The sequence below is a fragment of the Mustela putorius genome, unplaced genomic scaffold (assembly GCF_011764305.1).
Source record: "Mustela putorius furo isolate JIRA1106 unplaced genomic scaffold, ASM1176430v1.1 tig00003853_pilon_pilon_pilon, whole genome shotgun sequence".
In the NCBI taxonomy this organism is placed as follows: domain Eukaryota; kingdom Metazoa; phylum Chordata; class Mammalia; order Carnivora; family Mustelidae; genus Mustela; species Mustela putorius.
The window spans coordinates 84190461-84262549 of NW_025422005.1; the positions used below are offsets into that span (position 1 = coordinate 84190461).

A 72089-nucleotide genomic window follows, 5' to 3' on the forward strand; every position below is an offset into this window, starting at 1 on the left:
TGGTTGTGTGTTTTCCTCTACCCACCTTCAGTTTTTCTGGCAAGGGCAGAGAATCTCATTCAATTCGGGCTGGGATTTTGCTTTCTAGGTGTGGTGCATAGGGAGGCAGAACATGAAGGTTTGTACAATTGTGAGCTTTTGGTAAAATGAGGAGATAAGGTGCTATTGCCCGTGAAATGTGGACATTGGTGGATCAGTTTGTCTCCATGCTGCTAGATCTGCTGGAGTGTGCTGTGGACTGAATTTCTGGGCCCCTCAAAATTCTTAGGCAGAAATCCTAACCCCCAATGCGATGGTATTTGGAGGTGGGGGCATTTGAGTCATCATTGTTTAGATGAGGTCATGAGCGAACTGGAATTGAGGTGGAATGTCCGCATTGGCAGTCAGACACTTGAAATGGAGACCTTGAAGATATTGGGGCACGTGATCATGGGAGTGGGTTATCTTTATCAGCCTAATACAATTTATATAGTGTTTTATATTTGCTGGGTGTTTTTCTCCTCTGTATCACTTGACCTTGCTAGGTTGTCAGAATAATCGCACAGTTGAGACCAGCCAAGTTCACTGCCAGAAGGTGGAGGACTTATTCTAGATTGTTAATGTCTGAAGAGGTGCCTCCTGTCACAGTTAAGACTGTGATGTTGGCTCTGTTCTGGAGGTGTGAAGGTGCGGGTAGAACAGGCCCTGGCCTCTGGGCGCAGTGAGGATGCCCACACACCAGCCTCCCTTGGTGCAGGGAACCCTCACCATTCCCGGACAGGTGATGGTGTTTATCAGCAGGAAGGTGTTGTAGGGGGCCGGGGAGTACCCTCGGCACAGAATCCTCCCTCAAAAGGGGCGTTCTTTTCTGGATAACAGCCAGCAATCTGTAAGTTCCCACCAGGCCTACTTTTCAGTATGGGATCCAAGTTTTTAATTTCACGCAGGTAGAGGTCAGTGTTCATTCTGTGGGTCAGTGCGCAGGAGCCGGGCTTCCGCTCTTCAGCAATTCTTAAGTAAGCACCTCCAGCGGCTTAGGAGGCTTTCCAGGGGGGGAGACGTGGGTGTCTTAGCTTCTCAGCCTCGCTGCTGCAATATCCAGGGGTGCGTCTCCCCCTTTTCGATTCTTGACGTCAAGCTCCAACAGCGCGGAGCCTGGCAAGGGCGGTGGAGAGCAGAGGGAGGGTGGCAGGGAGGGGAAGCCATTGCAGCAACAGCTTGCAGGAGGGAGCTGGACGTCTCCCGGTGGAACAAAACCGGGAGCGGGGGCCGGAGTAGGGGGAGGAAGGGGACCTGCCCGTTCAGGGAGCCGCCGGGTTGCTGCAAAGAGGGGCGGGGAAAGGCGGGGGCGCTGCATGCAACGCTCTGGCTCCAGCGGTGCCCGCGGGGAATGTGACATCAGCGGCGCCGGGCGCTTGCGGCTGGAGAAGGCAGCTCGCCTGGGCTGCGCGGTGCACACCTCGCCCGGGGGAGGACGCGGACTCGGGCAGGCGGCCGGGATGTCGGCGAAGGAGAGGCCAAAGGGCAAAGTGATCAAGGACAGCGTGACCCTCTTGCCCTGCTTTTATTTCGTGGAGGTGAGTTGGTTCAGCTCTTTGGCATAATGCAGATCTTGAGGGCAGCTCGGGAGCGAATTCGGGTCCTGGACGGTGTTGGAGGCGCGGAGACTGTGCGGGGGTGCGCGCCGCTGCCCTAGATGCCCGACCCTCCCCCTTCCCCTAGGTTTCTCCGGAGCTCCCCCGAGTGTGCCTATGAGTGTCTGCCGGCCAGGAGTGACTATCACTGGTGGTGTCGCTGCTGGGTGGCCTACAGGGAAGAGATACCTGTGTGAGTGAGTGTGGGGCTAGTTCTCGGGCCCTCCGGGTCTGCTGGTGTGCAAAGCGTCCGTGGCCCACGGGGGCCATGATGCCAATATTTCGGGATTTGTGTTTTCAGTCTACGAATCCGTATCTAGAACTCTGTGAGCTTTCGGTAAGAAGAATTCAAATGCACACAGCCATGCTCAGAATGTATGAGGTCTGGAGATGTTTATAGAGCATTAGAATTACTGACTGCTTTATTCAACAACAACAACAACAACAAACAACATTCCCTTATTACAATTATTATGGTGCTCACGTCTGCTTCTAAAACTGGGTCTGCTTCTCTAGACATCAATCTATTGGCCCTTTTCCATGGCTAACAGAAATTATACATGTGTATACGTATGTATATATGTATGTATAATATTTTTAAAATATGTGACACCATCTGCTTTTGCATGATTTCTACATGTACATTTATTTTGTGCTGAGCAGTACTATAGATAAGCAATTAACATGCAGATGTAATCATAATGAACCTTTAATTTACCAAAATGCAGTATTTAAGAAAGGAACAATTTGTGGAAGGGTTAAAAAGATTGACAGGTACAGTGATTCCATGCACCGTGGTCCATTGCATTAGGAAGACATTTTTTAGGCAAGAGGTTTATTAAATCATAGGTAGAAAAGAGATACATTGGATAGGTTTGGAGACTTTAGATGGTTGTAGTCATAACATTATGTTCTGTAATTAAAACCTGGATTGCAACAGAGAGTGTTAGAGTGTTGATGAATTATAAATATCTTTCATTGGTTGTCTTTTCAGGCAAATATGGAGGTTTAGTACTTCCAAGTACAGATAGTAGATTCTGTATTTGATGATGGTGAAGCTTATCTATATTGAACGATAGGAACGATAGCCACTGCCTTGGAACTTGGGGGAAGGGACGTTGTCAGATTGTTCTTATACAGGACAGAATATTTGCAGATTTCTCTTAGGTGTCCCAAATTCTAAAACGGTTTCAGTTTTAAGAAAGATGTATGTGACTTGCATGAGTCTCAGAAAAATGATGGGTGACTCCTTCATCCATGACCTATAGGAAAGAGGAAAAAAAAAGAAAAAAAAAAGAGGTATTTTGTTTATTTAAAGTAATTAATTGATTAATTTGTTTTTATCCTTTCTCTTTCACAAGGGATTTTGAGGTCATGGTTTAGACAATTTTGTTGAAAGGTCATAGTTTCCATCAGAAAAATGTGGGCAGCAGAAGATTCCATGATGAAAAGGGAAAATAAATAGAAAGAAAATGGGATGCCTGACTTTAAGCTAAATCATGTCAAGCCACTTGTCGCATTGCTAAGCCACTGTGGTTTTATACTAAAGCACTTTCATTCATATCTGGACCATTTATGTGTTCTAGAAGGAATCAGTTCATTTCCGGGCTCCACCTCCAGGATGGAGCACACCTGAGGTCAGCTAGAATCTGACCGCATATGGACTGCAGCTGTATGGCTTCAAAGCAAATACTTTTATGAAAGAGGACAAACCAGAGAATTAAGTATATGTCGTTAGAGTCTATGTGTGAACTTTTGAAGGACCTTTCACAGGGGTACATACATATCCCTTAATCTAAAATTTTATAAGTAAAAATGCCTCATAATGCTTTTGAGATGTATCTCTAGGAACAAACATCTCACAAATGTCACTTCTTTTCCATGAGTGGAAATCACCCCAAATCATTACATTCCCTTTGACCCGTTCAGATAACCCGCTACAAATTCCTTAGCAGAGCAAGCTATAGAATAGCTTAAATACTTGAAGACTATGCATGGAGTCTGAATGAGCATTAATGGCATTATATCCTGGGGGTAACACAAAGTGAGAGCCACAAAAATCGGATTGCAAATTATCTCCCTGAAACTTCAATGCACTATGAACCACTAAAGAGCCTCTAGAAAATTGGAGAAGACATTAGTACACCATTTATTTAAGGGGTTGACAGGATGCACTACCAAGCTTCTTTGGAGTGACTCATTTTGAAGCCAGTGAAAATGAGCTTTGTATTTCCTTTGGATGATGAATAAATAGCAGGAATTAAGATGTCAGTAAAATGCCCTAGAATAATGACACTTTGTCTTACAACATGGTTTCCCAAGACCTTAGTAATTAAAACAGAAAAGTGAAACCTGAGTGAATCTTCCATCCCATATCAGCCCCAAAGCTCATATCTCAAGCCTTTCTATGTTACTTCAGGCAGTAATTTAAGCCCCTAGCCCCTCCCCAATTTCTAGAGGTGGTTTGGTTCCATAGCATTCCTGAAGTGGACCAATTTTGATGGACAGAATGGAAACAGTAACCAACAGAGTGCTATTTACAGTTCATACAGTAATAATTGCAACCAATTATGAAGCACCTAATAGCTACTAAGAATAAAGCAAGCTAAATGCTTTACCTGCACCATCTCATTTAGTTTTCAAAGGTTCTTTTTAAGAAAGACACTATTATTATCTATGTTTCAGAGAAGAAGAAACAGAAGCTCATGGAAACTGAACAGCTTGTCCAAGGTTTACAAAGTCAGGTCAGAGGTAGAGCTGGGTATGGATTCAGAGCATGTGCTCCTGGCACCCACTGTCTCTCTCGACACGCTGAAAGAATATTCACAGGGCAAAGTTACTGCCTATGGCCTCCCACTGGTAAACATAGAAATATGTAGTTTCAAGTAAGGCTACATCAACGAAGATGACAGTTTTGCCTGATAGCAGACCATCCTTCTCCGCTGAGTTCCTCCTTCACAGGATGCCTCTAGATGCAAGGGGTTGGTGGACAGGGTCCACTCCCCATACGGACTCAATAGTTAGCAGCTAGGGTCCCTTCAACAACTCCCCATGACCAGGTACGAAGAAAGAGTGGAGATGCTGGCAGTTCAAGTGCAGAATGTCAGAGGGTGGGGACTGTATCCTTGTGGGCACTAGGCTAAGTGGTTCAGCCACTAACAGTGAGTAATCTTGTCCCAGTTCACCACCAAACTCAACGTCAAACAAACATTAAATTAATGGATAGAATTCATTTCTCTCTCTCTCTTTTTTTTTAAAGATTTTATTTATTTACCTGATAGAGATCACAAGTAGGCAGAGAGGCAGGCAGAGAGAGAGGAGGAAGCAGGCTCCTCGCTGAGCAAAAGCCCCATGCGGGACTCGATCTCAGGACCCTGAGATGATGACCTGAGCCAAAAGCAGAGGCTTAACCCACTGAGCCACCCCGGTGCCCCTAGAATTCATTTCTCTTACACCTTTGGTGTATGCTGCCAGTTGTCTGCTGATGAAGGGGCTTATGGCTGACAGTAATGAAATATATTAATAGTACATGGTGATGGAAAAAACACATGATGATTTTCAGCATGGTACCTCTATGATCTAGTTTATTAATTTGGTTTTGCCTTGTTCAACTCAAAAGGAACTCTCTGACAAGCACATCCAAGCCCTTATCAGTTTGGACAGAAAAGCAGGTTAAAAAGGAATGTTCCATTGAAGATAAGGTTTCTTTTGCCTTTAAAGTTCCAAAGCACTCTCCGGCTGATGGTTCTATCACTTTCAGTGGCAATTGCACTGGCAGCACACCTACACTTAGTGAAAGGTCTTGCAGGCTTAATAACCCAAAATTACGAGAGATGAGGTTGATTATCTGTGTGTCTAGTGCATTTCCTTTATACAAGGCATCATAATGGTTGTACCTGTGCTCAGACTCACCATTTTGTTCTCATTAGTCATCCTGTTCAAAGATAAGAGTTCACATCAACTCGGTAGGTAATATAAACAAATGACAAATACCCTTTAAGCCAAAAAGGCATAAATTCTTAATAAATAAATAGGAAAGAGCTTTTTTCATTTAAATGTTCTGTTTTATGACCTATATTTTTATTACTAATCTAATGTTTTTTTTATGGAGGTTGAAAGCTGTGTTTGACCAATATGCAAGGATATTTTTATAGGATTACAGAGATAGATGGTTGGAAATTCTTGTTTTTCTACACACACACACACACACACACACACACACCCCTGCACACACAGGCAGGCACAAACCCAGGTCCAGGGAGAATATCATCTCTTGCCATTAAGCATCAAATAGCAGTATCTGAAAAATTCCAGATTCAGAATATTTTAAACACAATAAACTTGAAATCATACAGAAGGTGTTCACTAGTTTGAATGTTGGACTTAACAATGGCTATGTCTCGAGATTTTGTTAATGCAGGTTAATTACTGTAGGCTTGGTAACCAGACAGGGTGTTCCACAGTAAAAGCCCTTGTTTCTTGGTTGCCGTCAGACCTGGAGAACTTCCAAAAGCCTTTGTTTGAGCACAGATATCCCAGTTTGGTCAGTCTGAGCACCATACGCAGACATTCTGGTGTCCTGATAAAACATTAATTTGAATTTTGTTTTCTTCTCCCTGGAAAGTGTTCCCAGATTCTTAATCATAGCAAACCTGAAGTCACACGATTTCTGTTCTAGCTCGTGATCTGTGTGAAAATTATATAACTCATTGGATCTTCTCTCTGGGAAATATAGCTAGCTTATTTCTTTCTCCATAAACTTTGGCATCAGTAAGAAGTACAAAATCACATTTCTGCATTGCATGTACCAAAATAGTAGCTGGAGGCTTTTCCCTTTTCTGGGCGGCATGGTGAAGTAGTCTGCTCAAAGTAGTCCCACAAACCTGCCAACAGAGATGAGCTGACAAATTTTTCCTCCTCTTTTAGAGTCACAGTGCGCAAAGTCCTCTGGTGAATGAATAACGAGAAGGAAATAGAGAACAGATTCCCAAGTTTTAGAGAGACTAAATGAGGACATTTCCACAAATACCAAATATTGATAGGTATGCAGTACCTGCTTTGAGGAAATTCTGTGCTGTTTTAGGCACCATCACTATCCTACTGTCCACGGCCACATCACTCATAATGTTCTGTGGCCTACTTTTCTCTAATAGAAAGAAAAAGAAAAAAAAAGCATTTGGCTTCTACCAACCTCAGAGGAGACTAACGATAACAACGGCAATAATAATAATAAGTAGAAGAATCAATTTCAGTCCTCCTATATGTGACACACCCTGTCCCTACATTATCTTTAATGCTGAGAACTACCCTAGAACTAGCATTACTATTGTGTTGAGGCAGTACCAAGAAAGGATTATTATCCTTATGTTTTACATCAGCAAACTGGAGCTCAGAGAGCTAACTGTGGGGACGCACGGCAATGCAGTGAAGCAGCCGGGATCTGAGGGCTGGTGCCTCTCACTGTTGCACTGCCGTCACACTACTCCCCCTCACTCACACTCTACTCAATGGAACAGAGCAGTGGGTTGGGGACACCCGCCGCTACCACGCCCGGGCTAGCTTCATGGTGTCTGAAGGCAGGTCCTTGAAAGATACCTGGTCAGGGCTCCCTCTGAGTAGTGGGGTGAAGTTTTTCTCTTTTATTCAGCTACTGAACGTGGGGCTTCGTTAGTGTTGTCTCCTACTCACAGAAAGGGATTTAATCCTGACCTGGAGGTATACATGACACGCTATCTGTCTGCCTCAGAAGGCGCTTCCTTTGGGACAGCCCAGGGCACCTAGGAGTCTCCTGTGGGGACCAAAGGAGCAGCAGGGATGGAGTGAGGAGTTGGAACTGAAATAAAGCTTAGAAAAGGAAAATCTGCAGGTCTGGGGAAGAAGGAATCCCAAAGAGATAACAGAAACAGAGAGAGGCCAGGCCATGGGGGAATTAGGAGAAGATGCTTGAGAAAATAGAAGGTAGATGTGAAGTGCATGTGAGGGGATGGGGATCCCATGTGTGAACAAACCATGGAGATCCTTTAGGCATCCTGGTCGTCTCAACCGGCTTGTTAAATGCATAGCATTAGAGGCACAATTGTCAGTTTTTATGTCGGGAATGTATCACAGATACAGTGCACAGCAGATTTCCTGCCGGAGTATGTATACACACTAGGCTATTTTCAGGCAACCTCTCTTTAAAAAATAAATAAATAAATAAGTAAAATAAAATAAAATAAAAATTTAAAAAGTGAGTAAATGTTGTATTTCAGAGTTAAGTCTAATAAAATCCTGCACTCCAAGAACATCTGGCTTGGTTCCTCTATCACAGAGGAGAAAATTGTGCCTTGAAAAGGTTAATTGAGTTACCTAAAGGCACACTCTAGTTGAATATCAGATCGGAAATAGAACCTGAGTCTCCCAGCTCCTGTTCCAGTGTTCAGTCCTAATTACTACTATTTCTAGAATTGCTCATATTAGAAAATGTCCCCCTGGATTATAACACTAAAAATACAGGTCATTCTAATTCTACATGTGAACAAATTGTGCTAGTTGTTTGAAAGTTGTATCTCGAGACCTAGGGTACATGTTTCATGACTTGGCATTGAATTAGTCAACATATTAAAGCAATTGTGAATGGATCTTCTGCTTTCCCAAATTGTTGGGCTCTTTGAAAAACATGGCTATAGCTAAAGACTGGAGTTTGGAAGTGGTATTTTTCTTTCTCATTGCCTAATTGCCCACCTATAATTTCACAATTGCTTCCTTTGACACGAGGTCTCTGACAGACAATAAAGATGAAACATTGAAGGAATAAGAATATAATTTACATCATTAGTAAAAAAAAATCCTGAATTTTCTATTATAATATATTGTAGTTTTTCACATACATTGTCTTTTTTGATCCTTTAAATACAACTGGGCAGTAGCAGTAGGTACTAACTCTTGTTCTACAAATGCAGTAACTGAGGCTCAAGGAGGTCCAAGAATATGCCTAAAACCCAAATAGTCCTATACGCCTATGTCGAAGTTTGTAAAAAAAAAAAAAAAAAAAAAGAGGTTTGTATTTAGATAGTGAAATGTCTATTTATGAGCATCTTAGCTTCTGTGGTTTCTTCTAGAATTAATTAGCTGAGAAATGTGAACAAAATGTTCCATAATTCCAATAATTCCAATAATTCCTCATGGTCAAGTGGATTTTGGAATATGGAAGCTAAGGACAGAAATGTTCTTTTTAACACAGTTAATGTGGAGGTGTTTTTCCTGTCAGTAATTAGACACGGAATCAATTGCCCTGTAGTTCCATTATTCTTTGGTTGTTTTCAAGTCACAAACATTTATGTTAATGCAACATAAGGGAGGATAATCGCTTCCTTATTTGCTGTCACAAGATGGCTTCTGTATATTTTTCCAGAACTGGCCTTAGGTCACTGAGGTATAAATTAAAGAGAGGGAAAAATTTGGAAATTAAAATCAAGGTATTTAGAGGAAAAGGTAAATGACGTATCAGTTTGTTTAACAGGCTGTTGTTTGGGAGTGGGAACATGGAACTATGTATGAATGTGGTATTTACACACCTCACCAAAATCCTGGGCTATTTAATTGCTTTGGTGGTAAAATGCCATTTTATAAAGTCCTAATCATGTTTCAGAAAGCGAGCCCACATGGGCAGAACCCCCAAGAGACCAATCTTACATGAAGTAGTCTCCAAAAAAAGGGTACTAAAATGAAGTACCAGGGTGTAATCTGTTTGTGTCTTCATGACAGTTCATTTATTCATTAAATAAATATTTATTGATTGCTTATTATGTGCCTTTTAAATTAGTGGAAATGATATAGAACCATTGCTGGCATATTTCCTAGTTCATAGGAGAGTTTCAGTAAATTTTCACTGGACGGATGGAATAAAACAGAACTAATATGAACATAAATTTGTCCTTAACTTTTTTTTTCAGCTAATGGAAATGTTTTTGTTTATAAAGTAAATGCTGATGAATATCCCATCAAATATGTTGCTCTGTCTCATGAATTATTGAACAATGGAAGATTAAATCAATCTCCATGGTCAATAGGAGTCCTCAGTTCTTAAGTATACTTATACTCATTTTATGATGTAAGACATACCTATGCAGTTTTTGAGATTTCAAGGAGTGGTATTATTTAAAGAAGGAACTCGTCATTTTAATTTTCATAGATAACTCTTTAAGTTACATAAGGCACACATTCTAGCAAACTCTGGGCAAGTAACTTACTTCTCCAAGTCTCAGTATGCACATTTGTAAAATGGTGGAAATACTGTGGGCCCATTCATTTTTGTGACTCCTTGATTGTATACAAATTATACAATATGGCTAGCAATTTCTAATGGAAACTCAGTGCTTAGTAAATGAGTTTTCTCTTTCCCATTTGCCAACACCCTCCAACCCATCATCTCGTCTAAAGTAAAGTTTTCATGTGGCTTCAGACTTTACTAGATTCCCTGGAAAGGAGTTTATTTTCCTGATTTTTTTTTTTTTTGTATCACACATTTTGGTATGTTTTATAATGTGCATACAATGATAAAGTAATCTGTTTCAAAATAAAAATACGTATAAATAAAAGCTTGTTGGATTGCATGCTCATTTTTTATTGATACAGGCACACACATACACACACACACACACAAAACACACATTCACAAAGTGGAAACCACTTGCTTTTAGTATCCTTACTTAACCTTGTCAGTGGGAGAAAATTCACATTCACTGAACATTTTCTATATGCTAGTACAACACTCTACTGCAGGTTTTTGTTCCAAGGATGTTGGTAGGTCCGTACTCTGTGAGACCGTGCCATTCAAATCATTTAGAATTCTGTGGTACTGTATATGAACTCAGCGGCAGCTATCCAGTGCAAAATACATATATTCTCATGTTTCATTTCAGCCATCTATGAGATAAATATATATACATTCTACAAGAAAAGATGAATCAAAGGATAATCTAATCTTTGGGAGTACGTATCCTCACTTGGGCTATTGGGATGAAATTCATTGAAAATTTTTTTTGAAACAGTTGGATACACACCAAAGAATTAAGTTTTTTCCTTTCTGTGTGATGATCTGGAAATGCTTGTATTGTAGCAACTGAGATTTGAGTGATTGAAACACAGCATCCAATTATAAAGATTTGGGTTTAGATCATGAGTCTTCTCCAGGGGAAGACATCAAAGTACAGGCAACTCTCTGTTGTAAACTGTATACTGGAAAAAAAATTAACTTTTGAAACTTTTCTACTTTGGGGTCTCATTGGGTTTCTAGATTCCAGTTAAATTTAATAGGTGTATGAAGAAATTTATTCAATGATGCTAGGTTCTTTGATATTTAAGTCTCATGCGTATATAGTTATTTCATGGATAATATTGGTTCTGGTGATTTTTTTAGATAGTTAGATCAGGAGATAGTTAAGATAATTTTTTTTTTAAACTCTAACCTCTAGAGCAATAGAAATAGCAGAGAGAAGGTAATAGGGTCTCAATAAATTTGTGTTGCATTAATGTCACATTGGTCAAGAAATCTATCAGTTACTGGAGATAGGGAAATAAAGACTATACTGGCCCTCAGCTTTGGTTTTAGCCTTGGCCTCAGTCTTCTCTGGCTGATTCCAAAGGCTAGTTGTCTTTCTAGTCCAGTTCAGAAACAAGGGAAGAGATCACTACCATATCACCCCGATATGTGTTCTAACATGTCCAAGAAGGTCCAAGTGCAATACCTGCCAGAAGATGCCTGTTCTCTGGGTTATAAAAGAATTTTACACACTGTCCATTCCAAAGCTTCCAGCCCACCTGACTCCACAGGCTCTGCGCCTTCCTCCATCACCACCCTTGCACTTTAAGATTGCAGAAGTCAACACAACAGAGGAGGAGAGATGGGTAATAAGAGGTGACCCCAAGAAACACAAATACCTTTGTGAGCTGTGTTTTAGTCTCTCATCCTCTCCTGTGTTCTGTCTTCATTTTCCAGGCTGCATTAAAAACCATAATGAGGACAACAACTTCTAATCTAGACAGAGGCAGTTAAGCATAACAGAGGGGCAGACACTGAGCTTGAGCAGTGGGGCAGGGACCTCCCCTTCTTCAATGGCAAGATAGAGCCAGTTAGCTACACAGACCAGATGGTTGGGTTGCCAAAATCAGAGGCTGCTGAAATCTTGGCATATGAGCAAGGGTTAACCAAATCTGTAATGGATGGCTACTTCTTCTAATGGATGGGGAGGTTGCTTAAAAATGTCATCAGCTACAACAATGCTTAACGGTCCCTCCAGTTCAGAGACATTTCCATCCTACTGCGCCACCTTCTGAAGATCTGTGCATGGTACCAGGTGAAATTCTAGAAGGTCCGCCAAATGTGTGCGCACACACACATATACATACACATGCACACGCAAACATATGATTTCATTTATTCTTTGACTTTTGGTTCAAACTACTGACTTTCCCAGTTTTTTGTGTTGGTCAAGTAATTCAGTAGTAATTAGATTTATTTGTTTAAAACTTGAGTAATAAAATGTGCCTCTCTGCCAGATGTACTTGTATGTCACATCACATTGTATTTTGTGTGTATATTTACTCATCTGACTTTTTGATGCATGTCAAAATGAAACACATGATACAATTATACTTAATTTAATCACAGCTTTAAGATGTTAGAAAATAAAAGTTATTAATGTCCAGTCGCACATTAATATTTTACCTTCAATATTCCGCTTATATTCATTGATATCTTTCACAGATACTTTCAAGTAAATAAAATCCTTAGCAGTCTTGGAAAATCTTTAATCTTGAAGGTGGGCACATAATACGCATTTTAGTATGCATCTAAGTATGTAGGAGACAAGCTTGAAGGAGAGAATGGCTCACGAGACATTGTTAAATTCTTATCTAAAATAATGGATTAGAAATCCCTTTGCTAGATAATTGATAGGTCAAGTAAAATATATCAGCTACAAGTATACACTTAATAAATGTTAAGACTTAAATCAATTATTACATAGTAAAAAATATAAACTTTAATAGTACTTACATAAAATAGTTTAAATGATAAATTTGGTGCCTGAATTTAGTAAACAACTAAAAAATTTTTCAAATGACTGATGTATAGAATTCAATAATTTCTGTGTTTATAACAAAAAATTAGGTATCACTTTAGATCTCAAAATCAGAATTTTGGTTTTGTTACTCCACGTCTCAAAATGGCAGTAATTTTTAGTTAGATTTCATTTCCCTGACATTGCATGACAATATTTATTTATTTATTTATTTACTCCTATGTTGTTTCATATTAGGAAATATGTATTGGACCCCAAATGTATTATGTATTTCCTTTGTAAGACCATTCAGGGGAAAATATGTATGCTTTCTCTACATGAATTAAATAATCCAAGTGATAGTCAAAATGTCATTTAATCTAAGTATATTAAAATTATAATTTTTTAAGAGATATCAAAAATACATGCATAATACCAATCACAGCAGAAATTATAGGGAGGCCTCCAGGGTACATAAAGCTAAAATGTACTTTATGTTTGTTTATTTTTTCTATTTCTCATTGTCTTTGTGAAGGCAAAGGTCAGAGGTGGAAATTTTCAGCAAAATGCAGGAAGTATAATGATCACGAACATGAACACAGATGCTGGGTTTCTTGGAGTTTATAATCTAGCTAACCAGCTGTGTAATCTTGCACAAATCACGTCATCTGTCTTGGCTCAGTTCTCCCATCTGCGGGTATAATAATGGTACCTAATAATAGGAAGAGGCTTTATGAAGATTGAAAGAGTTCAGAAACGTAAACTACTTTAAGTGGCCCCTGGAAGTAGCATTAAATTGCTACTTGTACCCATTATTTTTTGAAGTCAGGTCTATGTTGTAAGGGAAATGAAATTACAACTCTAGAAAGATTTAAAAGCAATTACTTTTAACAATTGAGGTATGGGTCCCCAGCCTCAGGTCTTAGTGTCTAATTTGGTTTAAAGAACAAAATGCTTTCCAAGACAATGTACATACTTCATTGTCTACTTATGTAAGAGGAGCAAATCTCCAAAACCTGAGGTTAAAGCTGTGATTACAAAGCTTACTACCCCAAGCCTAATGCTGGATCAATATTCAGGTGATAAAACAGACATGTATTTTTATTTTAAACTTTACTATTTGAAGGGCTTAGTTTGAGTTTCTTGTCTTTTTCAGTGCTTAAAAAAATCATTATTAGAATTGTAGAAATTTACAATAGGAGCATGTTCTGTGAGATAAGTAGGCAAGGATCTTTTAACATGGGTATTTTTGTTTTATCATATTAGCCACACAACAAGAATTGTGTAAAACACTTAACATCTCTGTCTGAGCCAGCCATGTACGTATTTATTCTACATTGAGGCTACTGAGTATGTCCTTTGCTATACTAGGCCTGTGGGATAGAGACATGAATAAGACCATTTCTGTGTTCTCAAGGGTCATATCATTGAATAAAAGAGAAAAGTAGAAAACAACTGCCATCCCATATGGCAGTCGCTGCGACAGAGGCATTCATGAGGCCATCCCTGTGCAGCTAGAGAAAGGGATCCAAAGAAATCACTGAGGACAGGAAAGCATCTGGAGATTTAAGGGTGCCCCAATCCCTGGTATTTTATACTAGAAGTTATTTACGAGGAAAAAAAAAAAGTGAAGATAAGAGCAGAAAACATCCAAGATATAATTAAGGGTTCTTAAGATATTACCCAAAAATAATAATAATAATATGATTACATTGGAGAAACTGCCCCGGGAAGAGCATTAAGTCCTTGGAATATGAGATCGTTGAGAGCATGATTTGAAAGTGCCTAGGGCTTTTCACTCTTGCTGCCACTGTTGAAACCCCTCACACACACATGGCCATTTCTCGCCTCTGTCCTTATGTGGCATTTCTACGGAAGCCTGGGGCTCTTCTTTCCTGGAAAACACCGGACTAATGCCAGATGGCGACATGTGCCAGAGCGGCAGCAGGGTGGAGTGGAGCTTGTGCTTCTGGGAACTGAACAGATAAGGTTCCTTACTCGGGCATGGCACTGAAGAGCCAGGCACACTATTTAACGTATCTGGGGCAGGATCTTCTCTCAATTCCCAAAGAGGTCATGAGTATTAAACTAGATAACTCGTGGGGAAATGCCTACGTAAAAGCCCAATAAAAGTTCTTTTCTTTTTAGATATGAATTACTATTCAATAAATATTACTTTTAGTAACTGGAAGTGAACTGAGCTGCAGAAAAGACAGGTAGTAGATTTGAGCACAAGAAGCTGTTTTCATGGGGTGCTTCAGTGGTTCTGAGGTGCTGAGCCTTCAGCTCAGGTCATGATCCCAGGGTCCTGGGATCAAGTCCCACATTGGGTTCCTTTCTTAGTGGGGAACCTGCTTCTCCCTCTGCCAGCCACTCCCCCTGCTTGTACTCTCTCTCGGTCTGTCAAATAAATAATTTTTTAAAAAAGAATACATTTTCATATTTGGGGGCTAAAGAAGTTGATAGAGAAACTGTTTAAGAGTTAAGAAGTGGGTGACTTTTTTCAAACATCACATATTCTCTGCAACCCTTTTCCGCTTTGGCAGTCACAACCTTTATAGCAATGTTGAAGGGAAAGTAGGCTGAGAGTTATGAGCAAAGAAGTTGATGGCCTGTTTTCTGGACTTGGGCATCTGCGTAGGAATCTGGGTACTCCCGCTCACCAGCTTTGTGACCCCTGGACAATTCACATAACCGACATCTGCCTCAGTTTTCTCATCTGTAAATTGGGAATACCAATAGAAACTTTATAAGGTGTGGACTGAATGCAGAATCTGTTATAGACCTAGGCACAGTATCTGGCACCCACATCCCCAAAGCATATGCTACTGATTGTTAAGAAATCATTCAAGTTTTCCATTTAATTAATAGTAATGTCTTGATTTCTTTTGGTTAAATTTGGTAAACACGTACCGAATGCCTGAAACATTCAGAGCACTGTGTGAGATACACAGGTCTCAAGTAAGTTAACCTTTTTAAGTAGTTTTAAGTAGTTAATCTTAAGACTAGGGCTGGTGATATACAAAAAATTATAGTCCAAGGCAGACAAAAAGGTCCTATAATAGAATACATATGGAGTATGGAGTCAGAGTCTTCTGTTCTGAATGAAGATCATGGAGAAAGTTTCAGGGAGAAAAAAATCATGTCAACTTGACCTTTATGAGGACAATTTTTATGGGACATAAATGTGAAAATGTAATGTAAAACAGAGCCTAGAACATGCCTTTTGAGACATAAGTGTAATAGGAACATAGCGCGACAGTGGAAAGTAGGGATGGAGCAAAATTAAACAAGAAAGTAGATTAGGCGAGAATATAAAAGGTCATAAGTGCCATTCTAAAAAAAAAATAATAGCACTTTATTTCGTTGTTAGTGAGACACTCTTAAAAGGCATGACCAGATATGAACTCTAGAAAAATCAGCCTAGGGTGCCTGCATGGCTCAGTTGGTTAAGCAACTGCCTTTGGCTTAGATCATGGTCCAGGATTCCAGGGATCAAGTTCTGCATCAGGCTCCCTGCTCAGCGGGGAGTCTGCTTCTCTCTCTGACCCTCTCCCCTTTCATGCTCTCCGTTTCTCATTCTCTCTCTCTCAAATAAATAAATAAAACCTTAAAGAAAGAAAGAAAGAAAGCAAAAGAGAAAGGCAGAAAGAAAGAAAAATCTGTCTAGAAATATCTTAGAGGATGAAATGACTCAAGTGGAGGACACAGGTAGCAGACCTAATACATTAGAGAGTAGTGACCATGTAAAAGAAACGAGTGAGATGTCTCCAAAATCATGCCAGCACATGGAGAATTCTAGAAGTAGATAACAATGCAAGCAGCCCCTCATTTCACTGAGAACAGATGAGGCCCAGAAAGGTGAAGCGACTTGCCCCAAATTCTAGAAGCTGGTGGAATAAATGAGGGGAGAAACTGACTTCTCCTGTCTCCGAAGCTGGCGTTGGTTTCGTTCTCTCACACTGCCTTGTTTGAATTTGTATCTATGCATGCCATTTAAACCAGAGCCAGTTTATTTGTGAAAACTCATTTAGATACCTAGACCTAGAATGGTGTTATAGACTCATTCCTGACCATTTCCTTCCCTTAACTACCCTATACATGTCAGTGTGTTTTCTTATATTTTTGAGATTCATTGTAGTTTATCTAAATATGCTGCAATTAAGATAGTGATATATTCTTCTCCCACCCACTTAAGCCCCCATGTTGCATCACCACCTCTTAATCTCACAAAACAAATTGAGGGGTGCTGGGGGGAGGGGGTTTGGGAGAAGGGGGTGGGATTATGGACATTGGGGAGGGTATGTGCTTTGGTGAGTGCTGTGAAGTGTGTAAACCTGGTGATTCACAGACCGGTACCCCTGGGGATAAAATATATGTTTATAAGATAGTGATATAAACTATAAAGCCGTATACTGTACTATAGTATATATTATTAATTATCATTGCCAATATTTTAAGGAAACATTTATCTGGATTAACTACAAGGCAAAAATTACCAGAAATGTCATTAAATATTGCACTGTAGGAAGTAGAAAATTCTATCATCACTGTGTTGACCTATGACAACCTCCTTTGTGGCATAAGCTTTAGTAAAATTACTTTGATCTGCTAATATTTCTCCTACTTTGAACTTGATTTCAGTATATTATACTACTATTTTAAATTTCACTTGTTATATGATTTGGGGATACTTTACCAGAATTGGTTCCCAGGCTCCCATTTAAACTTTTTATTAACAAAAAATAAATCAAATCAAATTAAATTTATTATTTACATTTTAAAATGTTCCTTTTTTTGTAGATTATCTCTTGCGTATGAGTGGTATGAATCTATCCAGTTACATTCTTTGACTTCTTGTGTCATTATTCATATCAAAAGCAAAGTAATTTCGTTCTGAAATTTCTTGTGCAAAAAAATTCTGAAATTTCTTGAGTGTGGTGTTTAAATCCGAGGGTTGCTGGAGGGAAGGGGGATAGGAGAGATAAGGTGGCTGGGTGATGGACATTGGGGAGGGTATGTGCTAAGGTCTGAAAAAAAAATTTTTTTTTTAAACAATAAAATTTAAAAAATAATCATCCTGTATCGGTCCCATGCAGCTTTTCACCAGCAGCCTCGGCCCAGAATGGCATGTTACTCTTTTCTACAGCAACATTTTGATACCTAAGAGGCATCTCAGCTTTCATATTTCCAGAACAGAGCCTTAGATTTCTCCTACTCAAGCTTCTCCCAGCCTTCCTCCTTCCAATAAATGATGCCACTGGCCCGATTGCTCAAGCCTAGGGTCCTTGAAATCAGGGACCTTGATTCTTTTTCCTTCCAGGGCTAGACTGCCAATAAGTCCTGTCATTTCTGCCTCTAGAATCAGATCCAGATCTGGCAACTTCTCTACCTGTGTCCCTGTCTTGCCTGGCTTAGGTCAGGGGCCACGCCTCCACTAGTATGGAAGCTCCATGGGAGCAGGGAGTTTTCTGTCATGGACTGTCGTCTTCCTCACTCACGACCAGGGTCAGGCACACAGGACGTAGTCGATAAGTATTTGCTGAGTTTTGACGAGCCTTCTACATTTTCACCCTGCTTCTACTCTGGACCCACCACATCCATCCTCAACCCAACAGGCAGAGTGATGTCTGTAAGACCTATTCCAAGTCATATTAAACCTCTGCTTAAATTCTCCAAAGCATTTCCAAACGTACTTTGCCTAAAATATTAACTCAGCCCACAGCCTTCAGTTCTCTGCCAAGCGTGGCCCCAAATCCACCTCTCTGACTTTTCTTCTGTCACTGCTCCTTTTTGAGTCTGCTTTTCACCTAGGTTTTAGACGATGAGTTCTTTCTTGTCCCGTGAAATCTCTGCTTAAATGATACCTACTGAGGTAGGCCTTCCCAGATCTAGAAGAGCAATCCAGGCACTCAATTACTACAACCTTCCCTTTTATCTTTCTTAGAGCACACGTTCGTTCTCAGATTATAATTTTTAAATTGTTATCTGCCTTCCTCAGTGAGAATGAGAACAAGGACTTTGGCTTGTTCCCAGGACACTGAACAAGGCCCACTGCTAGCAGGTTCTCAGTAAATATTTGTTGAATAAATGAAAAAGGAACATTAATATTATATTTGTTAATTGGCTCTTTGCGGCTCTGATACCACCAGTTTAAGAGGATTTTGTAAGACTCTACATTCCTGATGGCCATGAAAGAGGAAAAGAATGGAACAGAATTATATTACTCTGGGCCAAGAGCAAAGAAAACTCTCCCAAATGAGAAAGAAAGCTTGTTCTCATGATCAACATGCTAAAAGCAAGTAAGTTATCTGACCTAGATAAAATGTCATGATAGATTCCATAAAATGTTTTGCTAAAATTGATACATACCGTCGATTTGATTTTTTAAAAAGGCCTCAAGAAATCAATATTATCCAGCAAATGTAATCTTTTGAAACACATTTCTTTAGTTTGCCTTGTTTTCTAAAACTGTTGTAATTTTCTCTTAAAAATTGCTTCTATTATTTTTAGTCACAAGTTTCTTAGCAGATGGTAATTATAAGAATCGATCTCTTTCTTTTTTTTTTTTAAACTATTTTCCTAATCTTCAGGTAATTTCCCTCCTCTGTATTGCTACATAAAAAGAGCTAGTTCACACTTTTTCTTGGTTACAACATAAGTGGAGAATAAAATTCTTAATTCTTGCCTATATGGATCTTTTAAAATCTCTTTTAAAATCTCATTTTAAATGCATTTGAAAGATGTCTGTGCAATTTTATTATGTATATATATCAATGCTATATGTGTGCCCAAATTAGTGTGTACCATCTGTTAAAGTTCTTCCATTGAAAAAGAAGTTTTGTTGATGAATATTTCAAAAGATGAAGGATACCTCTGAATATAAGTATGTTAGGAGGAAGCATTGTAATCTAATTCATTGTTGTCTGGTAGTAAAATACACTATAGGACCACAATGTATAAAATTACTTTTTTCTCAAATATTATAAATATTTTTTCAAATCATTCTTTTTTAAAAGATATTTATTTATTTATTTATTTGCCAGAGAGAGAGAGAAAGAGAGAGAGAGGCACAGCACAAGCAGGGGAAGTGGCAGGCACAGGGAGAAGGAGGCTCCCGGCTGAGCAAGAAGCCCAATGCAGGACTTGACTTCAGGACTCTGGGATCATGACCCAAGCCGAAGACAGATGCTTACCCAGGCATACCCAAATCACTATTTCTTAAAAACAAATTAGAATACAAGGAGTAAAAGATATTTTAAAAATCCAGAGAAACAAACATCAAAAAGAAGAAAAATATGATTATTTTGAAAACAAATGAGGGTCTTGAAATATGTTTCTTTAGAACTGTAAAAACTATTAATACATGGGTAGAAAAACTGTGTCACTAGGAAAAATCTTGAAAGAAAGCTGATGTCTGAAATGACTAAAGTGCATAACATTACTGAGGGAAATTAATTTTTACTCAAAAACTAATTTGTTATATTCATATATATACATATATATTTAGAAGTCACTCTGATATGTAATATTCGTGGAAGTGTAGAAATGAGTAAGATTAGGCCCCCACTTTAAGGAGATTTTCGTTTGGGAAGCAGAGCAAAGGCTCCAACTAACCTAGTAGACAACTGATAGTAAAGAAGAGCATATAAAAATTTATTGAAAAGAGGGGCGTGGGGGTGGCTCAGTTGGTTAAGCGTCTGCCTTCAGCTCAGGTCATGATCTTAGAACCCTGCATCATTGGGCTCTCTGCTTAGCAGGGAGTCAGCTTCTCCCTTTCCTTCTGCCCCTCCCCCCTGGTTGGGCTTGCGTGCTCGCTCTCTCTCTTCCTCTCTCGCTTGTGTGTGCTCTGTCACATAAAAAATAAATAAATAAAAAACAAATTCCTAAAAAGAAGTGCTAGGGAATTAAGAGTGAGGAAATTACTTTCAAAATAGATTACCATATAAAGAATTACAAAAAAGGGGACATTTGACAAGTATAATATTATTAATAGTTATAACAACAGCAACAATAATACTACTACTAACATTTATAAGCTATTCTTCATTCTAGGTATTGTTAAAAATTACTTGCCCTAGTTCATTTAATCCTTTCAGCTGCCTGTGATGATGGTTACGTACTGTCAATGTACCTACTTCACAGATAAGAAGACTGAGATTTAAGGAAAACACTTCCAAGGTCACATTGGTGGTAGTGAGTGGGAGAGCTGATATTAGAACCTCCCTTGAAAACCATATGACCCGCCTGGTTTGACTACAGTATGTTGAATTCAGAGTGTCCCTCCCTATCTACATATATATATTCACACATGTACACACACAGACACGCACAATATAGAACTTTCATTTCACAGCTATATCTTCACTGGTACAGTTAAGCAGATTCTAAAGGAATCACCCACAATATTCAATGGCAAATAATGTCTTTACTAGGGAAGACAACAGAACTTTAAGCTAAATAGCCCCCCCTTTAATTGAAGCTAGTTGTGTTTCATTGTCCTAAAATTCTAATCCCATTTTTGAAAATAAACAAAAAGCATAGAGTGTGGTTAAGAAGTAAGATTTTGGAGCTACAATTCATGGGCTCAAAACCTACCTCTGCCACTTACTAGAGAAGACTGGGCTTATTCACCTAAAAACAAGGATAATAATAGCACCTACATTATATCATAATCAAAAGTCTTAAATTAATGAGTTTAAAATTAATAAAATTATTTAATCTTTCTAAAACAGAAACTTCACAGCACATAGTAAGGGCTATATGCATTACTTGTTAAATTAAAACTAAAATATATTTAAGTGGATTTAAATGAAAAATTACGTGGATTTAAATGAAAAATCTCAATCACACACATGCAGCATGAAGTGATGTTTTATTGGTTGAGAATGAAAACTCCTAGTTGTGTATTACAGGAGAGGGGAGTGGTGGGGAGAAATGATCAGATATTTGAAGTGAACAAACGATCATGGGTTCTAATGAGAGAAATGTGGTTTTTTTTTTAATTTTTTATTTTATTTATTTGAGAGAGAGATCACAAATAGGCAGAGAGGCAGGCAGAGAGAAAGGAGGAAGCAGGCTCCCTGCTGAGGAGAGAGCCCGATGAGGGGCTTAATCCCAGGACACTGGATTCATGACCTGAGCTGAAGGCAGAGGCTTTAACCCACTGAGCCACCCAGGTGCCCCAATGTGAGTGTTTTGATGTGCTTTTTGTTCTATTGAAAAGCATCAGTCTGAAAAACAGGACAATGCCAGATTAATCTCTATAGATAAATAGTTTTTCTAATAAACTTAATTCTCACCTCATTATAAAAAGACTCTTGGGAATAGAAGGCATAATCTTGTTTTGTAAATTTATTTTTTTAACTGAACAACCAGATATGATGAATGGTCATTAATGTCTTCATCAAAAATCTGCTCTGTTTAGTCAAGTAAATATTGTATCCACTACAAATAACACAGCCTTAGGCTAAGCAACTCCTAATATATGTGCGATTTAAACTGAATTTTCAGATTCTGAGAGGTCTACCATCAATGTACTTGCAGTATTTTCTCTTGAGCTGACAGCAGGTGTCTCATAATCTTGCTGGCCAAGCCCATGTCCTGTTCAACCATATTATAGCTCGCATCCACATAGTACATGAGATATTGTAGGTTGAGTGAATAAATAACTGAATCCATAATACACAGTCTTGAAGGTAAATGTGTAATATAGACTTAACCAGACAGACTAAAGGACATCCAGTGAAATTACAATTTCACACAAACAGCAAATAATTCTTAGTTTAAGTATCCCCCAAATATTGCATGGGACATACTTATACTAAAAATTGCTCATTGCCTATCTGAAATTATCATCTCACTGGGTGACCTGTATTTTCATTACTAAATCTGGGAACTCTAGTCTGATTTTTAACTTATTCAATTAGTTATTTATCAACAAGTATTTATTGCAGTATTAAGTTATTAAATGATGTACTACGTGCCCACCACATGCCGGGAACAATTTTGTGCCCTGACTCAGCAATAAATAAACATCACTGGCAGACTCTCACTTCATGGAGGATGTATTTCTGTGGGAGACGGGGAGAGAGTGACGAAAAATAAACAGGTGAAGTATTAAATTGACAAGGTAATTTTGGTTGATGATCAATGCCATGAAGAGTGTCAAGCAAGATGATAAGGGCAGAGAGGGAAGGATGAATCAAGGGCTATTGTGTGTGAGTGTGTGTGTGTGTGTGTGTGTGTGTGTGTGTGTGTAAAAGCCTTTGTTGATAAATAGGTTATAATGAAATAAATAGAGTGAGGGTTTGTTGAGGAATAACAACTCAGGCAGGGTCTCCATGTCTCCATGGCAGCTCTAGCTTTCAGCCTTTGCCTTCCTACTGGTCCATTTGGACAATAAGGGCTTGGTGGGCATGCCCAGCCTCCTCAAGCCGTTGGGGGCCTCTGTCTTCCTGACCAGGGGTTCAAGTACCGTCTTAGCTCACCACCCCAGGAGGAGGAGCAGCCTTGGCCTTGGGCCTCTCCTTGGCCACATGGACAATGACCTCTTTAGGGATGAGGTTTTCCTTTGTTTTGGCTGGAAAAGCAGCACAATTCTTGTCCTTGGGAACCACAGATTTTGAACTCTGACTCTCAGCTTTTGTTTTCCCGTGGGCTTCACCATCTTCACTATTCCTTCTGCCTTTGACCTTTGACTTCCTCCTGGGCCCAGTGCCGCCGGGAAGAGCCTGTGTGGCCTTGTCTGTCTATTGGGGGGCCTGGTGACAGGAAATCATCATTAAATGATGAAAAGAAAACAGTTTATATCAAGAGCCAGAGGAAGAGCACAAACAGAAGAAGGAACAGCAAATGCAAAAGACACTAGGTAAAAATGTATACAACTGTTCAGGAGATGTGTGGAAACCAATTAGATTATAGGGGGCAGGGGCTTGGGAGTTGTATAAACATCATACAGAATGATGTAAGAAACTGAAACAAGAGCCAGTTCATGCAGAAATTGGTATTCCATGATGTGACATTTGGATCTTTTTCAGGTAGAATGGAAAGCGCTTAGAGTGGTTATGATCGGGAGGGATATGATAAAAAATTTTTTTTTCCAAAGACCCCTTGGTTTTCTGGGTGGAAAGTGGATAGGCGGGGTGGGGAGAGAAGAGTGAGAGTACACCACCAGTTAGGGCGTGATCTGAGAGCAAAGGTGAGGGACATGACACGGGCTCATAGGAGGCTGGTGGCAGGGGAATTAGATGTTCTGAAAGTAGAAGCCATAGCATTTATGAAAGGTGTTAAGTCTGAGATCAGAGGAGAGTGCTGAGAGAAGGGGAAGTAGCCATTTGTTTCCACTTAAAGATGCACTGATCCTATGTATGACCTGTGCACAATAATAAATTGCTCTTCTATATCCTTCCTTCTCAGTTGCCTATATTGGCATCATCGGTGGTTAGCCTGTATTTCCTTGAACTCACGGATGTCTTCAAACCCGTGCACTCTGGATTTAGCTGCTATGACCGGAGTCTTAGCATGCCCTATATTGAACCAACCCAGGAGGCAATTCCGTTCCTCATGTTGCTGAGCTTGGCTTTTGCTGGACCTGCAATTACGGTAAGAATTGCCCCCAAATTATATTTGTCATTCTCCCCAAACTAAGAATGACCACATTTGTGTAATAAATGGGTTAAAAACAAACAAAAAGTGAACTCGAAATCTTGGAAAAGAAAGGTCATGTCTTTAGGGATATTTTGAAAATCCCGTGACTTAATTACTGGCATTAGAAGTTAAGATGTATAATTGCAAAATTAATGGGTCTCTAATGTTCAGTTTTATAAATCATTCTTAAAAAATGTTTGTAACTGCATAATTCCCCTTGAATAGCTAATATGACATTTCTGATATATTTCCTAATTAATGTGTTGATTTGGTATCTGAAGTCTGGAAAGCTGGAGGGGAAAAACAAATAATTATATGGCCAAGAACTTTCTTCTCAATAGCATGTTGATATCACAGTTTCATATTTTTACTGGATTAGCACTTTTTATTGATTATGAGCACTGAGTACCAACAATTATAAAGTAAAAAGGACACAACTCACATTCCTGGCATTTTGGTTCACACATGCGCACACAAACTAAACATAAAATACTTTAGATGCAAAAGAGGCATTTGCATTTTTACATATATAATATAAAGAAATGTCCTAACCTACTGGAATTGAATGTAAAACATAATCCTTTTTAGTTTGTTAACTTACACATTATGAGTAAACACATTTTTCATTAATCCATTAATAAATAAGACTGGACAGGCCTTTTTACCATCTCTTCTGCCCCCAGAATTCCACATAAAGGTCAAGAAACATGTTTCAAGGTTAACATCATTTATTTCTACCAGTAGGAACTGTTACTTTGCTTTTATCATGCTCATGAATGTCAGAGGAAGTGGTTATTAAATGAAAAGCTGTACTTGAATGGAGTTTTTACAAGATTCCCTAATGAATTGGCCAATTCTGGTTCAACACATCAGCAATTTTAGAAAAATCTATACATAAATCTTCCAAAGTCTATACTTTCATGTAGTTATGAATTTGTTTTTTCAAAATTTCTCCTACATTAATTTATAGTGTATGTTTACACTCAAAATAAATTATACAAAACATTCTCAGAAGGTAAAATCAGAACTTAATATTCCACAGAACTTTATCATACTTAAAAGGTCTCCAATACTTTGTAAATAAACTGAGTTATTTTAACTCCAGTTAACTCTAGTGTGATCGGAACTCTTAATGATGTGCTTGGAAATAGCTGCGATTCAAACTAATAAAACTTACCTAAAGGGCAGTATTGCTCAGAATAACGGCACTTTCCTGTCATTTCTCTAACGATTTACTAAAAAATCTGTATCATCAGTCATTAGACAAGAGCAAAAAGAATATAAGCTTTAAACTGTTACACCAGAAAGCATTTATCCTAGTTGGGGTGTAGTCCTCAAACTTATTGTAATAGAATACTTGAAATAAAACAAAATTCTGTACAAATATTCATGACTGTATTGATATTTAACACGAGACTATGTTTGATATTTATTCATTTAAATGATTTTTTATATCCAGAAGCCTTTCCTCCCTAGGGTATTTTATGAAGTTGTTAGGAAGACAAGTCTAGCTGTGACTCCTGCTGCTGCTCACCCCGTTTATCTCACACTGATCCCTTTGCTGACACTGTTAGATGTCCTGAGCTCAACAACCTTGGCCTTATCACTGTGTTCCTGTATCTGTGACTCCCCCATTTCCTTAATAAATTCTTAAGATGCAATCTAAGGATGTTTTCTGGGGCTTCCAGGCCAAAGCTTTCTTTCTGGAGCCTTGAGAAATGACAGGGAGAATCTGCCATGTCTGTCTCTCACCAAGCTGGACGTGGGGAACCCAGTGTCAATACCTCCCACAAAGGACCCACTAAATCTCAGGATCTCCACGGGCCCTCCATAGTTGCCTCTTAATGGAACAAGAGGCAAACTAGGAAAATATTTATATTCTGAGATCCCCTAAATCCCCCCATATCACTTAGAACTCCACAATACTCCAAGGAGTCCATGGTTCTTTCACACTGGGTTCGTAGCTCTGGATAACCAACTCAGTGTAAAACAAATCTTGACTTTGCTCACATTAAATATTGCTTTCGTACCTTTCTCTCAAACACATATCATGCATCTTCTAGATCTCTTTCCAATTTCATTTTCTCCTCTATCTTTAAAGATTTCTCCCAAAATATTTATTTTCTCAACATTGGTGTTATGGGATCTGTAGTCCTCTTGTCCCATGCCCCTAATTCTGTCTCTAATCTTGCTACATAGTTACAATTCTAATCTCCTTCCCCTCTTGGTGAAAAGGTGAAAAATAGCAAGTAGACTCTAATGGCCAACTTTCAAGGATGCTGTTTTCTTTTTATGTATATGTAGCATTAACCTGTTAGAAAATGGGTTGGCGAGGGAGGAGGGGAAGCAAGAGGAATCCTTCATGTGGAAATGGTTTTTAAAGCCCAGTTCTGATGGGCATTAAGGAGGCCACTTGATGTAATTGAGCACTGGGTGTTACATACAACTGATGAATCACTAAATTCTGCACCTGAAACTAATGCTACACTGTATGTTAACAACATAATGTTTAAATTAAAAATTAAAAAAAATAAATAAAGGCCACATCTGTGAAGGGAGGCATGGTTTTCACCCACTCATCTGGAGAGGAGACCAAGTGAAAAACAAAAGAACTCATGTCAGCAATATTCTTCAAAAGAATCTTTACAAGAACAAAAGATCAACTGATTTTTGATAGAGGCATTTAAATATACATCACGTAATGTTTGCTTTTCAGATTTTTTAGAGTGCTTTGAGAGACGTTTTAAAAATAACCTGTCTTCGTGATGCTGTACCAGAAACTATAAAAATTCCTTTCATGTCTGTGAAATACATTTTCTTATGTCTCTGAAATTGCCCTTGAATTGAAAAATTTCATCCTTAATGCTCACTTTTCATTTACTTTAAAGTAATAATGAAATAAGCATTTTGTTCAGTCCTTTGGAGATTGTATCTCAGGGAAAACAGCAGTTTTAAATGTTCATGTAATCTGTATGAATAGAAAAAAATGTATACTTTCTCTTCGCTGGAAGTTAACTTTTATTACATTTTATTAAAGGATAAATATATCTAACTTTATAGGAGAATTCTATTGGAATTTGATTATAGATCCTAGATGGGAACCTTACACAATATTAAATGTATTAGGGTTTCCAAAAGACTTTCACTACAGATTTAAACACTATAATAAATACTATTTTGTCATTCTCTTTTGCTGTTTCCACAATGAAGACTTTTTAAAAATTTTTATGTATTTATTTGAAAGAGAGGGTGAGAGAGAGAGCATGAGTGGAGAGGAGGGGCAGATGGAGAGGTTGGAGCAGACTCCCACTGATCAGAGAGCCCTATGCAGGGCTCCATTCTGGGACTCAGGATCATGACCTGAGCCAAAGGCAGACGCTTAATGGACTGAGCCACCCAGATGCCCCAATAAAGACTTTTTCATTGTGAGTTCTCCCTGTGGTAGATATTCCTAGGGCAGTGCCCATATGATTAATAGAAAAAAATATATTTCTCACTGTGTCTCCCCTGAAGCAGAGCCATTTCAGAATCTCTTCCAAAAACCTCCCCATGATATTCAACAAGAAACAAAAAATTCTTTTTTGGCCTGTGTACAGATTAAACAGAATATTGTGAAAAGATACATGTCAGAAATTGTTTTCTGTTTACAAATGACAAAAGCAGCAAATAATTTTATTGTCAGAGTCTAAACTCTGAAACCACATTTTAGCACAACCAGCATGCCATTCAGAATGAGGAAACAAGCAGGCGCATTTAGAAATACATCAGGAAGCATCTCCCCTCCCCCCGAGGAAAATTCCATCTTTGGACAAAATTGAACCACTTTGAAAATTCATGTAATGACATACAGATCAAGGTTAAATGAATAGAAGTGTGAGGAGAAAATTGATGTGTTTCTTAGAGAGGACAGTTGGGAGATGTCAAAATAATGACAAGAAACCTCTATCCATAATCAAGCCAAATAGTATTAAAGCACTCTCTTGACATATGAGTCTTGAACATATTAAACAACTAAAATAAAATGCCTGAAATCTCAAGGTCATTTGAGATAATGACTACTGTGTTGTATGCTAAGACACTTTTCCCTAATGGCACTACACAAATAAATTCTTATATAATTTAACGTTCCTGGACAAAATGTGAATCATTACACATATAATTGAAAAGAGAAGAAAAAAAGTATCTGCAGAACTATTTTTGAGGAAGTGAGGATAAAATCAATATCTTTTAACCATGCAAGAGTGCATTTCAGGAATGAGTGGTTAATTCTCTTGAAATGATGAATTTTAGATAACCACTATCTTATTCTATGTTTTGTGGTGTTTTGTGTGGTGTTTTGTGTGTGGTGTTTTGTGTCACATCTATCTATGCAGAATACAAGACCTACTGTGTTTCTAACTTAAAGTAATAGTGTAGGATGATATTTCTCAAGAAGTATAAATAATTAACTCACTGTTAAAATGATTTGAAAAAAAAAAACCCTCCTTTTGGTGATTTCAATACAATTGATCTTCAAGATGTTTATCATATATGCCACATGATTTTCACACATTTATGATTATTGATTCCATTAAACAATTATTTTTTATACAAATTAAGATTCTTTATAATTGTATACATACCGTGATACCTACAGAATTAAATATAACAGATTGAATACTCCAAACAGAAGGTTGTAGGCTGTCATTAGTTTAAAAAAAAAAAACTATAATTTTAAATACTTCATAAAATAAATGTTAAGCTAGTAATGAGAACTGGGAAGTTTCCCTTAGAAAATCTATTTGAGCCCCTTATCATGACTATGACCTTTAAAGTGACATCATCCCTTATTTCTAAGACTGCCAGTATCTCCTGTAATTCAACTTTTCTCAGCTCCACACATGTCTACAAATCAATGTCGCATTTCAAATCAATCTCTTAAGCATGGTGATCTTAAATATTTGAATTTTTTACGTAAATAAGACTCATAATTTCAAATCTTGCTTCTCTTTTGTAGCACGATTAAGGGCCTGAATGCCCAATCAGCCAACAAACATCCCACATTGAAGGTTAACAAATGCAAACCCCACAATGGCAGCCATTGTGCTAGACAGTGAGAGTAAAGGGTGAATAAGAAACGGCCCTTCCCAGGGCACCTGGGTGGCTCAGTTGGTTAAGTGACTGCCCTGGCTCAGGTCATCATCCCGGAGTCCTGGGATGGAGTCCCACATCAGGCTCTCTGCTTAGCGAGGAGTCTGCTTTTCCCTCTGCCCTTACCCCTTCTCATGCTCTCTCTCGCTCTCTCATTCTAAATAAATAAATTAATTAATTTAAAAAAATCTTTAAAAAAATAATAATAAAAAAAATAAAGAAAAAAAAATAAAGAAAGAAAAGAAAAGGCCCTTCCCTCAGCGGGTTATAGTCTAGTGAGAGACAAACAAGTGAACAACTGAAGTGCACTTTCACTGAGTTATACTAAAAAGGAAGGATAGGTGCTAAGGAAACCACAAAGAAGATATAATTCAGTTTAGGGTGGTGTTGGGTGTTTCAAGGAAAACTTCGTGAAGGAAGTGATGACCAAATGCATTGGGTCTCTTCCCTGATGTCCTATGTCCTAGAATCCTACAGCAAATATACTTTTCTTTAACTTAACACCTTTAATCTGTTAATCTTTCTGATATTACATTACCGCTCCTGTCCATTGTAAACACATTCTCTTTTTCCTTTTCCTTTTTCTTTTTTCTTTATTTTTTTTTTTTCCTGAGAGACACAGAAAGAAAGCATGAGGTGGGGAGGAGCAGAGGGAGAGAGAGAGAGAATCTTTTAAATTATTTATTTAATTTTTTCAATATATATATATTTTTTTAAACAAAAGGCCTGAACTTTATTAATTCTCTGCCAACACCGTCCCCGCCCCCCCAGCCCTGGTGAGAAGACTGCAGGGGTCAGAGGTCACCAGGCCTCAGGGCCGGGAGGGCCAAAGCGCCTCAGTAGCTGCTCCTGGTCTTCCAGGTCAATATTTTTTTTAAATTTTTAATAAACATATAATGTATTATTAGCCCCAGGGATACAGGTCTGTGAGTCGTCAGGCTTACACACTTCACAGCACTCACCATAGCACATACCCTCCCCAATGTCCATAATAACCCCACCACCTTCTGCCTACACCCCTCCCCCTGGCAACCCTCAGTTTGTTTTGTGAGATTAAGTCTCTTCTCCTTTGCCTCCCTCCCTATCCCATCTTGTTTCATTTATTCTTTTCCTACCCGCCAAACCTCCCACGTTGCATCTCCACTTCCAGAGAGAGAGAATCTTAAGAGAGAATCTCCATGTCTAGCGCAGAGCCCCACACGGAGCACAGTGTGCAGTCCTGAAATCACAACCTGCGCCAAAATCAAGAGTCAGACATTCAACCGAAAGAGTCCCCCAGGCACCCCTGTAAACACATTTTCTAATCTTATGCCTAAGAAATTGTACCCTGCTTACCTAAATTCTCTTGTAATTTGCATTCTCCAACAAAATAGCTACCAGCCACACGTGACTATTTCTGTTGTCTAAAATAATTTGAAATTTAAATACTGGACTAATTGTGGTGAAATAAAATAAAAAATTCAGCTCCTCAGGTGTAGTAGCTAAACTTCAAGGCTCAATAGCCACATGTGGGTAGTGATGACCGACCCTATTGGAAAGGACAGGAAATATTTTCATCATCACAGAAATTTTTGTTGGACAGTTTGGTTATAGATCTCAGCTTTCTAACCCCATGCATGCTTTCCATGGATGGAACCTTCTGCTCAATTCTGAATTGGCTTATTGAAATGATATGTTAGTAAAATTTTCTAATCCTAGCTCTGGTGTTAACTTTATCCTTCCCCTGCCCCCACCCAGCCATCTTGTTTTTGTGCTATAAGAGATGAAATGCCAAGACTCTAAGAATTAGGGCAGAATCAGTAACTGTGCAATTAAGCAATAAGCCATCATCCCTGGATACTGTTGAACAAAGGGCCAAAGACTGAGTGCTGCAACCGCAAGAAAATGCCAGGACCATATCTCACCCTTGACCAGTCCATAGGCACCCAGAAGATCCAACTAGCGCTCTCCACAGTGCCCTGATTGCTGCTTCTCACTGCTCGCTCAACCACTCAGGAGAAATTGCTCACATCTCTAACACTTTATAGAAAAATATATCTTGGGGCACCTGAGTGGCTCAGTGGGTTAAGCCTCTGCCTTTGGCTCGGGTCATGATCTCAGGGTCCTGGGATCAAGCCCCGCATCGGGCTCTCTGCTCGGCGGGGAGCCTGGTTCTGCCTCTCTCTGCCTGCCTCTCTGCCTACTTGTGATCAGTCTCTGTCAAATAAATAAGTAAAATTAAAAAAAAAAAAAAAAAAAAAAACCTTTTTCTTGTTGAACCGATGATGTGTTAAGAGATAACTTAGAATTCATTTGTTACCCATCAGGTCCATTCTGAACACCATCCTGTCTTTGCAGATTATGGTAGGGGAAGGAATTCTCTACTGTTGCCTGTCCAAAAGAAGAAATGGGGTTGGACTGGAGCCCAACATAAATGCCGGAGGCTGCAATTTCAACTCCTTCCTTAGAAGAGCCGTCAGATTCGTTGGTGGGTGTGGGGAACCACAAAGAAAGGAATTATTTTTTCCCAAATAGAAATGTTATATTTAATTACAGATATTAAGTTTTTAAAGCTATAATTTAGATGTATAATTTCAGGTACAGGATGAGTTCTACATTATACAAAAAAACTGCTAAAACACCAAGATTGGGGCTTTGTATCTGTAATATGTTATTTACAGTTATAGTCCTTATTTTGAGAGTTAGCATGCCATTCATTTTAGTATATTTTTGTCTTAGCTGTGGTGGAAGCATAAGTTTACTTTAAAATGGTTTCTCTGGATGTGTGTTTGTTTTTTAAAATGGAGAATAAATGTTGGGAGGCTATTGTGAATGGATAACTCTTCAGAAATTAGTTTAGCCACATCAGTGATTCCATTTCAATTCTGGAGTGTTTTCATCCAGAAGCTACTGCACATGGAAATGTCACCATACAGAACTGAATCATGACTATTTTTCCTTGGTTATAACCTCTAACTTTTCCCCCTATTTTTTTTTTTTTAATCTAAACCCGTATCTCTTCTGATTAGCCTGGGACCATCTTAATGTTTGAGTCACAGACCTTTTTGTTTTTTAAACCAAGTTGAGAAGTCAAAACACAGTATACCACACCAATATGAATGCTTCACATTCATTCCCAGTAAGTCAGTAAAAAATTACTTTACCTGTAACCTCTCAGCTCAAAGAGAATAGGTCATTTTATCTAATATCTAGACAATAATTAAATATAACCTTCTCTCCCACTAGAGGAAAAGCCTGGTTTAATGCCCAGGCTCTGATCCACTGATCAAGGTACTTGGAGATGGTGAGCCACGAATAAGCCCTTTAGCGAGGCCACAACTGAGGCAAGAAAAGAAGTCTTCAGGACATATAGCTGATCTCAGGGAACAATTTTGCTAATGTAACAATTGCTTTGGACAAAGGGGCATATATCCTCTGTGAAAAGCCTCGTGCCTCTGAGGATAGTCCAGCTTTCCCTAGAGAATAAGGTCCCAGAACCCCATCCTCTGAGGGTCTGGAGATGCTCCTTCTCCAAAGGTAAAAATGGATGGGTTTTCCCACTGAAGCCTACTCCTCTCCAGGACCAGTATGCTGCTAGGAATTAGAAAGTAGAAATAAAGGGCCTATATCTTGAATTCCAGATGATCAGGTGGAGAAGGAATGGGGAGAGTCATTGCTAGGTAAGGATAGGCAGAAAAGGAAAGTGGAAAACAGGGTAATGGGCAGGCCAACGACCACTATCTGGAGGGGTTTATTGATGAATTACTCAGCTGCCTCTTGTATTGATTTCTATGAGCACATCATGAATCAGAATCCAGACTGTCAAGTCAGAGTGAATCCAGGGTGTCAAGACGACGTAGAGGAAGCCAGGTTCAGATCAAATGTATGTGAGCAGAGCTAGATTCCCATGCAAGGGACTTGGAGCAGGAATGGAGTTCAAGTGAACATGCCTGAATCAGAGTTTGTGAGTTTATGGTTTGAGACTGGGGCCAGGAGGCAAAAGAAAGAATTTGGGCGGGGAGATACAAGAGCATCATCTCTGAATTACAAATCTGCAGGAAGTCTCCCACAGCCCTGCATCCAAGATATGATTATTATTTCCGTGACAGGGCCCGCCTACCCTCTTCTCTGTTTTAATTAGCATTCCCGGTATGACTGCAGCTTGTGGGGAGCTGGAACCAGTTCTGTAGGGCTTGGCAACTGTGGCTGGAGTTAGGGAGTCCTGGGGAGAGAGAGAGCCCCAGAAGCTCAAACGTGCTAAGCAATTTTAAATTATTTTGAATTTTTGCCTCATTCCCCATATTTCATCCTCCTCAAATCACACAGTTGGTCACCTTCACATGCCCCAGATATCTGACAAGTGGCCTATAGTAATAATATTAAGAATGGTCCTTTTTAACCAAACTAATTAAAAATACTCCAAATGACTACCCTGGTGGTATTCATTGCCCTTATTTTGGCATTATCTGGTTTAAAGGTACAGGAATTTTCTATCCTTATTTTCTCTAAATAAACTCAGAGAAAATGATCACGACAGATTTGCAGGTCACCACATTAATGTGTAGTAAACATGGTTGATGATGGTACAATGTTGGTATGAAGCACTAACTTAATCAGGATTTCTTTCCCATTGTGTATAGGTGTTCATGTGTTTGGACTGTGCTCTACAGCTCTCATTACGGATATCATACAGCTCTCCACAGGGTATCAGGCACCATACTTTCTGACTGTGTGCAAGCCAAACTATACCTCTCTGAATGTGTCTTGCAAAGAAAATTCCTACATTGTAGAAGATATTTGCTCAGGATCTGACCTTACAGTTATCAACAGTGGCAGGTCAGAAATGGAGATTTTTAACCTTCCCATGTCAGTGTTTTCATGGTTCTTGAATAACGACTGTGGGATTGTTTTATGCATACATTTTTCAGTCATAAGGATTTTGATTTTATTTTTCTTTTCTTTATTTTCAATCCAATGATTTCTTTAGTGGTTACACCATAGAAACTCTGGTGGCTCATTCCAAATCCTCCTGTCTCAAAAATACCAGCCTCACATTCTTGCCACTAATCTTCATATCACCAAATCCTATTCATGTTTTGCGAGGTACCCTAGACTCTTTATGGTTTTAGGTTAACACAATTGATTTATCTTAGGATGTTTATATTGACTTAAGTGGAAGCTTAAATATTTATATTTACATCTCCATTTTATGTTGTATTTTTTAAAAATCACATGAACCTTCCTTTTGGTAGAGTTTTATATGTGCATCTACTTTGTATAAACCCAGAAGATCAGTATAGCTTCTATTCTTGCATTTTAAAAAATAAAAGACAGAAAAACTCAAGAAAATACCAGTGCATTAAGTTTTTCTCAATCAATGAAGTAAAAATTAAACTTTCTGGCAAGAGATAATGTTTTGGAAATCCAAAAGAAATAAGTTACAGAACGATGAAGGGCAATAAGTGATTGCTATAAGAACTGCATTTGTTGCTCAGTGAGTTCTCAAGATCAATTTGAGTTGAAAATAAGTTAGTAAGTACCCTTGAAGAAGCAGAAACTGATATTATGTAATTATACAATTTCAAGTTCTCATAGTCCATTCAATAATTTTGAAGCTACATTTAAGACCAATGTCCTCTACTCTTTCTCAATCTTTCTACATATCTTGTCTGCTTTAAGTGGCAATCCTTTTTATGGGTACCAAATAATTAGGAGGACATTAATATAACTGAAGTTTATTTTTTAAAGTTTTTTTTCTATTAAGAGAAATCTCTATTTTTCTTCCTTCGCCTGTCCTTTTCGGTGTTTCTCCCATACCCTGTGTTGCACCTCTCTCTCAGCTTGCTTCTTCAATTATTTAACTAAATAAGATGCTCTACGATTCTCAAGATGCTCTACAATTCTCCACGTTAAAGTGGAGAAACACTCTGTTAAAATTGGACTTCTTGTGTTTTCTAGAGTGTAAAAATTACATTTAGACCCATTGCTGTGAGAAAATAATTTTGTGTTTGAAAATTTTGTGTAAATGCACCCATATATTTAGGAGCATAAGAGAAGTTTCAAAGCTTTAAAATCCTAGGTTTTATGGACCTTTACTTTAAACTGACACACTTTGAATACCAAAGAACAATTATAATGTTTTCCAACCCACTTCTCCTTTCAACCATCTTTTCAGTGGTGTAACAAATCGATTCCTCCAACGCTAACACTTTGTATTGGAAAGCGCACTATGCTATTCTTTAATTCTAATAGTGATTAGCAGTGTTTATCACTCCGATCTTTCTCCAGAAATCTAAAGAGAAATTAAAGTTATCACTTACTGCCTTGAGGCTTTTAGATAGAACATTTGAAGCACCCAGCGTTCTTATGATTGTTAGCAGTGAATCTGAAACAGAAGGCATAATCTGACTGTCTTCCTTTGGCAGAAAATCATTCCCTTCTCAGCATGCGACCCTCGCTGCCTTTGCGGCTGTGTACGTTTCGGTAAGTCTCTGACTCTTTTTCATCAGTCCGTGTCCTAGAGAATATCTGAGAAATGAGTCTTGTCTCCAAGTGACTAATTAGATTATATAGCCGTGTAATAACAGAACAGTAAACCTGAGCACAGCAGTCCTTCAACACAGTTGCACCGAAAACATAAATTGGATGATACTGTATACAATACTACATTAAATGAAATTTTCTACACAGTCATAATACTTATTCAGCCTGGTATCCTTTCAATGCACTATATCTCATGGCAAGGTAGTGTGAACTATATGAAAGTTATAAATTCTCGAACTGAAAGAACTGTGTTTAAGCACACGCATACACACATACACACATGCTTTACTTTCAGTATTTATGTAATAGTGAGTTCAAAGTCAGTGTAAAGTTGATAAATGATATACAGTAAATCCACATAGTGTCTGATTAATACAATAGTCCATCAGGTCCTATGTGAGAAAAGTGGACTGGAATTAGGTGACAAGTAACTTGGACACTAAACAGTTATCTTGCTAATTATACTGCTTCAACTTATCTTTCAAGCTTTCATGTAATTAAATGAGATATGCTTTTTATTTGATGAACTTTGCTATGTATTTCTTCTTTTTCAGGAATAGAACATAGCCATAGCAGGGGGAAAGGAGCAGTAAAATTGATGTCAAATGTATGAGTTAGACTTTGAGTCTAACTTTTTATTCGATTATAATTTAATGGTAAAATGACCTTTCTAACATACTTACCAGATTGCTTTCATTTTTCAGATGTACTTCAATTCCACATTAACGGATTCCTCTAAGCTTCTCAAACCCCTCTTGGTCTTCACCTTTATCATCTGTGGGATCATCTGCGGGCTCACCCGAATAACTCAGTATAAGAACCACCCAGTTGATGTCTATTGTGGCTTTTTAATAGGAGGAGGAATTGCTCTCTACTTGGTAAATGATTTACTATTCTCATTTAATAAACCACAGCTTAAATAGAAAACATGCATCAAAGTAAAGTTAGAAGATCAGGAACTGGGCATAAGCTTGGGTTTCCCATGGGAGCATTGATTGCCAATGCTTACAGAATAATCAAGGAAGACTGAGAGCTGTGTCCTTCAAGTTCCTCCTTTGCCCTTGTGTGAGTGTGATTTCACGGTGTCCAGCAATTAGCCTGGGGTCCGTAGTCTGAAGGGCTTTGGCTTGAATCTCAAGTATCTTATATTTGGTCAGACTACATTATCTTTTAGCAACCGGTTTCATCACTTATTAGGTGAGAATAGTAACTGACTATTTCATATAAAAACAAAGATGAAGCGACTATGTTTACTGACCACAGTGCCAGCACTGCATGTCGAACAATATGGCAGAGGTTCTTACAGTCTAGTGGACAGTTTCCCCAAATTTACTCCTTTAAATACAATTATTAATGGAGCCTTAGGTAGGGACTGCTCATCCTGAGAACTCTGGCAGGGAGAGCAAAGATAGGTACTATTTAGAAGAAAAGCTTCTGGAGAGGCAGAAGCTGGACTTATTCCATTTCTGTTTGCACCCAGTGCCCCGAAATTGGAAATTATCCATTGCAAGCCAATGCTACTATAAATTGTTAAGTGCTCCATAAAATGTTAAATCCATGGGATTCTTGTGGGTTGATTTGAAAAGTGGCTACCAAAGAGGTATCTGCTGCTTTCTCTTACCTCTAAACTAAAGCATCTCAGAAGCTGAAAATCTAACAAGAATTTGATCTTCCATGTGTAAAAATTGTAAAAATTCTGAATCTAAACTTTGCCTCATCCAAATTTTTATCCCCCAAACCCAAAATAACAGAAAACTGGTAGGTTGAGGATGAAGATACGATTACATGAAATTTAGCTCAGATTTAGTGTACTAGCATTGAATTGATCAACTATTGCTTCCAAACTTAAAGGAAAGAACATGGATGTTCCCAACTAGTACTAATGTCTGCCCTTTCTTTTGAGAATATTCTGTGTAATGCTGACCACCCAGGGCTGTGTTTGATCTGAGTTTTAACAGTATTTTTCTCTGACCTCACTGCAAAACCTAACAGCATGTTTTATGAATGATTCCTTGCTTTATATTTTTCATGCCTCCCCCACTTTCCATCAGGGGGTGTGATTGAAAATGGAAGGTAAAATAAATCAGTTACGCTATTCAAGGTGTCACTCAACAAGAGGTTCCTAAATCCAGAAAAATGAGTTGCTTTGAAAAGCAGAAGAACGTCCTTATTTCTTTCATTGTCTGTCTTTTTTTCTCAAAACATACAGAGGATAAGATTCACAAAAACATCCAGGGGGATGGAGAAAGGAGAGAAAATCCAATTAATATAAAATAACGGTCCCCTTAGTTCTGAACGGTTAGTTCTGTGATTTATGATATAACTTACAGAAGATTTCCTGAGTAATTGTACTTTGGTTTTTTTGTTATTTGTATTAGTCAATGATGGATAGAGAGCACATACCTTCTTTATATGCTTCAGTGGATCATCTGAAACAAATTCTTAGTAACCGTGTCTTCTAGTGCATGATGTTCATTGTTTCTCTTCAACACTAGGGCCTGTATGCTGTGGGGAATTTTCTGCCTAGTGATGAGAGTATGTTTCAGCACAGAGATGCCCTCAGATCTCTGACAGACCTCAACCAAGACCCCAGCCGAGTTTTATCCGCTAAAAATGGTAGCAGCAGCGATGGAATTGCTCACACAGAAGGTATCCTCAACCGAAACCACAGAGATGCTAGCTCATTGACAAACCTTAAAAGAGCAAATGCTGATGTGGAAATCATCACTCCACGGAGCCCCATGGGGAAGGAGAACATGGTTACCTTTAGCAATACCCTGCCTAGAGCCAACACCCCATCCGTAGAAGACCCTGTCAGAAGAAATGCCTCCATTCATGCCTCTATGGATTCTGCTCGATCAAAGCAGCTTCTCACCCAGTGGAAGAATAAGAATGAAAGTCGGAAGTTGTCCTTGCAAGTTATAGAGACTGAGCCTGGACAGTCACCACCCAGATCCATAGAAATGAGGTCAAGCTCAGAGCCCTCCAGGGTGGGGGTGAATGGAGACCACCATGCTCCCAGCAATCAATACCTCAAAGTACAGCCTGGCACTGTCCCTGGGTGTAACAATAGCATGCCTGGGGGACCAAGAGTGTCCATTCAGTCCCGCCCTGGGTCCTCACAGTTAGTGCATATCCCCGAGGAAACCCAGGAAAACATAAGCACCTCTCCCAAAAGCAGCTCTGCTCGAGCCAAATGGTTGAAAGCTGCTGAGAAGACTGTGGCCTGTAATAGAAGCAACAGCCAGCCCCGAATCATGCAAGTAATCGCTATGTCCAAGCAGCAGGGCGTCCTCCAAAGCAGCCCCAAGAACACTGAAGGCAGCACAGTCTCCTGCACAGGCTCCATCCGCTACAAAACCTTGACAGACCATGAACCCAGTGGGATCGTAAGGGTTGAGGCTCACCCAGAGAACAACAGGCCCATCATACAGATCCCATCCACTGAAGGCGAAGGTAGTGGCTCCTGGAAATGGAAAGCCCCTGAAAAGGGCAGCCTTCGCCAAACTTATGAGCTCAACGATCTCAACAGGGACTCAGAAAGCTGTGAGTCCCTGAAAGACAGTTTTGGTTCTGGAGACCGCAAGAGAAGCAACATAGATAACAATGAGCATCACCACCATGGAATCACCACAATCCGGGTCACCCCAGTAGAGGGCAGCGAAATTGGGTCAGAGACGCTGTCCATTTCCTCCTCCCGCGACTCTACCCTGCGGAGAAAGGGTAACATCATCTTAATCCCTGAAAGAAGTAATAGCCCTGAAAACACTAGAAATATCTTCTACAAGGGAACCTCCCCAACACGGGCTTATAAAGATTGAGTGATGGCATTCGGCACTTGAGCAACCCCCAAAAGACCACATCTTGATTCTACCTGTGCTCTGTTCCAGCAGATTGAGAAAACTTCTCATCCAACTGGGTCATCTACCATCAGCCCGGAACTCAATGACTCTTGAGAACTACTACACTCAAGCTTGTAGATTTCACATCATGGGGAGGGAAAAGCACAATGCAGGAACCTAACTAATGTGATATTGTGAAGAATCTTAAGACCTATCTTCAAACTCAAAAGGTTTGCAGAAGGCAGTATCAGAAGAAAGTGGTTTCCTTCAGTGTATACTATTTTACTTCCTGAATGTGCCAACTTTAGGGATCTTTCTTTATAATTAGCTGTGGGAATCCAGAATACGTGTTTCCCTACAGCAGAGGCCATGCAGTATTATATATTCATTTTGCAGATCTGCACCTAGAGCTCAGTAAGGGTGGTGCTGATTATTATAGTACATATACGATGTAAACTCTCAAATTCTATTTAGCTGTGAAATAGTGGTGTGCAATTCCTTGTCAAAGAAATGCTACTGTATTAAGAAGATGCTGGCTGCTTTGTGTTAGAATAGGACACCCCGCAGCTTCTCTGTAGTGGCTCTGTCACAGTCAAAAAACGAAAAGGTTTTGTGCATTTCTTCAAAATTATGCTTTGTTCAGCAACAAAAATTGTGTAGGAATATTTTCAGTGAGAGGGAAAAACTAGTACTTTTCTACATAGGTTGTTTTTATTTTGATGCTTACTTTTTATTTAAGTATAGCTACTGCTCCTGATTCTGTTTTTTAGTAAGTAAATTTGCAGAATTTTAAAAATACTTTGTTTTAGCGTCTTTGGAAATTGTGATCATATTTTGCATTTTATGGCTCCTCCTTTATTTATTAATTGAAAATTTTTTTGATGTTATGGATATGTTTTTCTATTTTTAAAGCAAGAATAACAGTTGACATTCCTTAAGCAAAATATATTTCTGTGAATTTGTGAACAAGAAATCTGAACCAACACTTGACATTGTGGATTACATTGCCAGCAATGTTGGGTGAATCCACACTTGGATGTTTCCAACCAGCTGGCTTTGGTTGCTATCTTAACAAGTAATCCAAAAACTTCATTTTGTTCCAGATTATTCTTTTTTATATCCTAATAACCAGTAAATTAGAGCAACAGTTGTTGGGTTTTACCTTCTTCCCTCAGATATTTTTGCTCATTGGACATCAACAGGAAGATCTGAAAAAAAATGCAAATTGATAAGTGAAAATATCAGTATAAATTAACAATATATTTCTTCAAATTCTCTAAGTAGTCACAGTGTTAGTGCTTAATATGCAAACAATAGTTTTGCTACCTATCCTGAATAAAGCCTTCAGCCTAAATCAAAGGAAACCAATACAATGAGAAGAAGATAAAACCAAAACATTTGGAGGTGTTTTCCAACTTAAAAATTTAAGTACGGAGAAATATTTGGTTCTTGGAATTTATTATCAAGCCTTTTTTACACCATTTCTTAAGAATTCTAATATACACTCAATGATTGCCAAGGGGATAGAAGGTAACGACAAAGCTGGTTGAACTGATCTGTTTCGTTTTCCATGAGGACAGAAGGAGTTGTTTGAGATAAAGACTATCACTTCATTATCAACTTCTACAGGAAAAGGGCAAAGCTTTCTAGAGTCACCAACTTCCTAAAAGCATTAGGGATTTAGCTGAAACCAGCAGAATTGAAAACTCTGGCAATAAAATATGATTCACCTATATCCCTTCTGGCAATTTCCTTCTCAGAGAGGGAAGTGGGAGTAAAATGTTGCCTTCCCCACTTCTCGCCACTACCACCGTCACCACACTCCTACTGGCTTCTGCCATTTCATAGAGAGAAAGGTGGACTGGTTTTAGTACTCTGAAGAAAAAAAAAAAAGCTGCAGCATTTCAGGTGCAGTAAGATGTTTCCTAATCTTTCCTATTTCTTAACAAAAGATTTTAAAGTACTTCTCTAGTCATTGAGGGTTTTTTTTTCCTTTACATAAATATTGATATATTCTTTTTCTACTCAAAGTGCCAAAGGCTACAGTTTTTAATGACTGAACCAATTGTACCACATTGTTAAGGAAATATAATGATAGTCACTAGAACTCAGACCTCTGCATGTATATTTGATAATACATCTTTTGTAAAAAAAAATTACAAAAAAATATTTGTTTACATTCCACTGGTACCTTAATTTAAAATAAATGAGACTAACAGGTGGTATCTCTTCTTAGTGTTCTATTTATCTGATTTGCTAATGAGAGCACTTCTTCCTTTGTTAGGCTGTGCTTTACTGAGAAAACCAAGTATTGAATAAAGAGAGTAATTATCTTTTTAAAGTAAATAAAATTATGAAAATATATATAATATATATAAAGTATTGTGTTTAATAAAATGTTATGCAATGTTTTCCAAACTGATAAAGTTTGTAAAGTGCTATAATGTATTTTGTTAAGTACAGATTAAAGCTATTGTGTGAGTATATTGTGCTAACATCATAGAAATAAAGATTAGATTTCTTCACCAAAATTGGAACATTTTGGTTTTTTATTTCAGAGAGAGTATGAATGGATAATAACTTGGCTTATAGGAAAACAGCTGAAGAAACAAGAATGAATCAGAGCTGAATACATTCATAATTGTTTAGAAGAAAGAGTATTGCACTCACAAAGAAAAGTTTATCAAACTACACCATAATGTTTCTGCATAATTTTGAGTTTTGATTTTATGCTTATAACAAGATCTCTTTAAAATTTACTTAGACATAGATTTCTCACATATGAACATTATAAAGTAAAAAAATTAAAATATGTCAGGGCTAATTGCTCTGAATCAACTTTTGAATAAAGTAGTTGTTGGGCCTCTTTTCCCCAATGTTATTGCCCTTTGTGCCAACTTTTCTTTAAAAGAATACTCTACTATTAACGCCAGGATTGTTTTCCAAGACATTAGCAACTGTTACATGATTTTACTGCTGATACTGCTGATAAGTTTGACTAGAAGATACTAACACAAGTTTTTAGACCTCAACCGGGAATTACGCTTTACTCAAATGATCCTGAAGTGGAGCACTTACTGAAACATGAAGTTACAGTTATCCAGTAATGCTATCAAGTTCATGCATCATGATTGCCACCTGGCCAACAAATGCAGTATGATGCAATTCACTATAGAAAACCCATTGGTAAAACAAAACAAAACCACATTGATTTTAGAGATGTTAATATATGTATAATGATGTGTATCTTATTATGGTCAAAATACAATAATAAGATTCTCTGGGTCTTGATTTTTCAACTCTAAAACAGGGATGTTTGGCTCTATTATCCTTTCTAAAAGATATCCTAAAGTCTTTTCTAAAGTTCTATATATAATTATTAACTAACTTATCCAGAGAGCAAAATCTAATGTCAGGATAATAGAAAATAACTTGCTGATCTAACACGACTAACAAATGAGTACTGTCATCTCTGATCATACAGTGGATATAAGCAAAACAATGGAGTAGCGAAGAGCCTACATCAACCATTTCATTACATAATGTGTCAGAATAGGTGATTGGTTTGCAAGTAACCCTGATCCTAGAACTTTTCTCGTCAGATACCAGCTGAGTGCATTCTGATCATATATCATATATCGTATGATGATATAGCTATCATTAGGGAACAATATCATTTCTGTCTTTTACAGGTCAAGTCTTTACTTCCTATCTGTGGGTCATTGCTATTATAGTTCAAAGGGAATGTGAAAATTTAAGTGTGGCTCAGAAAGTAACTTAATTAACATAATATAACTGAAGGAAATCAAAAGGAATTGAAGTGGTTTCATCTAAAAGGAAAATGTAACTTGGGAAATGGATAAAGGTCTGCTTGTGACTGGATGTTTCATTTCCTCTGTTTATTGAATGCGTCTCCTGTCTTTAATCTGCAGAAAGCTTCTAAAATGCTCTAAGATCAAATGCTCCAGTTTGAAGAAAATAGAGTTGTCAGTAACAGTATATGATATTACAGGTAAGATCCAAATTATAGGAAATCCCCAGTGACCATATTTTCTAAATGCAAAAGAATATCTAGATGAATCCTCTGATACAGAGATGACTTTTATTTCACTGTCTACACTGTTGTTAGTTAATGAAAGCTCCTGTTTGTGATTGTGCACTGTGGTCAATAATAATGAGGGCAAACTGAGCAAATCTATAGTTCTACCACCTAATTCTATTTAACAAATTTGTTGAATGCCCATTTTATCTCCTTTACTTTCGCTACACTAAGATTCTCAGTCGTTGCCTTTGAGGAAAATCCATCTAAAGTTTAATGTTAGCTTTACAAAATAGTACAACTGACAAATGGGAAGTGGTTTAAAAAAAAAAAAAAGTATGAGAATGATATTCCCTTAAAATCTCTCCTTTTCCTTAATCACTTCAGGACACACTGCACCCAGGTACTGCCTTTTAGAAAGAAAGCTAGATATTCTATACTAGAAACTCTTTCTTCCCCCCATGTTATGGTTCATAGCTTTCAAACCTGAGATGTCCCTCTGAGAAAAGGTAAAGAATCTTTGAGTACTAGGAAAATCTAATCCACTCCACTCCCAGATCAATCTTTCCCATCCTGCATCTAAATTAAATAATGACAGGTATTTTCAAAGGCATAAAAAGGAGTATTTTTTAAATTTTATTTGTTTATTTGACAGAAAGATCACAAGTAGGCAGAGAGGCAGACAGAGAGAGGAGGAAGCAGGCTCCAGGCTGAGCAGAGAGCCTGATGAGGGGCTTGATCCCAGGACCCTGAGATCATGACCTGAGCTGAAGGCAGAGGCCCAACCCACTGAACCACCCAGGTGCCCCTAAAAAGAAGTATTTTTAAAAACTAACTCAAAATGAGTTAAATACTTAAATGTAATTATGAAAGTATAAGACTCCTGATAAAAAAAAATACAGGAGGAAATCTTCAGGACCTAGTACAAGGACCAGCTACTAGTCCTTGGTTAGGTATGTGGTTTGCAAATATTTCTTCCAACCTGTAGCCTGTCCTCTCATCCTTTTAACAAGGTCTTTCAAAGAGCAAATGTCTTACATTTTGATGAAGTCCAATGTGTCCTCTCCCTTTGGCCATGCTTTTAAAGTCAAATCTAAGATACAGGAAAAAAATCTTCAGAACTCAACAATACAATGCCAATAAGAGCAATAAATATCAAAGAACAGCAAAATAACAATAGCATAGTAAATATCAAAGATTAAAAGAGTAAAACTGTAAAATAAGAAATGAACAAAGGTATGAAGAGACATTTTACAAAAGATTCATTACACATGAATCAGTGTTCAACATCATTAACCATTTAGGAAATAGAAATTAAAACCACAAAGAGATATTACTATACACATATAAGAATGACTAAAATTAAAAAAAGGTAATAATATCAAATGCTGAAAAAAATGTTGAGGAATTGGATCATTTATCCATTGCTAGTGCAAATGAAAAATGGTATAACCACTCTGGAAACAATTTGTCAATTTCTTTAACGAACAAAACTAGACATACAGTTATATGACCCAGGAACTACATTTGGGGACATTTTCCCACAGAAATAAAAACTGTGTCCACACCCAAAATACTTTACATATTCACCTCAGTTTCACGACTAATAGCCCCAAACTGGAAACAACTCAGATGTTCTTCCATGAGTGAATGGTTAAACCATGAAATACTACCCAGCAATAAAAATAAATGAACTATTGATAGTGTACCACTTGAATAAATCTCCAGGGAATTATGCTGAATGAAAAGCCCACTATTAAAAGTTTCTATGCTAAAAGATTCCACCTCAATGAGACAGTACAGATATGAGCCGCCCACATATGGAGAAGTGGTTTTGCCATCCTTACCACACAACTACCATGGTTGTTCCAGTTGCCATAATTTCCCAGCAGGAATGGAGTGGGAAGGAGGAATGTAAAGATATGCAGCTTTGTTTTTAAGAAGAAGACACAGAGGTTTTGTATGTCAGGTGTAATCTACCCAAATGGCACAAACCAGATCACCTTACTACAAGAGAGGCTGGGGATAAAGTCTCTAGGTGAGAGGCCTTGGGCCCGCTAAAAATCTGTTTTCTCTTAGGAAATGAAAAAGGATGAGAATGGCTCCTGGAGGTTCATGACCAGTTTCTGTCATAATAGCTTCAAGACCCTTCACAACAGGGCTGTAGAGCCTTATATTTCACTGCTTCTCCACTGAAAACTATTTGCTGCCACAGGTCCAGCTTCTTCATTTGTGTGGGGGGATGGGAGGTGGGTGGGTGCTTGAGTGTGTGGCTTATTTTTAATTCTCTGGAAAGTCTTTGTTTCCCTTTTTAAAATCCCCTTTGTCCTTCAAGGCTAAATGCCAATATTTCTTTATTTTTAATTTTTCCTTTATTCTAATTTTAGGGCTGGAAGGGATTTGAGATATCACTCATCTTTTTAGGTATAATCACTATAATTGCCTATTTCACATATGAGAAAAGAAGAACACATGAGAAGAGATTTACTCGAAACTGCACAAGTGGTAGATCCAAGAAGGATGTTGAGGATAGGGAAAAATACCTCCTGCTCATTTTGTAATCCCTAGTGTTTAAAACATCACCCACCACATAGGTTGGACACTCAATAAACTTTGAAATGAATGAATGAATGAATGAAATGAATGAATGAAATATTTATATTTATAATCCTTGTTCTGCATGACCAATGTAGTCACTTACTCAGTTTGTATTATTGAGCAATTCAAGTAACGAGGCATTGGATATTTATTACACATTAAATTACAAGCTTTAATAAGCAGCTCCTAGCACAAAAGGTACTCAAATATAAGAATAATTGGATGACTACAGTATACTCCATCTACTATAAGAGAAAAAAATGATCGAAATGAGTATGTTATAGAATTCATCACATAAAGGAAAGTATGAGAGCATTTCAAAGAGAAAGAAATGGTCATCTATTTGATTATGCCCCCCAATCCTACAGTTCTCAGAAACCCCCTCCAAGACTCTGAAGCCAAATAAGTGTTATTTATATTTTTCTCCCTTTTCTTATTTGAAGCATCTTTTTCAAATGTTGACATTGTGTAAGCCAGATTTCCTGGAACAAACAGTCTCCTCACAATAGATATGATTTTGGAACAGTTGTTTGTTCAAATGTTCCCACCTCCACAGTAATCTTGGTAGAGGAAGGTGCCAATAAAGATTTATTCTATTATTAAAAAAAAAGAAAGAAAGCTCTCTTTATAGTCAACACTGGAAACTTATCTTTATAATTCAAAATCAGATGTTAGAGTCCAGGAATTAGAGCAATTTCTTTATATCTGGCCTATCCACTGGTCTTTTATTCCCACCCAATCTACCATTTAGGATACCACAGCTATTTTCATAATTGTGGAGTAATGTCTTTGGGGTCAGGCTAACAAGTATTCAAATTCTAGCTCTAACAACTGTGTTCCTCACTTTTCTTGCCTGTATAATATGGATAATAGTTTAGGGTAGGTATGGAGATTAAATGAATAAATATAGGCAAAACAGGGGCACCTGGGTGGCTCAGTCAGTTAAGTGTCTGCTTTGGGCTCAGGTCATGATCTCAGGATCCTGGATCAAGTCCCACACTGGGTTCCCTGCTCAACAGGATGTGTGCTTCTCCCTCTGCCATTGTACCTTCCCTTCAAATAAATAAATCAATAAATCTTGAAAAAAAATATAGGCAAAACATTTGAAACTCTGTGTGGCAGTACACAATTATTGGTTCTTAATCTTGAGCAATGCTGTGTGACTTCTTTATCTTCAATCTTCTCCTCTCTCTAGAAATACATACCTGCCTGCTAGATTGATATCTATGCTTATATATCTATAATTATCTCAGATTTAACATTTTCAAAATACTTTTCCTGATTTCTACTCCCAAATGTATTCTTCCATCTTAGTAATAGTAAACTGTTGACTTCCACTACAGTTGCAAAAGCAGAAAATCTAAACTATATACGTAATCCTTTCCTTTCCCTGACCATTCACTTTTGAACTAAATCCTATCTCGTCTGTCTCAACATATATCCTATGATCTCTTTCCCCCAACTTCATTGTCTTTAGACTTGGACAGACCACCATGGACTCTTGATACTCCTCTCTAGGATTGACGCTTCCATTTTTGCTGCCCTATAGTCCATTTTTCACATGGCAGCCAGAGAAACGTCTTAAAAACATAAGTCAGATAAGATGTTCTCCTAAAATTCCTCAAATTGTTTATGAAAATTCAAGTTCAAAAACCAATGAAAACTTTACACATGGGTATCCAGTACCCTTCATTGGCAAAGATAAGTTTCCCAATGAAGGAACCCCAACCTTCAGGGATGGTACCTATAAAATGGAGAATGTAGAGTGAACTTAACATGAGCAGAAGACAAACTGAGAGGAGTCCACACCTATTTTCTCTACCTCAGTGGCACTATCCATGCGCCCTTAGGCTGTCTAGTGACCTTAATGAATCCAAATAAAGACACCTCTAATGTTACTGGTAACCCCAAAATAATTCTTTTATTTAATTGGTAAATACTTATTAATTATATTCAACATGTCTATCTTCCAGAGATAGATTTTAGAAATGCAGGACACAGTGCAATCCTAGCTGGATCACTCACCAATTTTGTGACCGTGAGCAACATTTCTACCCTTCTTGAAAAGCTATTTACATATATACTATATTTTAAAGTTTGCTATGAGATTACAAATGTATATCCCCACTGTCATTTTTATCATACCTTCAAAGTGTCACACCAGGTGCCTGGGTGGCTCAGTGGGTTAAGCCTCTGACTTCAGCTCAGGTCATGGTCTCAGGGTCCTGGGATCGAGGACCACATTAGGCTCTCTGCTCAACAGGGCGCCTGCTTCCTCCTCTCTCTCTGCTTGCCTCTCTGCCTACTTGTGATCTCTCTCTGTCAAATAAATAAATAAAATTTGTAAAAAAAAAATTAAGAAATAAAAAATAAAGCGCCACATCCTTCTTGTATTTTTAGGAAAAATAAGACAGGTTATTAATTCAGATCCTATCTGAGTTTTCCACCCACCAGTTGCTTCTCAGCTTGTTGTACTGAAACATGCTTCTAGTATCACACTGGCCCTCTGCTTGTCACCACCAAACACTATTAAGCATGGTAACTAAATATTATGTTGTTCCTTTCACATAGATTTAACAGGGAAGAAGATCAAGAAAAAGCAAAATTCTTGCTACTGTTCCTTTCTTTTGTTCTCTATGCTACCATATATATGCATCTATACAGATGTAACCATAGGAAATGATAAGTATAGGGGGTGAAAATATTGAAACTTTGTGCTAAAAATGGAATTCCTACAATTAAAGAGAAAGCTACCAAGCATGAAAAGACATGGAATAAGCGTAAATGCATATTACTAAGTGAAAGAAGCCAGACTGAAAGTCTTCACTACATGATTCCAATTATATGACATTCTGGAAAAGGCAAAACTATGGAGAGATCAATGGGTGACTATTTTATAATACACTTCCTGACTAGATTTTCAGTCTTTCCTTCTACCATTGATTGGTCATCTTCCAGGTCAAAAGAGAAAAGTACTGAGGAGAAAGTGCAGAAGAGATGTCTCTACTAAGGTCTTAAAGACAAATCTTTCATGGGTGATTTTATTCTCCTGCCTCTCTAATTAATCCTTCCTCTCCAGTCTTTTCCCTTCCTTCCTTTCTTTCTTTTTCTTCTTTTTCTTTTTTTCTTTGCTTATATTAGTCAGTGTATACTGATGAATCACATGAATCTTCCAGTTTTCAGTTTTTGCCGGCATCCAAAACACATACTGTTCCTGATGAAATTTTGCTTGAAAGTAGTTAAACTTTCCTTGATCAATTTATAAAACATATATGTGCTTGAAGGGCCCCTGGATGGGCTCAGTCAGTTACGCCTCCCACTCTTGATTTCATCTCAGGCCATGATCTCGGGGTTGTGAGATTGAGACCTACCTGGGGCTCCATGCTCAGCAGGGAGCCTGGTTGAGAGTCTCTCTCTTCCTCCACCCTTTCCCCACTTGTTCTTTCTCTTCCTTTCTCTAAAATAAATGAATATTTAAAAAGAATAAATACATATGTTCTTGAGTGAAAGGGCTATAAACAATTTCATATAAACCTGTAATTGTTTCACAAGAAAGCTGTAATATGGTCTACATTTTAACAATTCCATCTTTTAATAAATACCTGATGATTATGCTCACTAACATTTGGAACCATTTGGAAACCATTGCAAGAGGCCATATTCAACAAGTGGAGAGGGACTGTGTTTTACTCATCATTGTATTTCTAGTGCTTACTACAGTGCTTCGGCATTGAAGAAACTCAAACTTATCGATATGACTTTACTAAATCCTCCTAACTTAATAACAATTACTGTTTCAATCTGAAAAATGACAGGCAAAAACTCCAAGAAGTTAAAGGACTTTGTCAAGCTCACGAACTAGCTCTTGACAGACCTGATTTTAAAAGCCAGAGTTCTGGGATTGCAGCTCTGTCTGTGATGGTGAGCACAAAATAGTTGGAATTTTCCCCCTTTTTGGTGAGTATCAGGTTCAAAAATATCCACTCATACAGCCTGGAGGAGACTTAGAGGAAGATGGAGCAAAGCGTTTAATTCACCAAAACCCTGTCGAGGTAATTTAGCCTGGAAAATTCCTTATCAATAATGATAGATAGGTAGATAGATGATAGATAGATAGATGACAGATTTATTTATTTATTTATTTATTTATTTATTTTTAAGAATTTATTTTATTTCATTTTATTTATTCCATTTGACAGACAGAGATCACAAGAAGGCAAAGAGGCAGGCAGAGAGAGAGGAGGAAGCAGGCTTCCCATCGAGCAGAAAGCCTGATGCGGGGCTCCATCCCAGGACCCTGGGATCATGACCTGAGCCAAAGGCAGAGGCCTTAACCCACTGAGCCACTCAGGTGCCCCTAGATTTATTTTTTTAAGTAGTCTCCCTACCCAGCCTGGAGCCCAACATGAATGTTAAAGTCACAACCCCAAGATCACAGTCTGAGCTGAGATCAATAGTCGTGTGCTTAACTGACTGAGCCACCCAGGCGTCCCTTGATTTTTTTTTCTTTTTTTTTAATAAAACACATTTGACTAGAAGCCTTGTTTTAACATTAGTTCACTTTGCTATTAGTTCACAAGATATTATTACTTATTATTTCATTCTTATTATTATTATTATTGTGAACTAATAAGTTCACAAGATAAAGGTAAGTCAAATTACTAATACTTTTTTTTTTGTTAAGTCATTTTTTTTTTTAAGAAACACTATAGCTTGGGTGCCTAGGTGGCTTGGTCAGTTAAACACAGGAGCTAAGCCTCTGTCTTAGGCTCAGGTCACAATCCCAGTATCCTGGGATCTAGTCTCACATGGAACGCCCTGCTCAGCAGGAAGTCTGCTTCTCTCTCTACCCCCCCCCGCTTGTGATTTCTCTCTCTCATGCTCTCTCTCAAATAAATGATTTTTTTTTTAAAGAAACACTATAGCTTATTTAGAAAACTTTAGGTAAATTTTAGAGAAAAAAAATGGCCTCTTCCAAAATCCAAGACCAACAAGGTCATGATTACTATCTCTAAGCTGAGTTTTTAATCTATTCTAATATTTTTATTAATCAATGGACACCAGGTGTGGGGCAGGAGCCTACATACTTGTATTGTCCCAAAACTAAGTTTCAGCTCTGTTAAACCTGCTCTGTCTACATCACACATTCCTTGCAAGACCTTGGAGCATCATCAAGTTGTGGCATTACCAAGTTAGAGAGACTCTGTTACTGTGTTCTAGAGAGTTAACCATATATAAATAGGTAGTATGTGGGTTCGTGTACACAGCCTATAAAAGCAATCACATACCTATATATTAGTCAAAACTTCTAAGAAGTGACTGTATGAATATTTCACATTTCCTCCCGGCCATTGCTTCTGTAACCTCTTTTTAAAAAGAGAGAAAGAGGATGCCTGGGTGGCTCAGTGGGTTAAGCCACTGCCTTTGGCTCAGGTCATGATCCCAGGGTCCTGGGCTCGAGCCCCACATCAGGCTCTCTGCTCAGCGGGGAGCCTGCTTCCCTTCCTCTCTCTCTGCCTGCCTCTCTGCCTACTTGTGATCTCTGTCTGTCAAATAAATAAATAAAATCTTTAAAAAAAATTATAAAGTAATAAGTAACCTATAGAACTCTTCTAAACTTATAAGGTGAATTAATATGAAATAATTCAACTTAGAGAAAAACAATAACTTCTCATTATCAATATAAGAAAGGGTTATTCTGCACTGTATTTTAAGGGCTCAAAGGAAATACTCCATTTTAGAAAAATCCATAATTATCATGTAAATTCCAAGACTTCTGTTTATGGCTTTTGAAAAGGGGTTTAAGTATTAAAATAATAACAAAAGGTCAATTCTAGAAATCTCAGGATTATCTTTCAATTCTTATTTCCTCTCTCTCCATCCAATTTGTCAGAAAACTCTGTGTTCTGCCCCTTCTTATCCTTTCCCCATGCATGACCTCAGTCTAGCACTTGTTTGGCTCCAGCAGCTCTAGGTCCCCACTCCACAATCTTCCAGTAAACTAGTGCAGAACCACTCTCCCTTTTTTGTATTTACTTGTCCACATTCCTATTCCTAAGGGCCAGGTTTCTCATAGGTTTGCCAGAAAAGTCCGATTAAATTATTTTTAAATATAATGTAAATAGCTGATGGAAATGTCAGTGTATTGTACTTGCCAGGTGTGCGTTCGAAAGAGAAATTTATTATCCCCTAGAATTAATTTGTTCATTCAAATCCTTTGGAAGTGAGAAGAAACTCTCTTTTAATTTAACAACTGAATACTCAAAGGAAGAATGAATCTATAATGTTAGAATTTCAGCAGTAACACAGCTATTAACCCCAAGTGACTCTTAATTTATGTAATTTTGACAACTAATTCCTTCACATATAACCATCAGCTCTGTAACAAAATGTTGGAAATTTAGAAGTTACCTGATTTGTTCTTTACCAGTTGTCCCACAGTTTGGAATTTGCAGTACCAGTTACCTTGAAAATGGATATAAGGGTGAAGTTAAGAACAAGAGGCTGTTTGAATCACAAGAGCCTCCAGATTCTCTTCTTCACTGTCCCTTCCCTACTTCTCCAGAAAACTGAAGATATGTCCTTGAAATAGTGAGACAGAGACTTATTTGAGAGGGTAAGAGGACTGTGTCTTAGAAACATACACCACAGAGCAGGGTAGGAATCCATATGAAAACCTCAAAGTTCAGTGGAAATCTATCAGTCACATACTGAATTTTGAAAATCCAATCCTTTTGCCTATTTAGGCCTCAGAATGATGACAGGATAATAATCTCTGGGTCAACTGTAGAAAAATTCATTTCAGAGAACTTGACTGATTAAGAGAAAAGAATGAAAGATACTGATAGCAGCCCAACTAGATTAACCAGCACAGAGGTCAAAGAAACAGGCAGGTATAATAATCCTAAGTGTGAATGCACCTATTAACAGAACTTCAAGATATATAAAGCAAAAATTAGGTCACTTGACCTAATATTTATACTTTACACACAACTGAAGAATTATACATTTTTCTTAAGTGCCTTGAAACACTCATTAAGCAGATATGTTGTGCCATAAAACAAGTCTCAATAAGTAAAAAGACTTGACATTATGTTTCCATAATAAACTGCTTTTAATTAAAAAAATCAATAAGATACCTAGAAAACCTCCAAATACCTGGAATTTAATCAACTTATTTCTAAATCACTGGTGGAGTAAAGACGAAATCACTGGTAAAATCAGAAAATATTTCTTACTTGATGATCATTACAACACAGCATACCAAAACTAGCAAGATGTAGCTAAAATAGTGCTGATGCTGTACTTAGAAGGAAATTTATAGTTTTAAATGTTCATATGTAAAAAAAAAAAAAGAAAGAAAGAAAGACAGAAATGTAGAGCCAATGCTCCAAAACAAGGCCCTGGGCTAGACACTAGAAATTCAATAGTAACTAAAACACAGTCCATGTCCTGATGTTGAATATGTTGCCATATACTACATGAATAATCATCACTAGGAGTATTTATTAAAATGTAGAGCCATTAGAACATAGGTCAAATTACAGTCTTCCCTTATGAAGCAATCACTGTTTTTTTTAAAATATTTTTTTTACTTATTTGACAGACAAGTAGGCAGGGAGGCAGGCAGAGACAGAGAGAGGAGGAAGCAGGCTCCCCACTGAGCAGAGAGCCCAATGTGGGGATCGACCCAGGACCCTGGGATCATGACCTGAGCTGAAGGCAGAGGCTTTAACCCACTGAGCCACCCAGGCACCCCAGCAATCACTGTTTTAATATGCCCTTCACAATGAGGAGCTCCATGTGGCTAACAAACATACAAAGATACAAAGAAATCCAATTTCATTACATATTTGAAGTGTTAATTGGAAACAATGAGAATTCACTACACACCCACCAGAATCACTAAATGAAAAGGACAGAAAATGCCAGATGCTGCAAAGATGTGGAACAACCAAAATTCTCACACACTGTTACTGAGAATTTAAGTGGGTAAAACTACTTTGGAGAACCATTTGGCAGTAATGGCTAAAGCTGAATGTGTAGAAACTCCATGACTCATCAATTTCTTTCCTTGGTATACACCCTACAAAAATGCTTACATATGTTGACCTAAAACCATGAACAATCATATTTGGAACAAACTATTGTAAATAAAGACAAATAAACACTACCTAAATGTCTGTCATTTTAAACAGATTTTTTTAAATGGTGACATAGCCACATAATTAGATATTGCATGACTTTAAATAAGAAATAAGTACAAATATATGCAAAATTTGGATGAATATCATAAACGTAACATTGAATAAAAAGAGCAGTATTGATGAAATGGTATATGCAGAATGATTCTATTCATATAAGTTTCAACAGCAGACAAAACTATTCCATGGGAGTTGAAGTCAGAATCATGGTGTGTGGAAGAGTGCAGAGTGGAGAGTGACTGGTAAGGAACATGAAACTAGCTTGCGGGAGGCCAGCAGTGTTCTAGTCCTTGACTTGTGTGTGCTACTGACATTTGAAGGTTCACATGGGTTAAAAGTTCACTGGGCTGTACATGCAGAATTTGTTCACACAACTTATCTATTTCATTTCAGTTAAAAGCTCAAATAAAAACAGAAGAAATACAAAAGACAACTAACAGAATGGGAGAAGATATTTGCAAATGACATATTAGATAATGGGCTAGTATCCAAAATCTATAAAGATCTTATCAAACTCAACACCCAAAGAACAAATAAGCCAATCAAGAAATGGGCAGAAGACATGAACAAACATTCTGCAAAGAAGACATCCAAATGGCCAATAGACTCATGAAAAAATTGCTCAACATCACTTGGCATCAGGGAACTACAAATCAAAACCACAGTGAGATACCATCTCACACCAGTCAGAATGGCTAAAATTAACCAGTCAGGAATCAACAGGTGTTGGCAAGGATGCAGAGAAAGAGGAACCCTCTTACACTGTTGGTGGGAATGAAAGCTGGTGCAGCCACTCTGGAAAACAGCATGAAGGTTCCTCAAAAAGTTGAAAATAGAGCTACCCTATGACCCAGCAATAACACTACTGGGTATTTACCCTAAAGATACAAATGTAGTGATCTGAAGGGGCATGTGCACCCCAATGTTTATAGCAGCAATGTCCACAATAGCCAAACTGTGGAATGAACCTAGATGTCCATCAACAGATGATTGGATAAAGAAGATGTGGTATATATTACAAGGGAATATTATGCAGCCGTCAGAAAACCTGAAATCTTGTCATTGCAATGACATGGATGGAACTAGAGGGTATTATGCTAAGCAAAATACATCAGAGAGGGACAATTATCATATGATCTCACTGATTTGAGGAATTTGAGACACAAAACAGAGGATTATAGGGGAAAGGAGGGAAAAATAAAACAAGATGAAACCAGAGAGGGAGACAAACCTTAAGGGACTTTTGGTGTCAGGAAACAAGCTGGTGTTGCTGGAGTGGAGGGGGGTGGGAGGGATGAGGTGGTGGAGCGATTGGCATTGGAGAGAGTATGTGCTATGGTGAGTGAATTGTGTAAGACTGATGAATCACAGACCTGTACCCTGAAACAAAGAATACAATATATGTTAATTAGAAAAAATACAGAAGTGGGGCCTGGGTGGCTCAGTGGGTTAAAGCCTCTGCCTTCAGCTCGGGTCATGATCTCAGAGTCCTGGGATCCAGCCCCACATCGGGCTCTCTGCTCAGCAGGGAGTCTGCTTCCTCCTCTCTCTCTCTGCCTGCCTCTCTGCCTACTTGTGATCTGTGTCTGTCAAATAAATAAATAAAATCTTAAAAAAAAAAAACAGAAAAAATATTTCCCTTTGTTTTTAATTTGATTCATGAAACTCATCACCAAAGTATATTCATTATCAGGATTTCTCATACTTGCGATTGCCAACCACAGTTCTTTTTCTCCTTAAATTTAATTAAAATGGCTTGGACTATTCTGTTTGTTCTGACACTTACTATGTACTCTTTGGATGTTCAAACGAATGGGAGGCCTTTAATGTTTTCAAAGTCAAATAATAAGTTTAATATTTCATTAGGAGAATTATTTTTAAGGTTAATAATTGACAATATAATCTCCCTCTTGGCCTATGTAATCCTTTTTGAATCAGGGTAGTGAGGTTTATAGCTCCTTGAGAGTGGTACTTGAGCTATGTCCCCTTGGGAATGGAATGTATTGCTTTCTGAAGCTGAACAAATCTATATTGAATCATAATCCTCCTACTCTGGACCATTGGAGATATCTGGCATAATTTAATACCTACTTCCTGCACTCTAATCATTTTCTTTTCCCTTTAGTAGACATATGGGAAAACAATCACATAGTCACTGATTTTTCCAAGTAAACTTTGGAGAAGCCTTTAATTAAATGAATATTCATAGAAATATGATTATTTTGTGTTCCTTAGTAAATGATAAATTCTTTTTGTTGTTTAGGAAAATATCCATTTTCTCACATTGGTTTATTTGAAGTTAAATTACAAATGGCTTTGCAATTTAGGGCATAACTGATAATGATTTAATGAATAAAGGATCTTAATTTTTTTAAAAGGTTTATTTATTTACTAGAGAGAGACAGACAGAGACAGTGAAAGAGGGAAATGGGGAAGAGAGAGAGAAGCAGGCTCCCCACTCAGCAGAGAGCTCAACACGGGGCTCCACCCCAGGACCCTGGGATCATGATCAGAGCCAAAGGCAGGCAGTTAACCAACTGAGGCACCCAGGCGCCCCAAGGATCTTAACTTTCTGACATTCCTTTTATACACCTCCATTTTAAAGTCTGGATAACCACAGCTGAGGAAAGTCCGTTCGTTAAAACATTTACGAATGGAACATTTGTTTTCTTTTGTTTTACCTTTTATAATATAAAATACATATTTTTTTTAAAAGATAGAAAACTGAATTCCATTCCCACCTGAATTAGCTGTAATTCTTACTGTAATCTTCTCAGAGAGCCACAATCATAAGTTCAGGCATAACTGTGTTAGTGCACCAAATGTGCCTGCTGAAAATAACTATGCAATTAATTGTCAAAGGATTTTACCACCTTGATGGTTATGTAATATGAGTCCTGGCCTCCTCTGCAGTTTTCACCCAGCAGTATACAAAATTTGTGCAGTGCTGGTTGTAGAAGTTGTGGATCTGGGTCAAGATGTCCATCTGCCCAATCAAAATGATTTGGACATTGTATTTGAAGTAGGTTTAATATTGAAAATTTAGAGAATACTAGTTGTTTGCCTTAAGGTATGGGCTTCTCAAAGTACATGCACGAGTTTTATATTTATCCAGTTTTCTTAAAATAACTGATTTTTGACAGCATCTTAAAATGTGAACTTGCCTAGTTCCATTACAGTTGCACAGATTTATACTAGTGAATAAAATATAATTGTAAATTATTTTTCCTTCCATTATCACCTTTTGAAACATATCCTATTTTGCATTTTTTCCTACTAATTACCAGAGATATTGTGTTTTATTGCTTTCTATTCATAATACTCACATCTTTACTTACACTTTCATGGTTTCTGAATTGATTTGCTGTTTCAGTTTCTATGGTAACTCTGCCAGTTGCCTACCTATAAATAGATATTTTATAATAGCAGGCTTATGAAAGTTCAATTTTTGAATACCCTTCTCCTTCTGCAATAAGGAGAATCACCAGAATAATAACATATAAATCCAGATTTAGGAAAACAGATATATTTGTCAGGGTGTAAAAATAGATGACTAAAATTGGAAAGTTCAGTTAGACGCATGTTGGCAAGCACATGGCGAAAAGACAGAATACTCAAATATTTAAAGAGAAAAATGTACAGTTGGGATATATTTTTCATTTTAGTCCCCATTGAAAAATTCAGGATATCTTTTAAATAACCATTGATTAACCACATACAAACTCTCCAGGCTGCATTCCTGTCATTGGAATCTCATAGTACTCTTCAACATGATTTTGTAGAAATTCTTACCTATGGATATTATCCCTTGGTTTTATATGTATATGTATTACATATGAATTTTATACAAACACACACACACACACACACATAAACTTCCAATCTATTCTTCAATCTTTTAATGTTCTTTATATTATGGTTTCATTTGCCATACAGGTATTTTACTTTATGTCACCAAATATGTTTTCCTACTGATGTACTATATGTTGGCAAATTGAATTTAAATTAAAAAAAGGTTAGTTTAGAATCACTACAACAGGCCCCTCCCCCAGAAGATCAACAAGAAATCCAGCCGAGACCAAGTTCACCTACCAAGGAGTGCGGTTTCAATACCAAGGAGAGCAGCAGAATTCCAGAGGAGGAGAAAGCCAAGCACGGAACTCATGGCTTTTTTCCTGTGATTTTTTTTTTTAGTCTTGCAGTTAATTTAATTTTTTCTTTTTCATTTTTTTTTTTCTTCTCGCCTTCGGGTAAATTTTTTTTTAACTGTTACCTTTTTCTTTTTTAACGATTTTTTACTAGTTTATCTAATATATATATTTTTTCTTTTTTACATTTTTCTTAGGTGTTTTCTTTTTTAAAAAAATTCTTTTCTTTTCTTTTCTTTTTTTTCTTTTTCTTTTTTCTTTTTTTTTTTTTTCTTTCTTCCTTTTTGAACCTCTTTTTATCCCCTTTCTCCCCACTCACGATTTTGGATCTCTTCTAATTTGGTTAAAGCATATTTTCCTGGGGTTGTTGCCACCCTTTTAGTATTTTACTTGCCCCTTCATTTACTCTTATCTGGACAAAATGACAAGACGTAAAAATTCAACACAAAAAAAAGAACAAGAGGCAGTACTGAAGGCTAGGGACCTAATCAATACAGACATCGGTAATATGTCAGATCTAGAGTTCAGAATGACAATTCTCAAGGTTCTAGCCGGGCTCGAAAAAGGCATGGAAGATATTAGAGAAACCCTCTCGAGAGATATAAAAGCCCTTTCTGGAGAAATAAAAGAACGAAAATCTAACCAAGTTGAAATCAAAAAAGCTATTAATGAGGTGCAATCAAAAATGGAGGCTCTAACTGCTAGGATAAATGAGGCAGAAGAAAGAATTAGTGATATAGAAGACCAAATGACAGAGAATAAAGAAGCTGAGCAAAAGAGAGACAAACAGCTACTGGACCACGAGGGGAGAATTCGAGAGATAAGTGACACCATAAGACGAAACAACATTAGAATAATTGGGATTCCAGAAGAAGAAGAAAGAGAGAGGGGAGCAGAAGGTATACTGGAGAGAATTATTGGGGAGAATTTCCCCAATATGGCAAAGGGAATGAGCATCAAAATTCAGGAGGTTCAGAGAACGCCCCTCAAAATCAATAAGAATAGGCCCACACACCGTCACCTAATAGTAAAATTTACAAGTCTCAGTGACAAAGAGAAAATCCTGAAAGCAGCCCGGGAAAAGAGGTCTGTAACATACAATGGTAAAAATATTAGATTGGCAGCTGACTTATCCACAGAGACCTGGCAGGCCAGAAAGAGCTGGCATGATATTTTCAGAGCACTAAACGAGAAAAACATGCAGCCCAGAATACTATATCCAGCTAGGCTATCATTGAAAATAGAAGGAGAGATTAAGCTTCCAGGACAAACAACAACTGAAAGAATTTGCAAATACCAAACCAGCTCTACAGGAAATATTGAAAAGGGTCCTCTAAGCAAAGAGAGAGCCTACAAGTGGTAGATCAGAAAGGAACAGAGACCATATACAGTAACAGTCACCTTACAGGCAATACAATGGCACTAAATTCATATCTCTCAATAGTTACCCTGAATGTGAATGGGCTAAATGCCCCTGTCAAAAGACGCAGGGTATCAGAATGGATAAAAAAACAAAACCCATCTATATGTTGCCTCCAAGAAACTCATTTTAAGCCCGAAGACACCTCCAAATTTAAAGTGAGGGGGTGGAAAAGAATTTACCATGCTAATGGACATCAGAAGAAAGCAGGAGTGGCAATCCTTATATCAGATCAATTAGATTTTAAGCCAAAGACTATAATAAGAGATGAGGAAGGACACTATATCATACTCAAAGGGTCTGTTCAACAAGAAGATTTAACAATTTTAAATATCTATGCCCCCAACGTGGGAGCAGCCAACTATATAAACCAATTAATAACAAAATCAAAGAAACACATCAACAATAATACAATAATAGTAGGGGACTTTAACACTCCCCTCATTGAAATGGACAGGTCATCCAAGCAAAAGATCAGCAAGGAAATAAAGGCCTTAAACGACACACTGGACCAGATGGACATCACGGATATATTCAGAATATTTCATCCCAAAGCAACAGAATACACATTCTTCTCTAGTGCACATGGAACATTCTCCAGAATAGATCACATCCTCAGTCCTAAATCAGGACTCAACCGGTATCAAAAGATTGGGATCATTCCCTGCATATTTTCAGACCACAATGCTCTAAAGCTAGAACTCAACCACAAAAGGAAGTTTGGAAAGAACCCAAATACATGGAGACTAAATAGTATCCTTCTAAAGAATGAATGGGTCAACCAGGAAATTAAGGAAGAATTGAAAAAAATCATGGAAACAAATGATAATGAAAATACAACGGTTCAAAATCTGTGGGATACAACAAAGGCAGTCCTGAGAGGAAAATATATTGCGGTACAAGCCTTTCTCAAGAAACAAGAAAGGTCTCAGGTACACAACCTAACCCTACACCTAAAGGAGCTGGAGAAAGAACAAGAAAGAAACCCTAAGCCCAGCAGGAGAAGAGAAATCATAAAGATCAGAGCAGAAATCAATGAAATAGAAACCAAAAAAACAATAGAACAAATCAACGAAACTAGGAGCTGGTTCTTTGAAAGAATTAATAAAATTGATAAACCCCTGGCCCGACTTATCAAAAAGAAAAGAGAAAGGACCCAAATAAATAAAATCATGAATGAAAGAGGAGAGATCACAACTAACACCAAAGAAATACAAACTATTATAAGAACATACTATGAGCAACTCTACGGCAATAAATTTGACAATCTGGAAGAAATGGATGCATTCCTAGAAACATATAAACTACCACAACTGAACCAGGAAGAAATAGAAAGCCTGAACAGACCCATAACCAGTAAGGAGATTGAAACAGTCATTAAAAATCTCCAAACAAACAAAAGCCCAGGGCCAGACGGCTTCCCAGGGGAATTCTACCAAACATTTAAAGAAGAACTAATTCCTATTCTCCTGAAACTGTTCCAAAAAATAGAAATGGAAGGAAAACTTCCAAACTCATTTTATGAGGCCAGCATCACCTTGATCCCAAAACCAGACAAGGATCCCACCAAAAAAGAGAGCTATAGACCGATATCCTTGATGAACACAGATGCGAAAATACTCAACAAAATACTAGCCAATAGGATTCAACAGTACATTAAAAAGATTATTCACCACGACCAAGTGGGATTTATTCCAGGGCGGCAAGGTTGGTTCAACATCCGCAAATCAGTCAATGTGATACAACACATCAATAAAAGAAAGAACAAGAACCTTATGATACTCTCAATAGATGCTGAAAAAGCATTTGACAAAGTACAGCATCCCTTCCTGATCAAAACTCTTCAAAGTGTAGGGATAGAGGGCACATACCTCAATATCATCAAAGCCATCTATGAAAAACCCACCGCAAATATCATTCTCAATGGAGAAAAACTGAAAGCTTTTCCGCTAAGGTCAGGAACACGGCAGGGATGTCCATTATCACCACTGCTTTTCAACATTGTACTAGAGGTCCTAGCCTCAGCAATCAGACAACAAAAGGAAATTAAAGGCATCCAAATCGGCAAAGAAGAAGTCAAATTATCACTCTTCGCAGATGATATGATACTCTATGTGGAAAACCCAAAAGACTCCACTCCAAAACTGCTAGAACTTATACAGGAATTCAGTAAATTGTCAGGATATAAAATCAATGCACAGAAATCAGTTGCATTTCTCTACAGCAACAGCAAGACAGAAGAAAGAGATATTAAGGAGTCAATCCCATTTACAATTGCACCCAAAACCATAAGATACCTAGGAATAAACCTAACCAAAGAGACACAGAATCTATACTCAGAAAACTATAAAGTACTCATGAAAGAAATTGAGGAAGACACAAAGAAATGGAAAAATGTTCCATGCTCCTGGATTGGAAGAATAAATATTGTGAAAATGTCTATGCTACCTAAAGCAATCTACACATTTAATGCAATTCCTATCAAAGTACCATCCATCTTTTTCAAAGAAATGGAACAAATAATGCTAAAATTTATATGGAACCAGAAAAGACCTCGAATAGCCAAAGGGATATTGAAAAAGAAAGCCAACGTTGGTGGCATCACAATTCCGGATTTCAAGCTCTATTACAAAGCTGTCATCATCAAGACAGCATGGTACTGGCACAAAAACAGACACATAGATCAATGGAACAGAATACAGAGCCCAGAAATAGACCCTCAAATCTATGGTCAACTAATCTTCGACAAAGCAGGAAAGAATGTCCAATAGAAAAAAGACAGCCTCTTCAATAAACGGTGCTGGGAAAATTGGACAGCCACATGCAGAAAAATGAAATTGGACCATTCCCTTACACCACACATAAAAATAGACTCAAAATGGATGAAGGACCTCAATGTGCGAAAGGAATCCATCAAAATCCTTGAGGAGAACACAGGCAGCATCCTCTTCGACCTCTGCCGCAGCAACATCTTCCTAGGAACAACGCAAAAGGCAAGGGAAGCAAAGGAAAAAATGAACTATTGGGATTTCATCAAGATCAAAAGCTTTTGCACAGCAAAGGAAACAGTTAACAAAATCAAAAGACAACTGACAGAATGGGAGAAGATATTTGCAAACGATATATCAGATAAAGGACTAGTGTCCAGAATCTATAAAGAACTTAGCAAACTCAACACCCAAAGAATAAATAATCCAATCAAGAAATGGGCAGAGGACATGAACAGACATTTCTGCAAAGAAGACATCCAGATGGCCAACAGACACATGAAGAAGTGCTCCATATCACTTGGCATCAGGGAAATACAAATCAAAACCACAATGAGATATCACCTCACACCAGTCAGAATGGCTAAAATCAACAAGTCAGGAAATGACAGATGCTGGCGAGGATGCGGAGAAAGGGGAACCCTCCTACACTGTTGGTGGGAATGCAAGCTGGTGCAACCTCTCTGGAAAACAGCATGGAGGTTCCTCAAAATGTTGAAAATAGAACTGCCCTATGACCCAGCAATTGCACTATTGGGTATTTACCCTAAAGATACAAATGTAGTGATCCAAAGGGGCACATGCACCCGAATGTTTATAGCAGCAATGTCTACAATAGCCAAACTATGGAAAGAACCTAGATGTCCATCAACAGATGAATGGATCAAGAAGATGTGGTATATATACACAATGGAATACTATGCAGCCATCAAAAGAAATGAAATCTTGCCATTTGCGACAACATGGATGGAACTAGAGCGTACCATGCTTAGCGAAATAAGTCAAGCAGAGAAAGACAACTATCATATGATCTCCCTGATATGAGGAAGTGGTGATGCAACATGGGGGCTTAAGTGGGTAGGAGAAGAATAAATGAAACAAGATGGGATTGGGAGGGAGACAAACCATAAGTGACTCTTAATCTCACAAAACAAACTGAGGGTTGCTGGGGGGAGGGGGTTAGGAAGAAGGGGGTGGGATTATGGACATTGGGGAAGGTATGTGCTTTGTTGAGTGCTGTGAAGTGTGTAAACCTGGTGATTCACAGACCTGTACCCCTGGGGATAAAAATATATGTTTATAAAAAATAAAAAAAATAGAAAAAAAAAAGGTTAGTTTTCAAAAAATTTTTTAAATACATAAGTTTTCTTCTGTGGATTTTGAATCTGTGCCTCAGTTAGGAAACCTTTCCTACTGCAAGATTATAAAACATTTCCCCATATTTCTCATTTATTCTTAAATAGTTTTAAAAGTATATTATGTTATTAATCTATCTGGAATTTATTTTTGTGTTTATTGTGGGGTAAGATTCTATTTTTTATAGAATGTTAATTGGATTATCAGTAGCTATCATTTCCCTGATGATTTTTTTTAATTTCTTTTTTTTTTTTTTTTTTATTTATTTTATTTATTATTATTTTTTTTTTTATAAACATATATTTTTATCCCCAGGGGTACAGGTCTGTGAATCACCAGGTTTACACACTTCACAGCACTCACCAAATCACATACCCTCCCCAATGTCCATAATCCCACCCCCTTCTCCCAAACCCCCTCCCCCCGGCAACCCTCAGTTTGTTTTGTGAGATTAAGAGTCACTTATGGTTTGTCTCCCTCCCAATCCCATCTTGTTTCATTTATTCTTCTACCCACTTAAGCCTCCATGTTGCATCACCACTTCCTCATATCAGGGAGATCATATGATAGTTGTCTTTCTCTGCTTGACTTATTTCGCTAAGCATGATACGCTCTAGTTCCATCCATGTTGTTGCAAATGGCAAGATTTCATTTCTTTTGATGGCTGCATAGTATTCCATTGTGTATATATACCACATCTTCTTGATCCATTCATCTGTTGATGGACATCTAGGTTCTTTCCATAGTTTGGCTATTGTGGACATTGCTGCTATAAACATTCGGGTGCATGTGTCCCTTTGGATCACTACATTTGTATCTTTAGGGTAAATACCCAATAGTGCAATTGCTGGGTCATAGGGCAGTTCTATTTTCAACATTTTGAGGAACCTCCATGCTGTTTTCCAGAGTGGCTGCACCAGCTTGCATTCCCACCAACAGTGTAGGAGGGTTCCCCTTTCTCCGCATCCTCGCCAGCATCTGTCGTTTCCTGACTTGTTGATTTTAGCCATTCTGACTGGTGTGAGGTGATATCTCATTGTGGTTTTGATTTGTATTTCCCTGATGCCGAGTGATATGGAGCACTTCTTCATGTGTCTGTTGGCCATCTGGATGTCTTCTTTGCAGAAATGTCTGTTCATGTCTTCTGCCCATTTCTTGATTGGATTATTTGTTCTTTGGGTGTTGAGTTTGCTAAGTTCTTTATAGATTCTGGACACTAGTCCTTTATCTGATATGTCGTTTGCAAATATCTTCTCCCATTCTGTCAGTTGTCTTTTGATTTTGTTAACTGTTTCCTTTGCTGTGCAAAAGCTTTTGATCTTGATGAAATCCCAGTAGTTCATTTTTTCCCTTGCTTCCCTTGCCTTTTGCGTTGTTCCTAGGAAGATGTTGCTGCGGCAGAGGTCGAAGAGGTTGCTGCCGGTGTTCTCAAGGATTTTGATAGATTCCTTTCGTACATTGAGGTCCTTCATCCATTTTGAGTCTATTTTTGTGTGTGGTGTAAGGAAATGGTCCAATTTCATTTTTCTGCATGTGGCTGTCCAATTTTCCCAGCACCATTTATTGAAAAGGCTGTCTTTTTTCCATTGGACATTCTTTCCTGCTTTGTCGAAGATTAGTTGACCATAGATTTGAGGGTCTATTTCTGGGCTCTCTATTCTGTTCCATTGATCTATGTGTCTGTTTTTGTGCCAGTACCATGCTGTCTTGATGATGACAGCTTTGTAATAGAGCTTGAAGTCCGGAATTGTGATGCCACCAACGTTGGCTTTCTTTTTCAATATCCCTTTGGCTATTCGAGGTCTTTTCTGGTTCCATATAAATTTTAGAATTATTTGTTCCATTTCTTTGAAAAAGATGGATGGTACTTTGATAGGAATTGCATTAAATGTGTAGATTGCTTTAGGTAGCATAGACATTTTCACAATATTTATTCTTCCAATCCAGGAGCATGGGACATTTTTCCATTTCTTTGTGTCTTCCTCAATTTCTTTCATGAGTACTTTATAGTTTTCTGAGTATAGATTCTGTGTCTCTTTGGTTAGGTTTATTCCTAGGTATCTTATGGTTTTGGATGCAATTGTAAATGGGATTGACTCCTTAATATCTCTTTCTTCTGTCTTGCTGTTGGTGTAGAGAAATGCAACTGATTTCTGTGCATTGATTTTATATCCTGACACTTTACTGAATTCCTGTATAAGTTCTAGCAGTTTTGGAGTGCATTCTTTTGGGTTTTCCACATAGAGTATCATATCATCTGCGAAGAGTGATAATTTGACTTCTTCTTGGCCGATTTGGATGCCTTTAATTTCCTTTTGTTGTCTGATTGCTGAGGCTAGGACCTCTAGTACGATGTTGAATAGCAGTGGTGATAATGGACATCCCTGCCGTGTTCCTGACCTTAGCGGAAAAGCTTTCAGTTTTTCTCCATTGAGAATGATATTTGCGGTGGGTTTTTCATAGATGGCTTTGATGATATTGAGGTATGTGCCCTCTATCCCTACACTTTGAAGAGTTTTGATCAGGAAGGGATGTTGTACTTTGTCAAATGCTTTTTCAGCATCTATTGAGAGTATCATATGGTTCTTGTTCTTACTTTTATTGATGTGTTGTATCACATTGACTGATTTGCGGATGTTGAACCAACCTTGCAGCCCTGGAATAAATCCCAATTGGTCGTGGTGAATAATCTTTTTAATGTACTGTTGAATCCTATTGGCTAGTATTTTGTTGAGTATTTTCGCATCTGTGTTCATCAAGGATATCGGTCTATAGCTCTCTTTTTTGGTGGGATCCTTGTCTGGTTTTGGGATCAAGGTGATGCTGGCCTCATAAAATGAGTTTGGAAGTTTTCCTTCCATTTCTATTTTTTGGAACAGTTTCAGGAGAATAGGAATTAGTTCTTCTTTAAATGTTTGGTAGAATTCCCCCGGGAAGCCGTCTGGCCCTGGGCTTTTGTTTGTTTGGAGATTTTTAATGACTGTTTCAATCTCCTTACTGGTTATGGGTCTGTTCAGGCTTTCTATTTCTTTCTTCCTGGCTCAGTTGTGGTAGTTTATATGTTTCTAGGAATGCATCCATTTCTTCCAGATTGTCAAATTTATTGCCGTAGAGTTGCTCATAGTATGTTCTTATAATAGTTTGTATTTCTTTGGTGTTAGTTGTGATCTCTCCTCTTTCATTCATGATTTTATTTATTTGGGTCCTTTCTCTTTTCTTTTTGATAAGTCGGGCCAGGGGTTTATCAATTTTATTAATTCTTTCAAAGAACCAGCTCCTAGTTTCGTTGATTTGTTCTATTGTTTTTTTGGTTTCTATTTCATTGATTTCTGCTCTGATCTTTATGATTTCTCTTCTCCTGCTGGGCTTAGGGTTTCTTTCTTGTTCTTTCTCCAGCTCCTTTAGGTGTAGGGTTAGATTGTGTACCTGAGACCTTTCTTGTTTCTTGAGAAAGGCTTGTACCGCTATATATATTTTCCTCTCAGGACTGCCTTTGTTGTGTCCCACAGATTTTGAACCGTTGTGTTTTCATTATCATTTGTTTCCATGATTTTTTTCAATTCTTCTTTAATTTCCCGGTTGACCCATTCATTCTTTAGAAGGATACTGTTTAGTCTCCATGTATTTGGGTTCTTTCCAAACTTCCTTTTGTGGTTGAGTTCTAGCTTTAGAGCATTGTGGTCTGAAAATATGCAGGGAATGATCCCAATCTTTTGATACCGGTTGAGTCCTGATTTAGGACTGAGGATGTGATCTATTCTGGAGAATGTTCCATGTGCACTAGAGAAGAATGTGTATTCTGTTGCTTTGGGATGAAATATTCTGAATATATCTGTGATGTCCATCTGGTCCAGTGTGTCATTTAAGGCCTTTATATCCTTGCTGATCTTTTGCTTGGATGACCTGTCCATTTCAGTGAGGGGAGTGTTAAAGTCCCCTACTATCATTGTATTATTGTGGATGTGTTTCTTTGATTTTGTTATTAATTGGTTTATATAGTTGGCTGCTCCCACATTGGGGGCATAGATATTTAAAATTGTTAAATCTTCTTGTTGGACAGACCCTTTGAGTATGATATAGTGTCCTTCCTCATCTCTTATTATAGTCTTTGGCTTAAAATCTAATTGATCTGATATAAGGATTGCCACTCCTGCTTTCTTCTGATGTCCATTAGCATGGTAAATTCTTTTCCACCCCCTCACTTTAAATCTGGAGGTGTCTTCGGGCTTAAAATGTGTTTCTTGGAGGCAACATATAGATGGCTTTTGTTTTTTTATCCATTCTGATACCCTGTGTCTTTTGACAGGGGCATTTAGCCCATTCACATTCAGGGTAACTATTGAGAGATATGAATTTAGTGCCATTGTATTGCCTGTAAGGTGACTGTTACTGTATATGGTCTCTGTTCCTTTCTGATCTACCACTTGTAGGCTCTCTCTTTGCTTAGAGGACCCCTTTCAAGATTTCCTGTAGAGCTGGTTTGGTATTTGCAAATTCTTTCAGTTGTTGTTTGTCCTGGAAGCTTTTAATCTCTCCTTCTATTTTCAATGATAGCCTAGCTGGATATAGTATTCTTGGCTGCATGTTTTTCTCGTTTAGTGCTCTGAAAATATCATGCCAGCTCTTTCTGGCCTGCCAGGTCTCTGTGGATAAGTCAGCTGCCAATCTAATATTTTTACCATTGTATGTTACAGACTTCTTTTCCCGGGCTGCTTTCAGGATTTTCTCTTTGTCACTGAGACTTGTAAATTTTACTATTAGGTGACGGGGTGTGGGCCTATTCTTATTGATTTTGAGGGGCATTCTCTGAACCTCCTGAATTTTGATGCTCGTTCCCTTTGCCATATTGGGGAAATTCTCCCCAATAATTCTCTCCAGTATACCTTCTGCTCCCCTCTCACTTTCTTCTTCTTCTGGAATCCCAATTATTCTAATGTTGTTTCGTCTTATGGTGTCACTTATCTCTCGAATTCTCCCCTCGTGGTCCAGTAGCTGTTTGTCCCTCTTTTGATCAGCTTCTTTATTCTCTGTCATTTGGTCTTCTATATCACTAATTCTTTCTTCTGCCTCATTTATCCTAGCAGTGAGAGCCTCCATTTTTGATTGCACCTCATTAATAGCTTTTTTGATTTCAACTTGGTTAGATTTTAGTTCTTTTATTTCTCCAGAAAGGGCTTTGATATCTCTCGAGAGGGTTTCTCTAATATCTTCCATGCCTTTTTCGAGCCCGGCTAGAACCTTGAGAATTGTCATTCTGAACTCTAGATCTGACATATTACCGATGTCTGTATTGATTAGGTCCCTAGCCTTCGGTACTGCCTCTTGTTCTTTTTTTTGTGTTGAATTTTTACGTCTTGTCATTTTGTCCAGATAAGAGTAAATGAAGGGGCAAGTAAAATACTAAAAGGGTGGCAACAACCCCAGGAAAATATGCTTTAACCAAATTAGAAGAGATCCAAAATCGTGAGTGGGGAGAAAGGGGATAAAAAGAGGTTCAAAAAGGAAGAGAGAAAAAAGAAAAAAAAAAAAAAAGAAAAGAAAAGAAAAGAAAATAATTTAAAAAAAAGAAAACACCTAAGAAAAATGTAAAAAATATATATATATATATTAGATAAACTAGTAAAAAATCGTTAAAAAAGAAAAAGGTAACAGTTAAAAAAAAAAAAATTTTACCCGAAGGCGAGGAAAAAAAAAAAATGAAAAAGAAAAAATTAAATTAACTGCATGACTAAAAAAAATCACAGGAAAAAAGCCATGAGTTCCGTGCTTGGCTTTCTCCTCCTCTGGAATTCTGCTGCTCTCCTTGGTATTGAAACCGCACTCCTTGGTAGGTGAACTTGGTCTCGGCTGGATTTCTTGTTGATCTTCTGGGGGAGGGGCCTGTTGTAGTGATTCTCAAGTGTCTTTGCCCCAGGCGGAATTACACCGCCCTTACCCGGGGCCGGGGTGAGTAATCCGCTCGGGTTTGCTTTCAGGAGCTTTTGTTCCCTGAGCGCTTTCCGTAGAATTCCAGAGGACGGGAATACAAATGGCGGCCTCCTGGTCTCCGGCCCGGAGGAGCCGAGAGCCCAGGGCCCCACTCCTCAGTGCGCCCTCAGAGAACAGCACCCAGTTACTCCCGTCTGCCTGACCTCCGGCCGCGCTCCGAGCTCACCGAGCCTGCGACCGGTTCAAGGTAACACGGAGCTGCGAGATTACTGTCGGCTCTGTCTCTGTAGCCGGCTTTCCCGTTCCAATACCCGCAAGCTCTGCGACACTCAGACACCCCCGATCCTTCTGTGACCCTGCGGGACCTGAGGCCACGCTGACCCCGCGTGGGCTTCGCCCCGGTTTAGCCTCTGGAGCGATGTCCCTCAGCGGAACAGACTTTTAAAAGTCCTGATTTTGTGCGCGGTTGCTCCGCCGCTTGCCGGGAGCCGGCCCCTCCCCCCGGGGTCTATCTTCCCGTCGCTTTGGATTCACTTCTCCGCCGGTCCTACCTTTCAGAAAGTGGCTGATTTTCTGTTTCCAGAATTGCTGTTCTTCTTCTCTTCGATCTGCCGATGGATTTTCAGGTGTTTGCAATCTTTAGATAAGCTATCTAGCTGATCTCCGGCTAGCTGAAGCAGTCTCAGCTTGCTACTTCTCCGCCATCTTGACTCCTCCCCATTTTTTTTAATTTCTATTCAGCGTAACAGTATTCATTGTTTTCGCACCACACCCAGTGTTCCCTGATGATTTTAAGTGCTCTATTTATCATATATTAAATTTCAAATATAGATGGATCTATTTTATACATGGACCCTGTATTATGGCAACTTCATTTATTTTTTTAAAGATTTTATTTTTTTATTTATTTAACAGAGAGAGAGAGAGAGATCACAAGTGGGCAGAGAAGCAGGCAAAGAGAGGGGGAAGCAGGCTCTCTGCTGAGCAGAGAGCCCAGTGTGGGGCTCGATCCCAGGACCCTAAGATCATGACCTGAGCTGAAGGCAGAGGCTTTAACCCACTGAGCCACCCAAGTGCCCCCCTTCATTTATTTTTTTATTCCCACACTGGTATCTGCTAACTAGCACGTTTTAATTAATATACAGTAGTATATTTCAAATGTGTGTTAGTATTCTGCTTCTTTACTCTTCTGTATGAACTTCAGAATCAGCTTGAAGTTCCATAAAATCCCCATTAGTACTTCCATTTACTTTATTATTTAATTCAGGAACAATGTACATCTATATAACATTTAGTCTTCCCATTTAGAAACCTATGAAGTATCTACATTTGCTCTGCTCAGTTTTATATTCAACAGTAAAGTCATACTTCATTCCCGACTCAGAAAAATTCTAGAATTTTGTGTTATTTTATGAGGGATATTTTTTCTGTTATTTTTCTATTTACTTATTGTTATTAATTCTACTAACACTAGCATATTTATCTACTATTTCACCCCCTAACTGCACTATTGTATGAGTTCTATTGGCTTTTCAGTTCTTTTATATGTATATATAAAGGCATGCTAATATTTCATTTTCTAGCCACATACCTTACAAATCTTATAAATATACTTTTGTCTATTTTAGGGAATAATCTAATTATGAAACAAATTCTTAAGAAAGACAATAAATGTGTATGAATCTGTTCATAGCTGTCCCGGTTAATACATTAATATCTAGAGACAGAGTGGGGACTGTAAATTTACAAAATAAGTAACACATTAACATTTTTTTTTTTTCAAAGATTTCATTCATTCATTTGAAAGACAAATCACAAGGAGGCAGAGAG

General features: G+C 38.1%; 1 protein-coding gene across 1 annotated transcript; it reads left to right on the forward strand.

Moving 5' to 3' along the window:
* Window positions 1-961: 961 nt before the first annotated feature.
* On the forward strand, window positions 962-42323 carry PLPPR4 (phospholipid phosphatase related 4). Its single transcript, XM_004752532.3, has 7 exons — window positions 962-1556; window positions 24074-24259; window positions 31772-31901; window positions 34054-34249; window positions 35839-35896; window positions 36661-36834; window positions 38452-42323. The coding sequence occupies exons 1-7, from the start codon at window positions 1335-1337 to the stop codon at window positions 39775-39777; spliced, it is 2292 nt and encodes a 763-aa protein (XP_004752589.1). The 5' UTR covers window positions 962-1334; the 3' UTR covers window positions 39778-42323.
* Window positions 42324-72089: the final 29766 nt, after the last annotated feature.

Coding starts and splice junctions, on each gene's coding strand:
- PLPPR4 (XM_004752532.3), top strand. CDS start 1,335: ATGCAACGCTCTGGCTCCAGCGGTGCCCGCGGGGAATGTGACATCAGC. Junction 34,250..35,838: donor ACAGTTATCAACAGTGGCAG/GTCAGAAATGGA, acceptor TTCCTTTGGCAG/AAAATCATTCCCTTCTCAGC. Junction 35,897..36,660: donor TTGCGGCTGTGTACGTTTCG/GTAAGTCTCTGA, acceptor TTCATTTTTCAG/ATGTACTTCAATTCCACATT.